This window comes from Haplochromis burtoni, unplaced genomic scaffold, assembly GCF_018398535.1.
Source record: "Haplochromis burtoni strain Fernald_Lab_line unplaced genomic scaffold, NCSU_Asbu1 Contig_144, whole genome shotgun sequence".
Lineage (NCBI taxonomy): Eukaryota > Metazoa > Chordata > Actinopteri > Cichliformes > Cichlidae > Haplochromis > Haplochromis burtoni.
The window spans coordinates 1,183,242-1,255,330 of record NW_024582505.1 but is presented as its reverse complement, the minus strand read 5'-3'; the positions used below and the strand labels follow the sequence as shown (position 1 = coordinate 1,255,330).

Sequence of the window (72,089 nt, the reverse complement as noted above, 5' to 3'; positions counted from 1 at the left end):
GCTGTGAGATCACAGGAGGAGAACAGCTTCTCTTCCAGGGATGGGCCTAGAGGGGTGGATGAGGAACAAGCTTCTTTAACACATACTAGCAACAATGCACACTTAACGCATCTATTTATAGGCTCAATTTGCAAATGAAATTAGGGATGCTTTAGTAGATTTATGTTATAACTTAAAGATTTGTGTTTGAGATCTGATATGCAAGATAAGACTGAAGCAGTCAGTAGCAGTTATAAAAGGTTGCTAATCATGGTTCAGGCGTCTTGTAGCATTATTGTGCTCCTTTCCTGTAGCTGTTTTCAAACATAAACAGCTGACAATTTTGGAATACTTTCCACAGTTTTCCTTTTCTGCATGTAGCATACGGCAGGAAATAGTCCACCTCAAAAGCATTCGCACTACTAAACCACTACTGTGCTTTAGGTATGGGAGCCGTTGGGTAGATCATGCAGGTGGCAGGACACATAACTACTTAACAGGCATTAACTGAACTTAACTATTTGCAACCCAGTGCAATCCAACATCAACTAACTAATATCTGGGCCAACTTTGTTTGTCAATGTGTTCTCACATGCACACTCAGAATGGGTATGATGAATGCATGCATGCATGCACACATGATTCCCTACTGCACTTATAACAAGCTGCAGTAACATGCCAAAATGTGCAGCAATACACCAACAAAGGCAGGGGAAAACATGCCTGCACAATTTTGAATACTGATTTTAACATTTAAATTCAATTAGTCTTTGCAAATGTTTTAGAAAGCAGGAATTCAATCAGCATGTCTTCTAAGAATTAAGGACAGTTTCTGGTGACTAAGACTGAACAGAAATGTAACTTTTGTTCCTCTAGAGAACTCCACAGGGCTTCTTTAAGAAGCTTTAAGGAGATTTGCCCAAAAACCACACAAAATCCCACATACAAAAGCACACTAACAAATTCAGTGACAGATCTTTTTCTTGAGCTGATAACAGCAGGCACTTTAACCATTATTACCCAAAGTACAGCCTTTCTCAAGGGGTACCAATATATTCTTCTTTTTAACCAAACCTTTCTTTAGAAAATCCGTAAGAAGCCAAGTATCAGATATTATTTAGTGTTATTTGTTGGAAATAAGATTAAAAAAAAGCAAATGAGATCATTTGTAAACAGCCCCCTAAACAGAAATGTTACCTGACTGAATTTCAACAAAGACACTGCAAGATAAATTCCTCAGGTCTCTTAATATCAGAGGCAATCTATCCATCAGCCATCTAATCTGCTTATTCCAGATGCTAAACAATTAGGTCAGAGATGTCTCAGAGAATCAAGGATGACACTGGGCGGAGGGTTGCTGAATTGCTCTGGACAGAAGGTGATCTCTGCACCCTGTCATTCACAGTCTGAGACTGAAAGCTGTCACAGAGCAGCTGCTCATCCCAGAGATTACAGGGCAAATGACAAATGACATGACAGTCCTCTACCAGTGCACAAATCATAAATTCACTATCAAAAGGAAACGCAACTACTGCATGGGGAAAAACCTACTGAGAAACAGTCATTTTCAACAGTATTCCTTATTTATTGTGCATCCTTGTTTACCCTTTAGTGTTGAGTACTGAGGTCATCTGCTGGTCTAGCTAGATGCATGCTCTCACACATTAATGCAGGTCAAAACGAACCCATCATCCAGGGTTACCAGTAAAAGCATTCAGCATCAGTGATAAAAGAATCACTAATGTAAAAAATTCCTCCAAACTAGGTGGAAAAAAGGGCAAATTAGAGGGATGGGAGGGGGAGGTGTGAACAAAGCAAGAGAAGAGTTACCTTGAAATGCAGACTGGGTGCTGGTGCTGACAGCAGAGTGTTGGGTGTCAGTGTGAATGGACACAGAAGAGGGGAGGGATTGTGAGGGTGGAAAAGTCGATTGGACTTGCGACTGAGAGGAGAGGTGGAAGTTGGCAGAAGGGAAAGTGTTTACAGGTCCCTGAACAAAGTCACTAAACTCGTCATCGTCCTCAGAGAAACCTATGTTGGGGGCAGAGGATGAAGGCTGGGCCTGAGAGGAGAACCCAAAGCTGGAGGGAGTGGTGGTGAAGGAGGAAGAGGATGAGGAGGGGGGCAAAGGGAACGACGTGGGGGTATCGACAGGGCCCTGAAAGTCACTAAAGTCATCATTATCCTCAGACATAGCTGGGGGAAGGGAGGGAGCAGTGACAGACGGGTGTGATGGCGATGAGTCTGCAAAAATGAAGAAATAATGATGATGGCACAGCACATGACAAACACACTACAATGGAAGATGATTTCGGAGCTGCACAGTGCAAGAGTGAGATAATGACTTTTTGTGCAAGAGCAGAAATTGTAGATCTGCAAACTGAAGAACACTTAACTTATATTCAGATTTACTCCATCGTTTAGATGGATTTCTGATAATTCACTTTCAAAACCGCAACATTTGTACAGATTCCAACAGCTGAAGCAGAAGTCTGCACCCAGGAGAAACTGATAAATCTATAAGGAGCCTTGAGATGATTGACGCAAGTTATAGTATTACAGAAATGAAACTTATACTCAAAAGTGTCCTTGAACCAGATCTCAAACTGGCAACATGGAGCAGCAAGTTAATACTGCTAGGTTTCATAGTTCAGAAAGGTCGGGAAGCACTGCACAAGATGCGGTGTATTTGTTAAATGCATCTCCAAAATTTCCTCAAATACACAGGGGTGAGTTAAGTAAAGAATATTATACAGTGGTCTGGTGAACCAACAATCACTCAGTTATTATAGGGTTTTTTTTAAAGCAAGAAGCTTTAGCAGAAAACACTTTTAACTCCAAGTGCTAAGGTACCTGGCTTCTGGGTCTGAGATGATGGAGTGGGGTGCATCTTTGCATCTCTGCTGAAACCGTCCAGGTTGCCTTTGATTGCCTCCAAGGCGTCATCGCGGCTCTTCTCCCCCGTCTGAGCGCAGCACAATTGGGTATCGAGAGTCCAGAGGGTCAGTAAAACGAGCAGTGGACATGCCAGGAAAAACAAGCAGAACGAGATGTGGAGAGAGGCTCACCTTGGGTTTGACACTGCTGAGCAGCCTCAGCTTCTGTTTCTGCTCCTCAAATTGTCTTCTTTTCCTGTCTTCCTCCAGCATTTTCTGCTGCTGCTCCAGACGTTTTCTAAAGGGCAAGAAGAGTACAGCATAATACATATGACTCTTAAGAAGGATGAGCGCAAAGGAAGCTTGTTAAAACAGCAGCTGAAGGTTCGTGTTGTCTGATGGAAGTTTGTAAAAACATTTCAACATTTCTCAGTTCATTCGGTTCATTCTGCGGTTTACTTATCTTATTATAGCTAGACTTACATTTTATCACTTTAACCATTTTACATATAAACTTGTGGATTAAGTATTTCTCTGCATTTTTGCCTGAGAGGAGAAAGAAGGGAAACGCAAATCCAAACCTATAATTACAAAGTTATGCTCTTAAAAAAATAGCACAAATAATATTTAAATTCCTAAGCAACAGCCTTGAAGTAAAGCCGAAACTCTTCACTTTATACACTTTAATCGTCTCTTGAGTTATTGCGATGGCGTACAGAGGCAAAATTGTGAAAACTGTGTCATTTTTATATTTTAGTATTGAGATACAATGGGCAGATTTAACTGACAGAAAGTGATGAAAATAAAACAACTTACTAAAAAAGAGAAGGAGGATCTATAAAAAAATAATAATGATTTATTTATGTTAATGGAGAAGAGGACCAGAAAGCTATCAGATCAGGGGTCAGCTAAGAGCAGCAGCCCTGGTGCTTAAACTGATTCAGTGTGTTAGTTTTTGTTCTGGAAAATAATCTTAAAAGGATCAAAATCCACAAGACACATTAGCCGTGTGGTCTGTGAGGCTGTACTTGGACACAGTGCTCCATTAAGATAAGCAATAAAGGCCAACCTGACGTATTGCACGTTTTTTTTCTGACAACAAAAATGAGATCAATGTTGTTGTGATTTGGCGCTACATACAGTCGTGTGAAAAAGTCCTTGCCCCCCTTCCTGAATTCCAATTTTTTTGTCTTAAATCTTTCAGATTATCAAACAAATTTAAATATTCGATAAAGATCACGCAAGTAAACATAAAATGCAGCTTCTAAATGAAGGTGTTTATTATTAAGGGGAAAACAACCAAACCCTACAGCTCTGTCAGAAAAAGTGACTGCCACCGCCTTGTTAAATCATGAATTAACTGTGATAAGCTCTCTTATCCGATGCTGTGGCTTGACCTTAAAAAGGCGGTTCATGCTTGAAAACCCTCCAATGGGGCTGAATTACAGCAAGTCTGCAAAGATGAGTGGGTCAAAATTCTTTCACAGGGCTGTAAAAGACTCACTGCCAGTTATCGCAAATGCTTGATTCCAGTTGTTGCTATTAACGCTGGCCCAACCAGTTATAAGGTTTAGGGGGTAATAATTTTTTCACACATGGCCATGGAGGTCTGGATTTTTTCTCCTTTTAATAATAAACACCTTCATTTAGAGACTGCATTTTGTGTTTACGTGCATGATCTTTATATTGAAATTTGTTTGATGATCTGAAACATTTAAGTATGAATTGAAAATGAATTTATTTGAATGTATAAAGATGAAGCCAACATGCTGATTTTTATTTGGTATTAACATGTTAATATCCTGTATTGTGTATTTATTTTAGTGAGACAAGATTATTTGCATGTTTGACTGCTGCTCCCCCCCGGTTGCCCCCCTCCTCTCTCTACTACTCTCTTGCTTCATATTCTTCTTCTCCTTCACACACTCACATGCACTAATTAGCACTACATACAGTACAGCTGAGGCAGCTGGGAATGTCATCAGCTTTACAGGTGTTTGGACAAATTTAAACTGTGCCCTGATGGCCTTTAATGCAAAGTTCATCAACTGATTACAATTCATCATGACGGGTACATGAATCTGTGAACCAAATGTCATGGCAGTCCAACCAAGAGTTTTTGTGACATTTCATTTAAAACCACAAATGTCAACTTGTCAACGGGACCATCTAGGTTATTAGGACTCATCCACTGAGGACCAACAGTGACCGCACAATCTACAGTTTGGGGCTAAAATAGTACTTGTGAGACATAAAACAAGGATTCACTTGGTTCCTTTAAATGTAACGTGCAGACATCGCATTTGAAGATGCATCAATCTCTCAAGTGTACAGTCACACAAATCTAAACATTTAGAAATCAAAAAATAAATAAGTAAACTAAAGTGCAGGGAAAAGTGTGGTTTCTTTTGCAGTGCTCAAAGAAGCATTTAGACACTTTACTCCAGTAAAATAAGCAACAACACATGATTAAAACCCAACCCAGTATCCATATTCTTTAAGATGTTTGGAGTGCTGCTGTGCTGTGAGAAGATGTTGAAGAAGTCCATTTTTCAAGAGCTTTAAAAATCACCTAACTTTATGTTGTCAGCTTTGTGATAATGAATTTTCCAGCTAATCCAAGAGGCTTTACAGGGTTAGTGGGTTAGGGTTTGGGGGATTATACGTCCTAAAAAGTAGCAGAATGCTCTCAGATGGTAAACTCAGATCTTTCAGTGTATTTGGGGAAAAGATTACCTAATTTGGACACTAAGGCTCTATTAAAAAGTATGAGAAGTAACCAGAAACTGAAGTTGACAGAAAATTTGAATGTGTTAAAGGGAAGTTTATTTTCCACAGCACTGTTTTTTAAGCTAGCTGCTTACTTAAACTTGATCTACACAAAGAGGAATTATAATGGAGGTGTAAAGATGACTTACTGGTGCTCTTCAGCCATCTGTTTCTGCATGTCAGCTGTGTACTGGGGTCCTGCTGGTCTCATACCCATGAACTGTGGCTGACCCAAGAACTGCATCCCAGGGGTCTGCATCCCAATCGCCATTCCACCCTGTTAGACCCCCACCCCCCCCCAAAAAAACATGCAACAAACTATTTAGCATTCCTGCTCCGCTCGTGTGATTATCAAATGCTTTAACCAAGGGAAAGCAAAATGTTAATGGATTAAAGTCTTGTTAAACATCACCAGGCAACAATAAATTCCTGTTAATGTGCTGGTGTTTAAAACTGTTTGTGGAGAGATTAACATGGAAGCAAATGAGTTCAAGAGGAGCTGTAAAGCCAGCCTTCCACATGAGTGAAATCAGTTAAATCAATACAGCAGTGTTTCACTACTATGTATGCACCAAATACAGCCAAATTAGCAAGTTCACTCAAAATACTACAAGAGAATAAATAAATACATAAATAAATCCTCAGGGAAATATTAATTTGACCCTCGCCTCCCAAAAAAACACATGCAAACACAGAACCAAGCACAACATATAAGAAATAGCGCTGACCTGCATAGGGATGGCACCTGGGGGCATCTGGCCTCCAAAGTTCATTCCCATCATGCCCTGCATGTTAGGCTGCATGACAGGAACCATGGGGAAGCCCTGCTGTTGCTGCTGCTGCTGTTGCTGCATGGGTACCATGCCTGCAGAAACACACAAACACTGTTATCACATACTGTAGACATGGTTAAAATATTCTATATGTAACATGTTTATCATGCTTTACTGAATTTATTGAATTTCTTTTACTCTCTTTTATTGTATTACATTCAAATTTTTACATTGCATTTTTTCCTGGTACCATACTGAGATGCAGTTTCCATTGTTACTGTTTTGTATTTATTTTAATGGTTTTATTAACTGATAGCCTTGATTCTTACTCAGTGCGATTCATGTGAAGTTGATTTGGCTACTTTTTTTTGATTCACGGGTCTTGTAAAATCAATTTTTACAAGCCTTCTGGTAGTTTTTCTTCATATTACTCTCTTGCCAACAGAGAATCTTCACCAGCTGATTGCACTGACAGTTTTACTGCCTGGAGCAAGGCCTGTAAGACCGGAGAAGCTACATAGAAAACAGTAGATTTGGAGGTCTTCCCGCAATCATCATGGGGAATGTGAGGCGTCCGCAAAATAATATGGAGTCTGATTTATCGAGCTCTTCATTTTTTTTATTTTTTTTTTATTTTTTTTTATCTGAGCTCCTTATTTAGTGTAATTTTTTTAATAATACAAATGAGTGCTTGGATTTATTGGCTGCTGAAACACGGTAACTTCCCAACTTTTGGTATAAATGAAGTTCTTTGTTTCTTTATAATAATTTATTACAAGTTTAGTAAAGTTAATCTGTTTTTTCTTATTAATTTTTTCTTCCCGTTTTACATTCAGGTTTTTACAGGGGATTCTTCTGTGTTTTTAAAAATGTACTTTTTGAGCTCATTCATTTTTCTTCCATTTAACTGAGCACCTTTCCTTTGTGTAAATTTTTCCTTATTGAGCTCATTTTGGTCATGTTTTATTTTATTAAGCTACACTGTTATAGGCTGCGTTTAAAGTTTTTACAGCTATAATGAAGAATTTACAAACTATTGGGAGAAATAAAATGTATTTACTTACTTATCTTAGTTTAAGTTATCAAGAAAAAGAGAAAACAAAAGCCTCCAGAGGCCGGTCATAATTCGGTATTGCAAATCCATTACCATTTCTTCCAACAGCTGGAAAAAGACACAGGCTTTGCAACAGCCAAATCTGTTTCTCTGGTGACTACTGTGACAACTTGGAGCAAAACAAGAGGATTGGGGGAAGAAAAATTGGAAAAGTGTGTGTTTATTTTCAGAGACGCCACGTAAGCTGACAACCAGAGCTGAGCAGCCAGCTCCGACTGGAGCCTCCAGATGATTCACCGTGTTAGGGCTCAACTGGGCTGTGTAAATGGCTTGTCTGGGAGACTGTGCACATTCTAATTTGTTGGACTAAAATGACATTGCTAACAGGAGCATATAATGACCCCTAAGAGACGCTCGTCCCACCAGTGCATGCGTGGTTTATCTGGAGGCGTTACTGCAAAGCCAACAGTCTGAGTAGGACGAGCAGCCACAGCTAAATGATGGCACATCTGAGACCTGCGTTGCTCAGTGCTGAGCATTGTAACAAAGATATGAGCTGCAATGTGCCGAATCCTCAGTGATCCTCATATGCCCAAGAACTGCAAGGACCAATAACTAAAAGGAAAGGACGAAAACAATCAAAGTTAACGTCAAAGGCCAACCTATCTCCCCTACTAGGCTGTCCTCCCATGTTCCTTTTAGCTCTAAAGAGGGGCATGCTTGCAGCATGTTCCTCATCATTTCTCTTATTTCATTTTGCATTTTGGTTTATTTTTCTCTCCCAACCCAGATTTGGCTTCACCCTCTTCCCCAAATGAAAGCTGAAGGCTTGATGTTTGATACAGGGGAGCAAATCAAGCGCACAAAGTTCAATCAACAGAGCAAGCACTCGATTAAAGCAACAATCATAATCACAACTATTATGGTCAATACTGTAGTTTAAACATTAATTTACTGAACTTAAAAACATGTTGGGAGTGGATTTATGTTCTAAAATGCATCATAGTGCTGAAAGTGGACCAGGTGACAGACCCTGAGCAATCCAGGGTTTCTCTTCATCTCTTTTCATGTATGGATCTTGGTAAAGAGAAGCTCTGTTTTAGTCAACTAAGCAAAAACTACAAACTGTAAAAGAACAGAGTGCGTTTGAATTATAGCACAATAAAAAAACAAACAGCTCTACAGAGAAAGTAGATGAAATTATTTTGTAATCATAACTTAAATTTAAGTTTAATCCAGTTCCTAGCCTTTTTCAGAAGAGTACAAGGCTGCCAAAGAAGGTGACACTGAAGAGGAGATGAGCCAAACTTTTTAAAGTTATTTACAGAGCCGAGAAACTTTTGATCACATCTTGTGTGACTGATTACATCGAGGGAAGAATGACACTTATTGTGCTAATACTTGTTAGAAAATCAGTATTTCAATATCCACTTTATTTAAAATGAAGATTTCTAGTAACATTTGTCAAAATAAACAACGTTTACATTCTAAAGTGCAATATCCTGACAGTTTGCTTCAAAAAGCAATATTCTATGATCCCATTCAAATTCACACAAAACACATTTGTGTGCCATCTCCTCAGCTGAATATATTTACACAAACAGTTTGGAGGGAAAGAGCGGTAATATTCACTGCGAAATGACTCACCTTGCGGCGGTCCCAAGCCTCCTCCAACAGGATACATAAAACTAAAGAAATAAAGAAGAAAAACACAGATTATGAGATTCAAACTGAGGCTGAAGTTAAAAACAGCCTTCATTTATGTGGCCTTTTTATTCCCCGGTCCCCTGCTGAACATTTATAGCAGCAGATGACTCGTTGTCACTTAGCTGCAACAATACCATTTAAAATCAACAGCCGTTATAATAACACAACTGACGTGGAAGAGATAAGTGAAATTAGATGTGACGCCATGTTTGCTTGACAATAAATGAGATTGAGAGGCTGTGAGCTGTACAAATCAGTCCATTTTTTCAGTTTCATGTGGTCCTTCAGTTTAATTTTATTCCATTTTATACTGATCTCATTTGAGATGACAAAACAGAACCAAAAATATAAAAAAGTAAAACTGCAACCTCCTCAAAACAACTTGAAAATGCCTTCCTCCTTGCGTCAAATCTGAATCCTGTTGCTGTAATTCTTCAGATGACAGTAACACGCTCCCGTAAGCCGACAGGTAAAATTAAACACGGATGCGATAAAAGTGTGTTGCTGATGACAGTGACATCAACAAGCAGACGCAGTTTTGTTCTACAGACTCGAAGCAGCTGAGGCTTATTCACAAAGAACCCCTCAGATCCTTTGGAGCAACGTTCACGCCAGATAAACAGGAGGGTAGATGGCTGGGCGAGTTTCTGCAGGCGACTTGGACTCTTGTCGCTGTGCTGAGAAACAGGCCTTTAAGAAATAATCAGAGGAAGTCTTTCTACGAGTCGGCCAAGTCTCTCCCTCGCCGGAGCCAACCCACACAGGCCTTCGGCTATTTGTCAAATAACTTACTACAACTCACAGACTGGAAGCGTTGATGCAGAAACAAACAGAAGACGGAGCCAGCCGGGCCTCTGCTTCCAACGATTCCCAGTTTAATGTGATCATCACAATATAATACTGGTAACTTTAGAACTGAGACAACTGTGCTGACAGAAGGGAAGCAGAGAGATCACTGTGACAGAAAGCAGGCACTGGCTCATAATGCAGGCTTGTAAACACGACGACTGCAACTATTCTTTATCGATTAACCCTGTCCGTTATTCGTTATTATCATTATTCACCGAGTCATTACGATTTCCAAATATCTTCATTCACTAGCACTGTCTAACCAGCCGGAGAACCCTCATATTTCCTTGTATCTGAAACACAATTAGTAACTAGCCAGCAAACCCAGTGGAGCATTTAGCAGCTTAAGAACCACATATTTCCCTCGGGAGCTGGCAGAGAGCAAACCATATATATTCATCAGGTGGTGCTACATGTCCGCTGGAGTTATAGGTTTTCTCCAACACAAAACGGGCCTCTGGGGAGGGAGTACGCACACAGACACAACTGGAGTCCCTGTTACCTTAGTTAAGGTCTATGAATTTTCCTCGTGTTTCTGTCCTTGTAAAAAACACAAGTTGTTTTCGTTTGAGTAATTTAAACCCCACTTTAGAAAACTGGTCAATTACAATCCTTGAAATTTTGAGTTTTCCCAATGCAAGAGGAACTCTGAAGTGTCCCATATGATAACATGGAAATGTTGTGTCTGCATGGGCTTACTTCAAAGAGCCAAAATTATCTGTTATTTTAAGGGTTAAAGGTACTTTTTGTAATTACCCTCTGCAGAATTTACCTAAAGCTTTCTCTACCAGGTGGCACCGTTTTACCAGTGGGTGTGTGGGTTAGCCGTTTCTCCAAGAGGTTTTGCCTTTTGCAGGCTTCCATTGTTAAAATGGATGTGCTCTTAATAACTTGCCTGCTTAAACAAAAGGTTCAATTGAATCACTGTGCCATCTTGTGTTACCTAATGGTAGTACATGAAATTACAGCCCTGCTGCAGCTCAACTTCAACATAGTACTGTACATTTATGATTTGGGACATAGTCACAACAGCTATTTGTTCAAGTCCTCCTGAGTCTGTCACATTTAATTCATACTAATGTGAATTTATGGGCACTCTTGGTGCTGATGAGTGGTCCTCTTTTCTCTGCTCATCTAAAAACATTTAAACTCAAAGCAAGAAGTCAGTGTTTCCCCTCACAGGATACTGTTGTAATATGACAAGTACCAGAGGGTTTCAGATTCTTGCATCTGCTCACTGGAAGATTTGCAGCTTAAAAAGCTTTTTGAGCATGACGGCACTACTGTCTGCCATCCTTCAGCAAATCAGAGGTCATGGCCGAGTGGATTAACATAGAGGGAGATAAGCGGCGACAGCAGCTGTGGACACCAGGCAGGCCTGAGCCTTGTAAAAGGTCTGGATTCATCTAATAGCTACCATCAAACTGCTTTAAATGCTTGGGGACAGAAGGGACAGTTTCAGAGTTTTTAGCCAGAGTCGTTACTGTTAAAATTATTTGCTCTCATAGAGGAACAGAGAGCAAACTTAAAATCACTCCTATAAAAAGGAAAAGCTTACTTTTAATAGACCTGCCACTTCTGCTACATAAAGATCTAAAGCATTTACGTACAAACAACTGATTATTTAGGGCTTTGTTATTTACCCAAAGAAACATGCTAGAAATTCTCAATTTTCTGCCTTACGAATGCACCTTTTCCTCATTCGCTGCTAATGCTGTTGCTTCCATAGATGCTATTATGTAGGAAAAAGTCGCCATGGCTGGAGCCAATGAATCTATCGGACGGCTGTTATTAGGTGTTATCAGCCAACTGATTGACATTTGGCTGATATATTAGCCAACGGATCCACCACTGAACTCAGAAAATGTTATCTTATTTACTGATTTATCAGTTGTATTGATTTTAATGTCATTATTTGTATTTCAGAGCTATGTATAATGAAGATTTCTTTGTTTTCTTGATATAACCAAGGGAATAAACAGAGCAGGAAAAATGTCATTGGTATCGGCCCAGAATTTTACAACTAATGCATCACTAAAAGTAACCGAAAGCACTCTGAAAAGCAAGCACTAATCATTTTCTCTCTCATATACAGGAACATCGTGAGTTGTCCAGTTTGGAAACAAAATTTAGAGAGGTTTGAACATGTGCAGGGGAGGGATAGTGGATAAAAAAGACAAAGGATGTTGAATATGGAGCTGCCAGGCAGGTGGAAATGAAAAAGACCTCAGAGGATGTTCACAAATGTAGTGAAGAAGGGCATGCAGAGGGTTGGTGTGTCAGAAGAGAAGGGTAGAGTGAGACTGAGATCGAGGTAGGTGATCTGCTGTGGCAACCCCTAAAGGGAGCAGCTGAGAGAAGAAGAAATATTCTAAATAGCTGGTGTAAAAAGTATGGTTTCTGCACAGGATATCATCTGACATTCATAAAGTATCTAATCACATGCCTTGTTGAAAACAGAGGATCTGCATGGAGCCTACAAACTAGGGCTGTGCGATATGACCAAAATCTCATATCCCGATATAAGAATTCTATCGTCCGATAACGACATAAATCGCAAAAATATAACATTTTCTGTAAATTCTGTGAATCTCGGGCAGCTCTACTTGCGGGAAGTGTTTCCAGCTGCGCGTCATGTAGCTGGAGTCGAGTGTTTTAACCGATGCATGAAACGATACATTTTTAGACATAAGTTGTAAACGCCGAGTATTTATTATTTATTGTGAGTATTTATTACACTGCGTGCTGCAGGGAAAAGCCTGTTCTAACGTTTGAGTCTAAGGTTTATTTTTTAGCACCTGGCGGCTCTGTTTTTACTTCTCATCCGTTAATAATCTGCTTTTTCACGCGATTCGGTTTATTTTGAAAAGTCTCAACAGGATCTTGAGCTTTATTGTGAAAGGTTTATGTGGTACATAAACAAGCGGATACGCGATGGTGTTACCGTCGTTGTTGCTAACCACAACGCATAAAAACAGGCGCTTGTCCGTCTGTAGTGTGGTTATATTAAATATAAGAGAAAGAGAGAACTTAAAGAAATTAATATAGCCACTACAGTGACCATCAAAACGGTGAAAAAATATTGCCGTAAACAGTTTATTTTGCGACACCACGAAACAAACGATAGCGTAAAATGAAACGATAGACTTTTTGCCATCCGATATATATCGTTATATCGAACAGCCCTACTACAAACTACAAAAGGTTGCTGGAATTCTCAAACAGGCTTCACCTCCTGGCTTTGCACTTTAGCATTCAGGTACATTTTACTTTTATCATACCCACGTTGTCATTTCTTGCAGCTACTCAGTTTCCAAGATTTCCAAGATTGAAGTTTCCAAGGTTGTTTTTTACCAAATGGGACCACTGATTATAAAAAAGTCACACTGTACCATGGAAGTAGATACTTTTTTTTTTTTAAAGGATTTCCAAAGTCAAAGTTAAGCATGGCCCATCTCATAAATGACACATTTTTTAAATATATAAATATAGCCCAAATGTACCAGAGTATACATTAGAGGCTTTACCAGCCACAGTGAAAGAATGGCACAGACAGTCTTGAGGGCTTTGGTTTCACCTGTCAGATCAGTATCACCTGGCTAGCCTTGTAGCCAGAGTATATTTATTATTCAGGGTGCTGGAGCTCGTGTTATGAAAAAATCATGAGGCTGGCCTTTTCATCTCCTCTGCAGACCATCATCACACTGCTTTAATAAGACACCTGAACATCTCCTCACCATTTACAGCTACTTACTGGAATATGCATGTGCGACAGGGCTGATTATGTAATTCAGCAGAGAGTTATTAGAGCAATCTGACTCTTGAAGAAGGGCTTAGAGTCTCTGCTGCTTGGTGTGTTACAGGGACAAAAACTTAACTAAATCAACCCCTTCCCCACAAATCTTCACGTCCTAATGCTTTATCTTCGTAAATAGCCAACACCATACTAAATCCCTAATAACAGAAAACATAATTCTGAGAAAGTGTAAATATGTGTCCCTACCAGCCACCCACAGGCCTGCCTAGCAATGCTACAAGAGATTCATCTAGCAAGTATCGCGTTATATCACCAGAGACCGAGAGCAATGGACACTATGACTACCACAGAATAACTTAAGCGTGAAATCTGTTAATATGACCACACCGTGGAGTTAGTCTGGTCCACTCTGAACATGGACAGGTAAAGGCAGAAGGAGCCAGCTAACGTTAGCTGTGGCACCTGACCACCAGCCATCTCATCTCATCTCCCTGCTCCGACAAACTAAGCCAGCCTTTATCGCGATATTTGAGGGCGTCCTCGTGGCTAAATGTGAAGCCCCGCGACTGTCGGGGGTGAATGTTTCACGCACAAATTACTTCCCCTAAAATGAGTCAGTTTAAAATGGCTAAAATACCTGCCACCTCCCCCAGATCCTGGCCGCAGCGCCATCTTGATAACAGCAGTCACTAAGAGGAAGACGACGTCACTACTTAGGACTGTGTGGTGGGACGTTCGGTGCCCTGAGTTCAGTCTGTCAGGCACATCTGCCGGCTCATAGCAGGGCTAATTTTTAGTTTTGTTGGATTATTTGTTGTTTTTTTTCCTGAATTACCCCCCCACCCCAGGTCCACATATACATTTTACCTTTAACCTTAAGTCTTCATATTCCACAGTTTGTTTCCACCAGTGAAATTTCAACTTATTATTTCGGTAGTAATATCTTGGCGCTACTTCTAAGAAAGACAAAATGCTGAGATAATACATAATTAATAATAATTCACTTTTTTTTTTAAATGTCTTCAGTAACCTGGATGCTCTCTTTCTCCAGATGACTGAAGCTAACAGTTAAGTTACTAGTTTTTGATTAACTTTGTTAGCAATCTCAAGGAAAATTGATCTTTTTTTAAAACAACATGATGTGTTTTTTTTAAAGACTGTAATGTTAATTCCCGACAGGTGTGCTATTGCGAGGATTTGTATTGTCTAATATGGGGAAATTATATTGTCTTGCACTGACTGGATGCCCATTAACCTTATAACTCCTGGTGTGTGTGTGTGTGTGTGTGTGTGTGCACAGAGAGACAGCCAAGTTCGTAATGGATATAAGGAAGTTTTTTCACAAAAAAGGAGCCAGATTCAGGTAAAAAAAAAAAGTGTAAGATCAAATGATCCATCAATCAATGTGGATCAGTGTTTCAATATTTCTTTCAATATCTATATCTTTTATTAGATGGTTTGGTTATTTGCCTTTTGGTTGAAAGTACACTGAGTGAGGACTTTATTATTAGTTATCTTAATAGTATTTTTTTTTTCATATTAATGTATTTTTTTTTCATCTGCTATACAGAATCTGCAACACAGGTTGAAACATTTTTGACCCTCTTTAACAACATTCCAACATAACATTATCATTGATTGGGGAGATTAAAATTAATTATATATTTTTATGTGGTTCAGCCACAACTCTACTAAAACCTCAGCCAGTAATAGGTAGGCCCACTTTTGGACCATAGTTGTTTGTATGACTGCACTACAGTACGTGCATCACATTTGCACACTATCAGAAAGTGCCAAACAGAGCCCTGGTGGAGTGAGGAGCTGTAAGGGGAAGCAGAGTGCTCTGTTTATCTTCTAAAAATGTTTTAAGCTAGCTTGTTTCAAAGATTCTGTACAGCAGCTGTAAATGTTTTCCAAAAGCGCACTTTAGGTTAGATATGTATTTGTTTTATTCCAATCCATTCTTCTTTTGCAGTAGTTGTCAGGCGTTGTGTGGAGGCGAGGAAGAAGGAACCCAAACGCAGGACTGGCAGGTAGGTGAAGGTTTATTATAGGGAGTGGGTGAACGGACACTGACTGGCTAGACAACTGAACGGCTGACTGAACTGAGGGAACACACGGGAAGGACAACGTAACATCAATGACACGACCGTGAACGAATAGAAACAGAGGGCTTAAATACACAGACTGGTGAGGATGATAATGAAAGACCGGTACACAGCTGAACATAATCTGACTAATGATACATGGGAATAACTGGAACACAATACGCAGGCGGTATGCTGCCACAGAAAACATATGTGAAAATAAACTGAAGATGACAAAACGGAAAACACTGGGTCAACGACCCAGGAATCCTGACAGTAGTAGTCTATTGTAGCATTTAAATAACCTTTATCAGATTTGATGGTTTTGTTACAGACTTTTCAAAAAAGTGTTTTGCTTTTCTTTCACAAATGTGGGGATTAACTTGTGTTAAAATGTACAAAACAGTGATGTGTTTTGTGACGAGGAGCAGGCACATAGAGACTTGATGAATTTAAGAATCTTATGATTTAATAAAGAAATTTGCAGACTTGCACAGAGATGGTAAAATTATGATGACTGATAACGGAGACAAAGACAACAGACGACGGGGACAGGGAGGAACAGGGGTGTAAATGCACCAAGGAGACAGTCAGAGAGAACTCGGGACAACTGGAGACATTTAAGGACAGGGACTGACAGAGACAGGAAAGAAGTTTCATCGCGACAAGTAAAGTTTACCCCCAAAGCTCTGATCCTTGGCTTATTTGTGTATGCTAAAAATAAATAAATAAAATAAAATAAAATAAAAACGCCTTTGTGATGGTCAAAACGAACGGAGCGGAAGGCCGACCTGCGAGGACTAATGCAGGGCAACAAATTCCCATCTTTCATATTGGTTGTTGCAATACAAACTTTCTGCCAGCAGGTGTCAGTGTGTAGCTTTGTCGAGGTTTTGTTAAGGCGAGAACCTGAACATGCAAAGGCACATAAACAAAACCTGTCATACAGAAACAAACCTGTGAGCTGTTGTGATCATTAAGCTGCATGTTGGAGGAAAATACTTCAACTTTAATACCTGCCATTTCTAAAGCTCGAAAATGACAAAAAATAAAGTTCATATTCCAGATCTCAGAATTTAATAAAAACGAGAAAGTAGTCACGTGTGCAAATATGATCCTGTACCAGTTAGCTGCACGTGATTCTTTATCTGTGGTACAGTTTAGTAGGACAGGTATACCTACTTATTCTTATCACCCACGAAGGCTGTGTCTGATTTTCCGAGTAAGAGCGAGCAAAGCTGCCCATAGGTGAGGGGAGGTGACAGCAGTCTCTGTTTTTATGGAGGTGCCTGGCCCAAATATTTTTTGAGATTATCAGCAAGCACTGTGTAATTTTTTAGATATAAATTTGAGAGGGTTGTTTGTTTGTTTTTTGGATTATCTTACGGTCTATACCTCACACAGCCCTTAGTTGCTGTAAGTAATTTGTTCAATTACAGTAAAGTACTGTAGCTTGTAATTTTACAGCGTATATAATCTACAAAAACAAATTATAGCAGTGTTGCGTATTAGCTTTACAGTATCATAGCATCATACTTTGTTTAGTGTTCCTACTTTGTTCCCGTCGTTTTACCTTTTTTCTTTATTTTTGTTTTTTGACATTAAAATCTAACTGCATGTACTCTGAATTAAATTTCGTATCTTTCTCGACTTTGTCTCAAATTACACTGTAAACATGTACAGCTTGCTGATAAGACATTTATAGTATGCATCTGTTTTCACAAGTAATGGTACATAACTGTACAAAATTCCCAATTTTTCTACATCAGCTTGCTACATTTTATTTTCATATGTGTCATCAGGTGACTATCTCAGATACCATCGAGATGTTGAATAATTATGATTGCCTGTTATGATTCACCAAAGACCCACATTCACACACTGATGTGTTGTCCAACATTTTTACTGGCTGTCTGAAACACTGAGGCAATTGTGTGTCCTGACAAAATGATTCAGTTTCATTGTTACGCCGAGGGCAAGGTGGAGCAGCAAGGAGAAGCCTGTGTGGCATTGTCTCAGTGGGTGTTGTTGTGAAAGATTTACAGCTTAATGAGAGTCATGTAAAGCAGAGGACAACAAGTCCTGCTGCTATCCATCACCTGGTCTGCTCCCAGCCTTATACCTTAGCTCTGTTCACAGGACATATACATGACAGAGGGGGACATGACCACATTTTTGGATCCCGATTGACTAACAAGAAAGAAAAGGAAAGCTTTCAGTGTTTTATTGAGTTTAATAGTGGCATTAATGTAAGCTTTTGTTAAATTTATGATACTTTTTTCACTGAGGAAACGGAGGTCATATATGTACCTGGACGATATTAAAGAGGCTGATTCCACTATGTTCAGGATCTATTTGTTTTGTTTAGTTTTTTGTACTTTCAGGCCAACATAAAGTAAAGAAAGGAAGCAGGATGGAATACAGAGACGCTGTGTCTTTACACATGACCAACTACTGCTGAAGACATCAAGGTCATGTCCCAGTGAGGTCCTTTTATAGATAATAGGAAGAGTTTAAGTTGTGTTGTGTAAACAAAATTGACATGATTGTAAAATAGTTCATTTATATACATTAGGAGCTTTAACTTGAGTAAAAAAAACTTTTTTTTGTCTGACTGAAATGTAAAAATGAAAAAAGTACTAAGTTTATCAGATAGATACATTAAAACAAGCAGTTATTTCATTCAAGATATTCAGCCTCAGTGCATATAAAACTCCACCCACTGCCCTACTTTGGGAAATATTTTTACTGTACAAAAGACACGTTAATTATTTGAAGGAAACATATAAACTCAGCAAAAAAGGAAATGAAACAATATTTGTAAATGCTTTTTAGCATTTTTAGCAGAAGTCATTGATGGAAACTATGACAAACCCCAGACCATGAGTGGGACCACTGATGTTGCCTGTAATTATAATTATAGATCGCATACGTTATTATTAAACGACACAATGCTTTTGTGAGCAAAATGAGTCTAAAACTGACTTCAGATTCATTAATGACTTCATTAATGACTTTAATGAAGCGCTGTCACATGTGCAGAGAGTCAAATTTAAAGGAATATTAAACATCTATTGGTGATGCTTTTAGCCGGTCCTGTAATGGACTAAAATCATCATTTTACTCCTGATTGTTTAACATGTTCATTGTTTGATTACAGTTAGAGAAAATACAAATGATTAACTTGGTGAATAAAACATGAAATATTCAAACTTCTGTGTTGTGGACATAAGATACCTCCTACTTGTGCATGTCAGTGCATGTTGCGTGGGCCACAATGTTCTTTGTCATGCATAAAGCTTGCACACCTTACACAATGAGAAAAGCATGTTGTTGTTGTTTTTTCTTTGAGCTTTTTATAACTGCTTGGATTTTTTTTGTTCTGCTCTCATTGTCTCTGTTGTGACCCATTGCTGAGCTTGATCAGGCCTCATTAGCCTCCTCCTCTTCTTCTTCTCAGTCGCCGAGCATGGTCTTCCGCCCTGCTGTGTGCCGGGTTTAGCTGGAGGCCGGCCACTCAGTCAGTCCCCTCGACAGTTGGATCTGGACTGGATGTGAGCAGTCCCCCACACCCAGAGATCTGCCGAGAAAGGTGAACATTAACCCGGGACTCATTCGAGGAATCCCACAATTCCCCATAAATCATTAACCCGTCCAGCATCAAGACAGTGACAGCATCAGCATGACAACATCAATCTGTCAGGATTCCTCTGAACCAGGGATTCTCACAGATTTTCAGATGCAAATAGAGGGAAACTGGGAGAAAACAGGCTTGCACTCCTGGGCTGAAACAACAAGCGTGGCCCCGATATTTAGTTCAGTACTTATATATACTCGTTATATGTTTTTTTTTTTTGTTCTCTTGAGTTCCTGCAGCAGGTGGCTGTAGCTGGATGAGGTTCAAAACAACAAACGATCATTATTATTAAATGTAAATCGATCCTTCCACCTGAACAGCTTAGAAGCTTGATTTTATTAACTGAAACCACTTGCTCACCTCCATGCCATAGTCCGTGCCACTGAGTACATGTAACACTGCACTTAAATACACTTTCTGAGATACTCAGGTTGTTTTTTTTTAGCAGCTTTGTATACTAAATGAAGATTTAACATTCCCAGAATATGAGAGGCTAATAAAATATCGCACAGCTGTTACTGTAACTCAAATTAAAAGCAGTATGCAGTGACAATATCCAAGAGTATATTATTGTATTATTACACTAAAAGACCTGTTTCTGCACATATTTTTTTACTGAACTGAAAACATTGTATGATTTGATTAGTTGTACTTTTGATAGAATTCAAAGACAAAAGCCATCGATGCATATTTAAACAGATCTTCAGCTGCAAAGTTGACTCCTCCTCTGTAAAATTTGACAAGTTTTATTCTTATTTCTCAAGTATTATAATGTATGTTAATGTTGGTAATTTATGAATGTTGTAGCATGAATGTACAAAGTTAAAATTTTTATTTTTGTCATTTTTTTGTAATGTTTGCACTCATTGTTGTGTTATTTGTGTTACAATGAATTTGTGCCATCTCTGTAAACCTAGAGCTGCAGCAATAATACACATTTATTTATATTCTGTATGCCTCTTACATGTAAAAGGATGGTAACAGAACACCAACCATCTTTCTAATTTACTCTTAACCTTCTGACACCCGAGCTCTTGTGTGGATTACATTTTTAATTTCTTCAAGCTGTTTCGGAGTAATTGGACCGCGTTAAATTTGAAAACTGTAAGTATCGTCTTGAACAGATGATATTTTTTCATTGTCATTTGGGAATAATGGGTTCAATTTACAACATAACGCCGGTCACCTTTGTTTAACAAAGTATGAAACTCTGTATGGAGTAGAAGGATGTATAATTGCAAAAAAGCCAAAATGTAAGTCAGACTTAAATATGAACTGCTTTATTTAGTTTTATTGTCATTTTCTAAATCATTTTCTTTAACTCAAAGTTTGTTTTCAACAAATGTTTTGAAACCTTGGCTTCTTGAACACAGCTAATAAAGATTTTGTATGTGTTCTGACGTTTGGTGGCGATAAAATGAAACAAATCCATGATCAGAAGAAAGCTGATGAATAAATGACTCAGATCAAAAGCCACCTATCTTGTCATTAGTCCGGCCTAGCTGTCACCGTAGGTGGTACTGGTGTCGATGTACGGTGAAGGCTGCCGATTGTTACTGGCTGATCTCCATGACTGTGCTGCAGCATAACAGAGGCCTTCTTGATCACAGCTTTTGATGGAAGACTCCTGTCAGAGCAGCTCCATACATGTGTATGTATTTCTCCGTAGAAAAGTTGGCGTAAACTCTGGTCGCAGTGACCAATTAGCCCTGGTGCAGAGTGGCCTCCTGACCCTTGACCCCTGCTGGGTAGCCTTATCCATTAACCCCTCGGGCCTCAGCTGGAGTTGATGTAGCATCCTTTCTTGTGGCGCTGCTAAACACACGGCTGCATTCACTCTGCGGCTTCCACTTTCTGTCTCTTTGTGCGAGTCCTCTGATCCCAGTGTGTCTACTCGCTTCTTGTGGTGACCTCTCGAGTCCTCTGCCACACTCAGTCTGCGGTCAGCTTCCATCGCAGCGTCACAGTCATTTTAAATTTCTAATGGAGAATCTTCTTAACTGTATCTTAATTTTAGCATTATGTATATGCTGACTTTGTTTCCATTATGTGGTTTTTGTTTTTCAACTGAACGGTTGAGCGGTAGTTCCTTAAAAACGAGCCATGTTAAGCCACCTTACCAAGAGTAAATAAGGAGTAAGAGTCATTACATCTCAAATGACCAGATTTTAAGGGCATTTTCTGTTCAATGATGAAAATCGAATGAAAATAGAGTTTTCTTGTTAAAAAGTTAAAAAGTATTTTACATGCTTTATTTTGCAGCATTGTGAAATTCAGCTCTATATCATTCAGAAATTGTTCCCACTTAAGAAAGCCCGTCAGCATCTCTTCTTCCTCAGAAGACTTAGAGACTTCCATCTGCCACTGAAGGTGCTCAAGAACTTTTACTCCTGCACCATCGAGAGCATCCTGACGGGAAACATCTGCACCTGGTTTGGTGCAAAGAGATCTGCAAAGAGTGGTGCGCTCGGCCGAATGCATCATTCAATCAGAGCTTCCTGACCTGCTGTCCATCTACACCAAGCGGTGCAAGACTAAAGCTAGGAAGATTATGATGGACCTCTCCCATCCAATATTAAGTTTTTTATTAGTGTGTGCTCAAATATGGACTTTGCAGGAGTGCTGGATTTCTTTTTCATATTTCCACAAGTCAATATTCAAACATTTTTCAATATGATGGGAAGATGTAGGCTGTAGGCTTTCATCTTTGATAGTTAAGATATTTGTGTTCAAACATCGCCTCATCGCCTGAAGGCCCCGAAAGTAGGTCGATGGAACATTTTAAAAATATATATGTTTACATATATTTTGAAATCTATTTGACATATAAAGCTAAAATTTTACAGAAATCATTATATGTGACCAAACTTTGGCAAAGCTGAAGGCCGATTTTGATTTGAGATGGAATGACCCGGAAATAAATACACATTTATTGTGAATCCTCTGAAAGAGTGCCATCGTACAAACACATGGGCATAGACAGATAATTAGTTTTAATTTGACATGAATAGTTAGATTTTTTTTTTTATTTATGCTTATTAAAACCATCAACATAATATATAACTCTTGAGATCAAAAATCTCTTGTGTGAAGTTGTGTAAACTGGTAACATGGACACAAATAAAAAAGGTTAAAAAACTAAATATGTTCATCAAATGTACAAGTGATAAACAATAAAATAGATTGAAGAATGACTTCCCACTACTTTTTTGGAGAATGTAAGTAGGCAAGGAACATGGGAGTAAAGTAAGAAAAGCTTACCTGTGGTTGAGTCTATGAAATGATGGAGGAGACCTTCTGACTTGAGTTTTAAATGTAAAATAGTGAGTAAGCACTCAAAGGCTTGTAATAGTCAGTGTCCGATATAAATAAATCACTGTGAAGGCATATGCACAAGTACAGTGGGAAGCAACTGGGGTTCTGGCTAAGCATGTAGGGAACAATATGGAGGTAATACTGCACCTGTCAATAATTATGGAAGCATTCATTTTTCCAGTTTCTGGTTTCATATTCAGTTGCCTGTAAATTATAATCGCAATATTGTGCAGATGTTTCTTACGGTGAACTGTATGCATTGTTCCTCACTCTCTCAGTACATGAAATAACAAATATGAGGAAAACAGATTTGTGTAATGTTAATACTACTCCTACCACTAGTAGTACAAAGTAGTAGTGGGAGAACTGGTAGTCTTAATACTTTTTAATGACTTTTTAATTATTAATGTAACCTGGAATTTTTTAATTTGGTTCATGCTGAAATGTTTGGAGAATCATAACGCAGCACTAAAAATAAGACGTTTTTCTGACTATTTTACAGACAGGATCAGGTCAGGATGACATAGTCGATAACCCTACAGCAAACCACATAGACTAATGAGCCTAATCAGTGCACCAATAAAATACCACTAATTAGTGAACAAATATAAATTATCTTTGTAGTCATACGATCAGTTGGTGCATTTCTAACAGTCATTCAAGCGCCTGCAAATGAATTGAGTTTGACTTAAATGTTTAGAGACTTTAGTGTTGTATTTCAGTCTCTAACAGATGCAAATGCACCTCCTGGTATTTCGGTAGCTTTTGGAGAAAAGAATAAAAAAAGACATGGTCAGATCTATAGAGGCTTCCTGGATCTGTGAATCAAAGGTCTTATTGAAAACCAAATGGAGAGACAACAGTGGATTACAAGGGTTTCCCCAGCAGGGCTCCTCGATACAGGCTGCAGGTCAACACAGGGACTCAAAGCACAGTTCGTGAAATGAATCACAAGATGGTGGGTTTTTGAACAAGACAGTTGTGGTGACTTTATCACTTGCTAAAGAGTTGAATTTAAAATGTGCCACTTTATAACGATGAAGCAAAAATGGCCCTTAAATGACCAGGTCAGTTAATAAAAAAACTCATTTATAGATGAAAAACCCCAATGTGAAACACATGCTTCATGAAAAAAACAACAAAAGGCTAAAAAAAACCCATCAAATGTGCTTTTCTTCCTTCTCTCATGCTTGCACTACAATCAGCTGGTTTCAGTTTGTGTGCAGGGTGGAAGAAAATGGTGGAGTGATCTAAAGGTTTTGAGGAGGTATAAACATTACTCATGTTGATATTGCATGAAAGGACAAGAGCGCAATGGTAAAGTGTAAAATGCATCCAGGACAGAAACAACTTCTTTATTCTGCTAACACAACTTTGGCTTTCAGGAAGCACCTGCACAGACAGCATGCTAGCTAGCCAAGAAACCACAATGATGTTAAAGCCGAGCGTTGTCTTGATTCCAGCACAGCAGCCAGACGCTCATTTTCAACAGGTAACGAAAGCGTTGATAAGCAGTCAGGCTTGCAGCATTGCAGCATAGCCTCTCTGGTCTGGTTTTCATCTTTGCTTTGTGTTGATGGTTTTGTATTGATACATAAAAACAAAAAAAAGAGCCTATGTGTGTCCTCACTAGGATGGGGATTTGTGTTGTTGTGTGGGACTGTAGCCTGTAGCTTTGTATTGTTAAATGGTAATTTTGTGACGATACATTTCAGCTCAATATATGAGAAAGTTAAGTAATGAGCAGTAAACAAGTTACTTTCTTTAGTGAGTAATTAAGTAACATACTGCATTACCATTGAGAAAAGTAAGAAGTAATATGTAATACATTACTTTTTTTGAGTAGCGACCCTAACACTGGCAGAGAGTCTGTGTGAGGGCCAAAGCATCAGGCGAGGTAGGAGTTTTGACACTGAAGGCAGGTGGTAAGTTCTGCAGCAAAAAGAAATGATCATCTCCACAAACCTTTTGAGTGGATCGAAGCATTACGTGCTCTAAAACGTCCTGGTAGATGGCTGCATTGCCTTAGGACACACCAAAGATATGACACACCAAATCAGCACAGATGGCAGAAACCTCAGGCTGGACCTCAAACACCTCCCCACGCTTCCTCCAGACTCCAGGGCCTTGATTTCCAAATGAAATGCAAAATTGAATTTCATTTGAAAAGAGGAGTGTGGCTGTGTGTTCACAGCTAAAGTGAGAGATACCCAGTATTTAAACTGTTTGAGTAGTAATTACCTCGAAATGAAATAGTCAAATAATCGGAGATACTGGACTTCAGATTTTCACGAGTTATAAGTCACAATCAGCAAAATTAAAACAAAAAGGCAGGAAATATTTGCATGTGATGAATACAGAATATACGAATGTTTTCCTTTTTAAAAAAATAAATAAAATTATGACAGACTACTTTTTGTACTAGTGTAATTCACATTATTTTTATCCATATTAAACTATTTAAGGGTCCAATTCCATCCCAGGATAAAGGTAAACGTCCTGAACTTTGCTGTGATCTTTCCCGTCCGGGACAAGTGAACTCAAGGCATGCTAGCAAAATGCTCCCTGCAGTGTAACAGCTATAGAAGCGTCTTGTACAATAAATTAAAGTTCAAGCAGTGCACTGACTTATATATCATACTATCCTGACCTAAATAACCATGATCTGATGTTTCAGCAAAAACTGTAATGCTACTACATTTTTTAGAGTGTGCTCAGTGTCAGTAAGATGTAAAGTCTGAAATGATTTGTGCTATCAACAGGGTTCAGCGACCTTATTGCTGGAAGCGTAACGTGCACTTTAGATCTGTGAACTTCAAAGCGGCTGATTTATGACGCTGCAACACGACTACATCTTTGTTGGCATCATAAACTGATAGTACTTACACTAAAACACTTTTTCATCTCAATGGGCAGAAACCCATTTCAAATTTCATATTACTTTAAACGCCGTTTTTACTCCACTGCATTTCTTTTACAGCTCAGTTTTAACACAGTAACGGGCAGGGTGGTTACAGTGTGGGTGGATGGATGATTATAAATGATAGATGTACCATTGTTGAGCTCTGTGAATCAAAATGACGACAAACACATGGTCAGTTTGAAAAAAGGAACACATTTTACTTGAAATACCAATATTTTCTCACAAAGTATAAATAATGATTTAAGATTGATTTCGATTTTATACAAAAATAATACATTAGGAGGAAAAGAAAATCATGTCCTGTCAAACAAGTATGAGTGCCTTCTGATCAGACGGCAGTAAATATGCCTATAACAGTCACAAACCAATGACATAATAATAACAATATTATGACCTAATATTGAACAGGAGACTGGATCTGCCACGTCTTACATGCCAGTTGTGTTTGCATAAATGCCTTTTTTGTCTCACAGGTTCTTAAAGCGAGAAGAAAACTCATGGTTGCTGCTAAATTTGGTTCACTATCGTCCAGCTAATGAGCCTGCGACGGTGTGTTCAGACAGAGAGCAAAAGCAAGATTTTGGAATTTTGGCACACAAAATTAATGGTATGACTGAGTAAGAGGTGATTCAGAGGTATCCACCTATGAGAGAGGGGAAGGAGGAGGGGAGAAAGAAGGATGCTGGAGGGAGGGATATCAAATTTGCATGAACCCCACTTTGGTATCTCTCTGAACAAACCTTAATACTGTTAGCGTGGGCGTCTGTACCCACAGCAGCTGCTCCTCTCTCCGACATTTCTTTCTGGAATCCTGCAATGATTAGAGCCGTTCCTGTCACAACATTGTCTGACTTTTATGTTTGTTTTGTTTCTGAATACTTGACATTATTATCATTCTACTCAAGGGGGGGGGGGAGATCCTGTGATATATATTTTATGATGAGGAGTTATTAACAATATTTGTACTATTTCGGATTGAAGAAGGACGTGGGAGAGATAAAGAGAGGGCAGGTCCCATTCCTGAAATTCACCTGAATCTATGTGCAAACAACAGTCAGAGGTTTCCTGAAGGGGAAGGGACACATTTAGAGTCAGTGACTCAGTCCTTCCCTCGACGACTGAGGCAAGGCCAAGATTACAAATGTGGCAGAGTAGCTTATGAGACACGCAGCTGCAATCGAAGCTCCTATCCTTTGGCATATTTTGTCACTCTTACACCCATGTGCTTTTCTTTTATTTACAGGCAGCTGTTTTCACTGACAGTGTACAAGTGTGTGGAGTTTTGTGCAGAATCCAGTTATACAAAGCATTGCATACACCTACAGACGCATTGCATAGTCCTTTCAAGATTGTCAAAGTCTTTTGCAATCACAGTATACACACTGAACAACTGGGAATGACAAACAGGCATTCATCCTTTGCACTACTGCTAGTACAGTAAACCGAGTGTGAAAGAATAACATGGAAGACTTTTAGAATGTCAAACGCAAGATCAATAAAGGTTATTGTGATTGTCACGTAGTCTGCTCACGCGCAAGGCTTTCAGCCCAGTCCTACCTCGGCCTGCACACAAGCAGATCAGTGTCTCTGTCCCTTAGTGCCAGCGTGACTTTGTATTTCCACCTTAGATCACAGTTAAAGTCATCGCAGAGCCTTCAGTCTAGTTCGTGAGCAGTTTTTGGTGCCCGATTTTTGTTCCTTGGTAATGTCACAACAGAGGATGACTGCAAATTGTTAAAAACAAAAAAAAAGAGAGAGAGAGAGAGACGGGAGGATGGAAAACTGAACACTGTTTTCAAAAGATTCGGTTAAAATCATACATCCCTGTTGATCATTTGTGTGCCACAGAGGGAAATCCAGACTCCTCCCTTTCAGGTGCAGGTGAGTTGGGGGGGGGTTTTGTTTGTTTTTTTTCCACTGTCCCCTTTTCTCATTTCCACCGCCGTGCCCGCCGTCGTCACTCCTCTGCGTCTGTTGACTGACTCATCATCCGGCACGCTGTTGCGGGTTATTAGGAGTTGTCATGGTCACCGCGATGAGAGGGTGGAAAAATGTGCTCTGGTTGCCGGGCACCGAGGAAGTCAGGTGGACGCTCTCACCAAGCTTGAAGAGGACACTGTGGAGGTGGAGGAGGAGAGAAATGTCAGACGAAGCAAGGCTGTGTTTCATAAAACAATAAATACAATCTGTCCAGTAATTTACATATACAGACACACAACGGTGATGATGGACTACAGTGAATTCCTGTCATTCTGACCCTTTTCTATATGTTAATGGGGTGAATGGCTGTTTATGGATAAGCTTAAAAAAAATGAACGAAGCGCGATCGTCATATTGGTTGAATTAGACGGCATAAAGGGAACATTTTATGTACCTGATGTTTCAAATATATATAAGAAATGTGCATTTATTTTATATTATACCCCAGTATAATGAAGTGATTACTAATTAATACCAAATTATAATGATCCACCAAAGTAACAGAACCAGTCAATGACAAATCTGCCATAGGTGATATTTTAGCCATTTGGGGGCAGTGGAAAGACGTCTTTAGCACATTGGCACCGTCAGGTGTAGATTTTCAGTTGTTAACCTTGTTACTTTACAATATAAAGCGCCTTGAGGTGACTGTTGTTGTGATTTGGCGCTATACAAATACAATTGAATGGAATGGAATAGATATGGTGTTTTTCATGTGCTACAAAATATATTAAGCTAATTGTGAGCCAAAAAAGCATTCAAAGCCAGGCAGTTTATCAAAAACATGGATTCAATCAGCCAGGGCTTCATTCCTTACAAACCTATTTGTTAAAGAGCAGAAGCGCTTCATAAAGTCAACTCTATCTCCAGCCTCGGCTCCAATCTGACCAGTACCATGAGCTGCTGATCTTCTCTCTCTCCTGTGCGATGGTTTCTCCTTCACTTATTCTCTGCTATGTAGAATAACACCCGAATAAGTGACCAGCTGTCAGACGGTCAGTATTCGTATTTCTTCACAAACTTCACTTCACATGTTTCAAAATAAAAGCCTTTTCAAGAAATGAGGGGTTAATTCTTAAAAAACAAAACAAAACGAGAGCTGATGGCTGTTAATTTAAAGCAGACGTGTTATTACAAGAGCATTCTACGGCAAGAGGGGAGAGGATCAGCGGTACTCGTGACCGGTTGATCAAACAGGGGACAAGGCCAGTTACCTTTAGCAGCTGAGGTAAATAAAGGCTATCAACTATTTCATTCATGTGAATGAGAGAGAAAGAGCAACTGTCACGTTATCATCATCATCTGGGCTGGTTTTAGTTCACTTTTAATCTTGTGTCTGTTTCAAAAACTACTTGCTGAAGGGCTAAAAATACTGAATTCACTGCAACGTTCAAAGGTTAGCAGCAGCTGCCAGCAAATTTTTCAGGCAGAATGGTTTCTCACATACGCTGACATCAGTAATTAATTAAGACAACTTTGCCCAGTTAGCTTAGCCTTTACTGGATCTTCAAAATACAGATGAATTAACTGAACAAATTTCTTTTATCAGTTAAGACTGCAAATGCAAGACTTTTACTTGTGCAGTGTCACATTTCTACTTTTACTTCAGTGAATACTTCCTGCAGCCCTCCACCTTGATGCGCCACACCTGACCAAATACATTCCTCATCCCTCTTCTCCTAACTCTGAAAAGCCGTTTCCATTGAAACGCTCTCTTCGTTTAGACTGTTTGTGGAATTTATTTTTCACCTGCCTCTCTAGGGGTGGAGGCAGCTGACCCCGGTGTGACCCCGCAGCCAGCAAACAGCGTCACCTGATAAAGCTGACACGCAGCCAAGACCTGAGTCATTAGACGGCGGCTCTCTGAGCAGAGGCGAGTTTGAAGCAGACTCAGGTATAATGAAAGGTTAGTAAACAGCAAGTGTTATAAAGCCCGAGCATGCTGGTGTCACGACAAGGAGGCAAACCTATCCAAATAAAGTCCTGATAAGAAAATACCTCGGAAAGCTTTGGGGCTAACAGGTCACTAAATAAAAAAGAAGTGGTATAAAATAACCGAGTATATGTGCACTTTGTCTGGAATTTTATGCTACTTTGTACTTCCCTTCCTTTATGGCTAACATTTTACCCCAAAATGCGTTTAAAATATTATGACAAAATACAGCTAAAGCCTCATTTTTACAAAAATAACCTGCTATAATCTGGTAGAGAAAAAAGCTGAGATTTCAAGATGTAATTATTCATAAAATTCTTATTTAAAATTAAATATTTTGTCCATTTGATGCGGTCTAATAAAACTGCATTTAGCTACACGATTAACTTATTAATTCAGACGATAAATAGATAAATCCTTATCAAACAATAACGATAATCTGAGCACACAGATCCATGATATCATTAATAAAGAATAAATATCTTTTTTTTTCTTGGCTAATATGTTGTGTTCAACTCACAAAAACGAAAATATTACAGACGGCTTCACCAACAAAAGGGATCTCCATATAGGTTGAACATATTAGGTAATAAAAAAAGTTTGAAACCATTTTTACATTATGGTTTTAGTGCTTTTACTTAAACAAAGGACCTACCACTACAGGTGACAACATCTATTTTTAGTCAGTTTTAAGGAGGCAGTAACACTTAGGTTAGAGGAGTTTTTGTTATTTGCTGCTCACAGGATACACAGCGTTCTCAGCTATCCTCCCCTGCAGCCATCAGTCTGGCAGTAGCAGCTCACGGTACGATCACTCGGTCTCAGCGTGGGAAATTGAGTGTGTGAAAGCACCGTGGACAACATTTCAGGCTAGAGCGATCACCGAGAGCAGGGAGAAGTAGGAAAGAGGAAGAGATGTAATTAGAAAAAAAAAAAAAAAAGGAAAAAAAAAAAAGCCGCCGCCCCCTCACCCAGCCCATCTCATCTCCAGCCTCACTGTAGCATGGAGGAAAGCTGCAGCACACAGGGGTTGAGAACTTTGATTAACAGGTCTCATTTCCTGATCGCAGAGGTAAGTCTCGTCGGGCAGAGGAAAGTGAAAATAGGGAGCATTAATCAAGAGGCGTTCAGGCTGAGGGAACATGTGATTGATTAGACAGCTGTTTAAGAGGAAATAGGAATTCTGAGGAGTGTCCTATCCATACATCCGTCTCTCCTAATGAAAGTGTTTGAACATCAGCCGTAAACAGAAAGCAAAGGGATCAACGTGCACAGCCACAACTGTCCTAAGTGATTAGATGTGTGTTTGAGTTTGATAATTTCACTCATGTAAACTGCATGACTGAACTAATAAAATTGTATTTACCCAGGAGAGACCCCCAAGTTGCACCATCTTGTTTACAGGAGCGTCCTAATGTGACAGGAATCAAACAAGTCAGCACACCGTCATAACACACACACACTTCTCCCTGCTGTGATCTAGTTCCTGCTGTTGCAGCGAGCTTTGATGGTGCTGTTTCTCTCAGTCAGAGTAAGGTGAGAAGGATTTTTCTTTTTTTTGTGCATCAGCAGGGAAACATGACAGTTGCAAAGAATTACAATATAAAATGCAAATTGAACGGTGATTCTCATGCAAATGTCCCCGTAATTACTCGAACTGAAATCATCATCAGGGGGGTAGGGGAAGCGGTCAGAAGGTGCGTCTAACTGTAGCTGTTTGTGGCACGGGGTTAAAGTCTCACCGTCTTGCTCGAGGATATGGAGCTGAGGGGGCTGTTGGCGTCTGTGACCACCATGGCTGAGGAGAAACGTGACGGGTGGGAATATTGCGGGGGTTCTTGTTTGTGCGGATACACTGAAAAAGGGAGACATAATAGATTATTACTTCCATAACAGGGACAAGTAAATATTTATTAAGGTTAAAAGCTGATCTACAGCTGCAGAGAGGAAGCTGCATACCTGGTGTGTAATATTATATTCAGCAACATTTACAAACTATCTTCTTCCACTTTTATTTGTGCTTTAGTTATTAAGAGTCAGGGTGGGAACTCTTTGCTTTAAACCACAAAAACTGACTTTGAGAGAGAAATCAGACCAGATGGAAGCATGGTGGCTGATTGTGGTGTTGTTTTAGGCTGGATTACTCTGAGCTCCTCCCCATTAAAGCTTCAAATCACATCAAAGTTTTTTTTTATGTCTAAATAAACACATTAAAACTGTCTGGTTACAAGTTGTGCTTTGTTTTAACACAAGGCCTAAAAGCTAATGTTAGGAAACTCCAAAAACTTTATTAAAATGCATGCTAGTGCCTACTGGACTGACAAAAACAATCAAAATGTGTTACTGACTGTGTGAGTGTGTGACGGAGGCCATGAACGGCTGCTGGCTCATGTGGCTCGGACTCTGCTGCATCAGGCTCTGCTGATGAGGGCTGTGGAGCTGCTGGGAAAACGGCACCGGCTGGAGCGCTGCAAGACTTCCCGCCACGCTGTTGATCACTGGCACCGTTTGAGACTGCGATGTGTTTAAACCTGGTGACACCCAAGTAAGATGTCAGTCACCACGTGCCTTTAGAACAAGCGAAAATTTGTATTGATGTATGCTAGACATACTTTGTGCTATGGCCATGACTCCAGACAGAGGCATGATGAGGTTCTGTGTCTGCTGATGGCTGTGATGGGAACTGTGGATGTTTGTGAGTGTGCTGACCGGAGGAAGTCCTCCACCTGAACCTGAAATCTGTAAAGAGATCATGGAAATAAAATTACAGTACAGTTTTATAGCAGTACTATTTGTTTTTAGCTGAGCACTACACTCAGAGTTATCAGAGTACTGGCTATGTAAATTCACATAAATTCATGTTCAAAGTGAAAGAGATGTTGGCAGTTAGACAAACAACAGACATAAATGTTGACTCAGTTCGGATTCTTTTGTACGACACCACAGTTGCGTAATTCCCGTCACACACAAGAACATACTGATAAAGAAAAAAATTCCAAGGAAAATAAAATCATAATAAAATGTCGCCGAGAAGGCTGTGTGAGTTGGCGTTGCGCATTCTCCGCGCATGTGGCTTCAAACAAATGCTTCACCCAACATTTACAGTAATCTTTATCTGGATCCTCCCCCTCAGTGGGGCTGCGTTTATTTGACTACAGCCTCCTGCCCACAGAGGAGAACTTGGCCCGACTCACATCTGCGTAAAACAACTGACAGCTCTGACCTGCCGCACACTACAATGCCTGCCCTCATTTCACATAATGCAGGGCAGAGGTAAACTGTGCTGTATGACTAATTTTTCCCCAGTTTCCAAACAAAATAAACAGTTCAAACGGACGGATACTGTAATCCCTGATGATTTGAATAATGCTGTATTTTGACATTAGCACATTGCACATTTTTTAAAAGTACTTGTACAGACGCTATGATAGTATGCACAGGTTTCCTGATCACTGATCAAATATTGAACTAGGGAAAAGGGGAGAAGTAGATGCAGAAAAAAAAGTATTGGGCATGATCAAATGTTGGCGTCATTTCTCTGGCAGAACAAGCAACACTCCACCTTTGGCTCCTCTTTGTGAGGCATTTAATCAATAGGAACAGAATGTTTCTTTGTCAGGTTTATTGGCTGAGAGATGAACATGCCTGGTGCACTTTGGTGATGGCTGCCTGCTAGTACAGCCACCGTGGCTCCACCTTCCAAACACAGCAGCACAATGTGCTAATTGTTGGCTCTTGCCAGCACGTCCATGGGAGAGGAGGTTCAGGAACCTACTTTGTACGTTTATGCTAAACGCAGGCAGGTTCTTATCTAATCTGAGGCCACCAGGGCCCAGGTGTGTTCACTCACCATCTTGGCGTCGGGTGACAGCAGACTGTGGCTGTGGTCCAGTCCTCCCGGAGACACCTGCTGGAGCACTGACTGGCTGGTCGCCATTGCGTTGCTACTGTGGTGACTGATGGCCGAGGAGGAGGTGACCTCACTGGGAACTTGCCCGTATCTCACTGAGAGAGAGAGAGAACCAGAGAGAGAGCAGGTTAACTTAACTTGTCTTGCCTCACGGTCGCTGTGTGCTGCAACTATTGCAGGTATATAGGGCAGTGAAGAGCATTGGCTCGTCAGTGCTGAGCAGTGACACTGTCACTCCAACCCACCGCACTCACCTGCTCTTTGACTCGGATAGGGGAGGACTGAGCAAACAAAGACAGTGACCCGTCCACTGCTGCTATCTGAGCAGCTTAGCCAAGGCCATTCACTGTGTACATGCACTCACATAAGCAGGACTCCCATCAGACTCTGTGACCAGCATACAAACATTACCAATGATGTTTGTATTACGTCAGGGTTACGAAAAGATATTCAGTTTGAACAAAGGTTGTCCCTAGTGCTTTTTTATTTTTCACCTTATAGAGCAATATATTTGGTCCAAGGTATTTTAATAACTGTCATTAAGAGTAATGGTAGCTGTACTTAATGAATTGTCTCAAAAGTATATCATTTAGACTCTAATGTTAACTTTACTTTCACATTTCCTCCACTACTTTAGGCTACTGTTTCACTTAATAGTTGTACATTATGCTTAGGAACATATTAAATGGGGTTTTCGATGTTTTAGCTAATATATTAAATATCATCAGCTTTTATTCCAGTGTATTTAGCTTCCAACTGTTAGCCATACTGTTAACTAATCCCATTTTTATTCATATTTGTAGCTAGCAATATATTAGCAATGTATTTCTAACTAACATTTTTATGTGTTTACCTATACTATTGTCCAATAATTTCAATTGTTATCTGTACTTTTTCGTACTTTGTACAAAAATACCTGGGTTTTTTTTTTTGTTTTTTTTTTTACATTTTTACCCAGATATTTAAAAAATTTTCATTGTGTATCTCCAGCTAAGAATCTTATTTGTTTCAGTCTCTGAAGAGGATGTGTCTTCTCAGCAAATGATGCTAAATCAAAATCATATAACTCCATAATAAGTAACACTAGCACAAAACTGTAATGATGGTTGCAGAGCCAAAACATTAGCATTTTAATGGCATAGCAAAAATAAATTGCTGAAATAAAGATTTGTCAGCTATTTATCTAAAGTTTTGTACTATTAGTGCTATTTAGGTGCCTTTAGGTACTCAAAACTGGAGTTTTATCTATATTATTATCCAACTATTTTATCTACTTTTAACAATTTTAATAATTTTAACTTTTAGCTGTACTTTAAACAAATAATATACCAATGTTATTAATATTTGTAACGAGATATTTCAATTTGTATTTCAATTTGTTTATCTGTGCTATTAGCTAATAGTTTCAGCTGTTATCTGTACTTTCAACCAAAAGCATCCACATTTTATTTGTGTTTTTGCTAGCTAAACTTGCTGTTACATGATTTCAGCTAATTGTTTATTTGTTTCACTCGCTAAATACGAGCAGCACAGATTCAGCACATGTATGCACGATGCTAAATCTAAATCATATAACTCTAGTGCGATAGGTAGCACTAGCATGAATTGAAGGCCAAATGGCGGAAACATTAGCTTGTCAATACTAAACAGGTGAAATTAAGATTTGTCAGCTATGTCTTTCAGGTTTTGTGTTTGTGCTACCTATTTAACTTGGGTACTCAATACTGGGGCTTTATTTATCAATACTATTACCTAATTATTTTTATTTGTTTACCTACAGCGTAATTTCAGCTAGCAATTTAAACTGTTATCTGTACTGTTAATCCTTTATAGCCCCCTTTTATATATATTAGCTAAACATTAAAATTTCCTTATCGTCAGTTTTACCCAATATTTCTATGTATTCATCTCTGCTGTCAGTTAACGATTAGTAATCACTAGTTACCATTTTTGTTTATCTATTCTATCAGCTAAAACCTTTTTGTTTATTTACCCAAACTATTATCTAATGAAAAATCTGCACATTCAATCAAGATATCCAATTTTTTATTTATATTTTTAGTTAACTATACAAGCTTTTTATTCAGACGTTTTAGTTAAATATTTATTTGCTTATTTATACCACTAGCTAACATTTTTAATTGCTAGCCATTGTGTTGATTTGCTGTTTGTTTTGTTTTTTCACATTTTCATTTCAATAATTTAGCCATTTCTATTGGGTGTCTGTTTCAGTCTCTGATAATCCGTTACTTAGTTAAGATTAGTCAGATTAGTTAAGCCGGTCTTCTCAAATCCCCCTACTGGAGACATATCTTTCTGTTTGCAAGTGGCAGCCAATCACAAGAAAGTTGGAGGCTGGCCTAAAGGAGATGAGACTAAAACAGCTTGTATGAGAGGCTCTGGTCCAACGCCCAGCATGCAAACTCAGAATGATAGATAATGACATTTTTTCAATTGGTAATCATACTAAGAAACTGCCATAGAGTAAATAAAAATGGAACTGAAAATGAGAATAAAAAGTGTCTTATAAAACTGGGAGCCTAGTTACAGTCCACATTCCAAACTTTCAAGTTTTTGTTATATTTCAAACAGTTTAAAGAGATTCACACAGTGAATCGATGAGAATAAATTTAATGACATCACTTAATCCCCCGTCTAGACTACTTTCTGTCTCTCACTGGAGGCCCATAGGAATGCTCCACCTCCCAACTGACAATCAAATGTATGTTTGCTGATGCAGGCCTCCCTCTGATATCAACAGAGTAAACATTACACAATTACAAGCAATGCCAAACACATTCTTATCCTGTGGTTTCAACCTCGCACTGTCACACAGTGCTTCCCTCCCTCAGTAACAGTGCAGAGACAGACTCTGTTTGCACTAAGATCAACATCATCTTCCCCAAGTCCCACGTCCCTGACCCAGGTGTGACAGCCGGAACACCCTGCAGAAGTCGGAAGTATTGATATGCACACATTTCGAGATAAAAAGAGGGAGAGGCTTTGACACAATAGGTGAGCAATGAGAGGGACATCGATTTCTAGGTGTTGCTGTGCAAATCGTATAGTTTAGTTTGCTTCTAATGAGATTTTGCCAAAACCACTAATCATGAAATCGCTGTAGTTTACAGCTCCATCTTTATCAATGCATCTACAACTTTAACCATAACAATCTTGAGACACCATTTCTCTACATTTGCCGAAATCTGTCTTTGTACAGGTTTAGGAAATCCGATAACCTGTTACTGGGTGAGCTTCCAGATCTTCTAGATGCTGATTTTAAAGTTTTTCACTCCTGCTCCAAGTCTTTCTTTTAAAATACGAACTCTTGTTAAGCTTCTCATTTAAGAGATATGCAAGTAATAGCAATCTTTTCATTTAACTATCGCCAGTAAAGCAAACATATTTCATGCAAGCACATCTGATAATGCGGAGCTATTGCTTTGAATATGGATAGTTAAAATGCAGCTACTTCAAAGCTGCTGTCATATTTCATCCTCTAAAGTACCTGTCCTCCATTTTGTACGGCCAACAGACATCATATTGTGTCCTGCAACATACTATCAACCCCACAACACCCCGCCGTGCCTTGTAAACACTGCCACAGAACAATAAAGCACTCCATTGGACTCATGACCCCCATTGCCACACAATAGAGGAGGACTCATAAAAAGTCAGTTATCTCGGAGCTGGGCCACCTCTTAAAGGATGCTATTCAGGAGAGTTTTGTTTCTTTGGCTTCTGCAGTAATTTAAGCTGCAGGGAAACTCAGACTTCCACAAACTAAAGTTAGAAACTAGGGTTTCTAGTCTTTTTGACGGCCCAGTCAAGAAAAAAAAACTGCAACTTGCTTTTTGAGAGCAGGGGGAGGGCGAGAACTTCAGGATGGGAGTGGTAGCATGGACCTTCAGCAGGTTTAAAAGCCTCTAGCTCCCTGTGTGACCCATGTAATATCAAAGCCTGCCTCCCCAACCCCAGGCAGTGCTCATTGTAGTGCCGCTGAATATGACAGACCTCCTGGGTCTCTGCAGGACGTAGCCAGTCTCCTCTTTGTAGCACTCTGGGAGCACTGGAAAGTGCAGAGCTAGGCCATTCCTTCTGTGTGTGTGTGTGTCCCTGTTTTAAGCTAGCCTGAGGTTACAGAAAGCAACACAACCCACACATGCTACTGTATCTGATCTGGAACTTCTGAGTTTGCTAGTTTGGTAACGTGCAGAACAACACAGTTCAGCTTACACAGCGCAATTTAGCCTCAGCTGTCAAATTACCATCAATCTAAAACACTCCATCACAAGCAAAAGTTGTCTATTCAGAATCCTGCTTAAGAAAAAGACAAGCATTATCTTCACAAACCAGGTTACGTGATTGGTCCGATTTGTTTGTCTGCTTGTTAGCAGAATAACTCAATAAATGACACGAATGTTTTAGCAGCCTGGACTAACATGCACGTGATTCGCTTTTGTCCATGGAAATCTGAATTCATGTAAGATTGCTTTTACATATTCCTATCAAAGTAAAACAGAATAATTTAAAACCACCATTTTTAGAATATATTACAATCTAATACAATCCAGACATCCTTCTGGATCCAGGAACTCAGTTTGTGGAGGGAATTTTTAGCCTTGGTGGAGCCATGCAGATACTGACTGCTCCTGCTGATAAAAAATGACTTTTTGCATAAAGAGTAAAAGTAACTTTCATGCTGAAAAATCCCAGTTTTGTTGATGAAACTAACAGTAGCTCACTGTTAGGTTAGCTTCACTGTAAAAGGGTATACAGAAGACATCAGGCTTTTTTAGATTCAGCTTTAAAAAAAAAAATTGTAAAACGCAGAACTTCAATACAAAAATTATGATTTTTGAATGATTTTCATTCATTTTTATCTTTTCTTTGGCCAAGAAAATGCTGATTGATAACCATACCATTTTAATGACACCTATAAATTTGTTTGAGGAGCTCCTACTTTAAAGAATAACGGCTAAATAAGATGCTTTTGATAAGCTCAGTAAACATCAGTGGATGAATATTAGGCACTTATTACATGGGACGACACAGACGGCTGCTATAAAATACTGTAAGCAATCTGCTTGAAAGATCAGTTTCATTTCCTAAAAAGGTCACCACCAAAAATGCACGTCACACTGTTTGACTGTCTATCCAGTTGTGACCAACTGATCAACGAACCAAAGCAAAATCAATAAAAACTCCCTGACTAAGAGGAGTTCCTTTGAAATGACCCAGAAGTGACCTCCCTTGTAAGACTGAAGGTGTGGCGGCAGTTTAAGGAGGGGGGTTACCAGCTTTCTCTATAGGCGAAGAAGGGGTCATCAGTCCTGTCTGGCCAGAAAAGAGCCAATACCACAGTGGACAGCTCCTGCTGCTCCAAGTCTGCGACCAGCCTCAGCAACTATACTAATGTCCATGAAGGTGAGGAGGGGGGGGCTTTAAATTCAGTCCTCCTCCAGGCCCAGCAAAGATAAATGAACCTAGGTTACAGTGACTGCAGTCTTCTAATACACCACAGACAATGGGACCTCCTGCTGGAGCAGAGTATAGAGAGTAGAATCAGAGGAGCCCCTTATCAAAGGCCTGGGAGATGTAGCAGCAAAGGATTTTAATTGTCCATTAAGCATGCATAATACAGGCCGTGCCCTAGCAACGCAATGAGGTGCCCCACTGGGATATTATTGTCAGGTCAGGGGATGACACTGAAAAACAGCTGATGCTGTCAGCATGATGCCAGCAGGACACCTTGTAAGCAGCCAGCAGAGAGATTTTGGTGAAACAAAGTGCTCTCCGCCATGCACCAAACCTTCCTTTCTTTGCATCCTGATATCTAGGCCTGCTCAGGTGTTCTCAACAAAAACAAGGAGACAAAAAACCTTAAGCAAATAGACAATCCACAAGTGGGACCAGTTTATGGAAAGGTAAAAGAGCAAGACAAAGCAAACCATTAGTCTCCCCTTCAAAGCTGGACTCGTGTTCGAACACAAGAGGATAACAATGGGATCTGAGTGAGTCTCTGAACACAGAGGTTTATGGAGGGTGAGTGATGGCATGGGGATAATGCTCTGTGAGCCCTAGCTGCTTTGTTTTTATGTAGTATACGCTAGGTAAACTCAGTCAATACTAATTAGTTTGGATGCAAACATAAAGGCAAGGTGAAATGGTCAGAGCAACAGTCCACAGCCTTCTCCTTGTTTTGGCAACTCCGTGAGTCCTTAGAAACCTCGATGGAAGGAGGAAATGTGGAAATGAAGGTGGTACGTCGAGGTGATGTCTGTTCCCCCTTCTCTGACCCTGGCCTGACCCTGGCCTGTCACGGGGTTGCTGCCCTTTGTATCATGCCTCTCCATGCTGACTTTGGAGTGGAGATTGCAGGTACAATGTGGATTGTTCTCAGTGTTTTCAAAGATCAGAATAACAATGCCACTCGCTCAGCTCACTCACTCACGCTCATTGATCACTTGTCCTGTCTTTCTCTGGCTCTCTGATCACATCAACTGTGAGCCTCTGTGCTTTCCTCACAATAGTTTTACACCAAAGAAAATGAAATCATGCGCCTTTTGCGCCACCGTCATCAAGTCTCCCATAGGCTGATGTTAGCATGTGTAATCTGCCGAACCGCTTGCAAAGCATCACCACTTGACATCTTACTTGGAGGTGAAGCGCTGGCCTGGGGATGATGCGGTGAGCCATGAGACAGCATAGGGTTGATGCCGTGGCTCGGAGCAGTGATTGCATCCATGGCCAACTTCTGCCTGAAGGCTTCCTCTTTACGCCGGTTGGCGAACCAGTTGTAGACTCGCACTTCCGTGACCAGATTAGAGCCGAGGCCTTGAGCTTTGGAGGGGGAGACACCTCTCTGAAGACACTCAGCTCTGCGGGGAACAACACCAGGTGAGAATGTGGTGGTAGCACTGCATGGGCAGCATTTTTGTGCTAAAAGTGGCCTCATGTGTGTCTACCTGTTACACTCCTCCACCAAAGCCTCCCGCTCCTCCTTGCTGGGGTTCTTCTGCCGCTCGTAGGCCTGGTACAGGATTTGCTGGGACGCAGGCCCCCATTTGAAGCGGTTGCGCCTCATTTTCTTACAGGAGGGTTCGATGCCCACCTCTTCGCCAGGCTGACCCATGCTCTGACCGGATGGATTGAACTCTGCAAAATAATAACCCTGATCTGGATTTCCTTTGTCAGCCATACTGCTGCCAGGACCATGAGCTGCCTGGTTGAACTCTGAAAATAAGAAGAGGCTTGTTCAATAACGCTGATATCAAAATGCTTTCTTATACAAAGTTTGGCACTTTGAATGTATAAATTAGATGCATTTTCACTTTTGATGCAGAATGCAAAATAGTTGTATGTACATGCCATTCATCAGGGTGAGGAAACATGATATCCCTACAGGTTTCAAACCCAAATAAAGCAGCGTGCTGCTGCCAGCTAAACATTTCAGGCTGTGGCCAAGCTGTGAGAAACTCAAATATTAACTTACGTCGTAGAATTTCCCGCTGTTTCCTGACATACCAGGTGTAAAGGGCCGCTCGCTTCTGTGTTTTCATGGGCGTTCCTTTGTTGAGGTGCTGGGAAAGGTGAGACTGGTTCAGCCCCGTGATGTCCACCACCTCACGTTGGGGGATGTTGTGCTGCTGCATGTAACCTTTGATCATGCGGGCAGCACGCCATGGATCCTCTCTGCGTTCAGTTAGAACAACAGGGGCAGAAAACATGGTTCATTGCAGCACTCGAATACGTGCAGCGTTCAGGGGAAAGTTATGAAAAGAAAATCCACCATTTACTCAAACTTTGAGGCTCAAATAAAGAGTTCTGGAAAAGTCATGCTATTAAATCACTAGTTCATGTGAGATTGTATCATTTCAGATGTGGAAATGGTTTTAAAAGTTCATATTTAAAGTAAATACAAAAGTGAAACAACTAGTCATGAACTTGTTCCCTTTTGTTGTTTCCCTGTTTTCAAAGCCTGGAGTTTAAGGGGTTTGTAAAAATAAAGAGTCTCCAACACAGACAACCCATTTATTATTCCAGCCTGCTCAGTGAGCTGTAAATATTTCCAAAGGTTAGTTCAGCTCAGAGTAGATTTAAGCAGCATTGTTACCTAAACTCTTCGATTTAATATAGAAAGAGTAAAAATCGAAATTAAAACCATAAAACAAACTTTACATAGGCTGTCTTAACTTTAAATATCTGATCTACTCAAAGTAGAAAATAAAAAATAAAACAAGACATAATTTAGTATAGCACAAACAGCAGGATATTCTTTAAAAATGTAAAAATGCAGAATTTCTTAAGATGATAATCAAACCTTAGGTTACAGTCATATATTAGGCCCTAAAATTAAAATTTAACCTAAAGGAAAACTCCGTTAAGTGATTTAAAAAAAAAAAACAACTACATTAAGTTGTATGGAATTTATATCATATATAAATTTAACTTCAAAATTTAAGTTTAAGTGGTAAAACTGTACCTTTATATTCTGGTTAATTTTTGTTGCAGCAGTGTCTACGCGTATATTTAAAAAGAGACGAGTGGAAATTGAGCCTTACCGTGCAATCAGACACTAACAGGCCCAGACACTCGGACATCGGTAATTATTGCAAATCTGCGCACGTCTGTTTGTTTTGGAGAATGTGGAGGCCTACATCTAAGTCTGTGGGTTAAGTGGGAGATGTTAGTTTATAACTTTTGACAATGAATAACCAGATCTCCATTCACTCTAATCACACGCCACTGTGTATCTTTCAGTTGATGATTTATAGAATAAAATTAATAATAACTTAACTACACGTGGGTTCGTTTTGATATTCTTCCGGTGCTGTTAGTGGATGATAGAGCCTCAAATATTAGTTCTACGACGATGAGTGGTTTGAACGGAGATAATTAGAAAGAAATGGCTTCGTGATGGGATATTATTTTTCCGTGAGAGGGGTGTACAGACAGAGGAAGAACCGGAAAACAAAAAAATTGTCACAGTCAAATTGATTTAAATAATAATAATAATAATAATAATAATAATAATAATAATAATAATAGAAGTTGTATCGTTACTTTCTTTTTGTGGAGTCCGTGCGCCCGGCGTTTTTATCGTCGAGAGGTGGAGTAGCTATAGTTAATAATAAATAGAAGTAAGTTCAGCTGATATTTTGCAAAGGTAAAGAAATAATAATCCGTGTGGATAATTAGTAACCAGAAAGTGAAAACCTAATCGTGGCGGGTTATTTTAAAATTGTAAACAAAGCCTGAAAAGTGTTTTAGGGATATTACTGCCTATTATTATTGTATATTTTTTAACATGTTAAAAACCTGATTTGAAAAAGGCGTAAACTTCTAAATTAAGAGCACATTGGGCGAGCTCAGACGGATAAAAGTAAGCGAGCATATGCGCAAATTTCACTTTCTTGTCTTCTCGTCTGCCATAAAAAAAAAAAAATTTCAAAAAAATAATATAAACTTTTTAGAAGATAGAAATTTGTCAGGAGAACTTACGCCAACATGCGCTCCACCTCCGCCCTCTGCTCCGCGGCCTCCTCCGTGTTGAGCGATTGGAGTTCCTTTAGTATCGGAGGGGTGTCGTAGTCGTCCCCGTCCTCGGAGCCCTCGTCGCCGGAAAGCTTGCCCTTGCTGTGGCCGTTGGTGAGCGTGAGGAAAACGGGCTTCGTATCTGCGTCCCCTCCGTTCATCTTGCCGCTCTGAGGCGACATGGGCAAGTTCTCCAGTTTTACTCCAAAGTTCGGCGGGCTGGGGTCCAGGTCGTCTAAGGCCTGGATCAGAACATCTTTGGTAACTCCTGAGTCCAGCAGGGCGTTAAGGAGCTCCTGCTGCAAGGATGTCAGTTTCGACACCATTTTAAAGAACATTAAAAACACCACATAGGCCTACTGTGTGCGCGCTGGAGCCGAGGGTTGAAAGGGAGGATCGTGGGGAAAAGACCAAAAGGAAAGTCAAAATAAAGTTCCTTTCTCCCTCTCTGGCTTTCGGCTGCTGACACCTGCTCCGAGAAGCTGCTTCACTTCCCTGTTGAAGGGGAGGGATGGAGCTACTTTGCCATGATGCTTTCTGAGAGCGGGGGAATATAAAACATGGTAATGAGTGGGCCGGCTGATGGGAGCTTTTATGTAAATCCACAGAATAAGGGCCGCTTTGCGCCGAGGCAGACGTGTTTACACTGCTGCACGGCTGCTTTTATTGGCCCCCCTTATCAGCAAAACTTTCGTGGACTTCGGACCCTGTTGTATATGCCATAAAGACTAAGAAGGGCTGCGCATATTCAGCTGCGTTGGATCAGTAGTTTTATTCCATAAAAGCACCGAGACAGTTAGGGACACAGTTCAGCTAGTACAGTACAAGTACTTTTTTGGCTATTTAACTTTATTTGTGTGTTGGAATTTTTTTCTCCGTGTGTGGGGTTTATTTTTTGTTTGTTTGTTTTTGTGTTTTTTGTTGTAAATTAGATGTTGTTTATTGTTAAAGCCTCTAATAAGCCATCTGTTTTTACATTTTTTGGAAATTATTGCCACATATGAGGTCATATGGATAGCTGAAATGTGTCTCCAGCTTCAGAGTTGCTACAATAACTTATTTTACATTTATATGAAGTTTAAGATATAATGTAGCGACAGTATGCAAATATATTTGCCTCCTTTTAAAAATCATGCTCTTGTCTTTTCTGCGCACATCAACCTTTCCAAAACTATCCATGTACCTTAAATTGTCTCCGTTTTATTTTACTTATAAATCTTAAATTCACTCAGGAGTAAGACAAACCCTGAGTCAATACCGATAAGCGCAGAATGACGTTTTGGGGATCACAATTGACTTTACCTCTTCACCTTAAAGCAATAAAACAATAGCTAATAAAGTTATATTCACCTGTGCTCGTCCCATGGGGGTCACCATGCAGCTCTGACGCACTCACTCAGCCAGGTACAGCGCGAGGACGAGCTAGAGCAAAGCATGCAGAAGTCACACTCTATATTTTTTACGTGAAGATAACAAATGATTGTAATTTAAGATATAAAGATATAAAGTAGTGAAGGTACGCAAATATAATCTGTTACAAGACTCCCTTTAAAAAGAATGCACTTGTCTTATCTGCGCACATCACCACTTTACAAACTATCCCTAACCCCTAAATTGCCTCAGTTTTATTTTACTCATAAACCTTCAATTCACTCAGGAGTTAAACAAACCCTCAGTCATTATCGATAAGAGCAGAGTGGATTTTTGTGGGGGGATCGCCTTTTCACCTTTGCTTCCAAATATTCAACAAATAGCTAATAAAGGTGCGTTTACCTGCGTGAAGCTCAAACGCGCTCACAGAGGCAGGTGCAGCCAGATGATGATGATGATGAGGGAGAGCAAACTCTGAAATCAAATATAAACTTTAATAAAAGTGGCGTGAAGAATATACACGTCAAAAATAACGAGATATGACAAGAAGGAGAATCAATTCTCAAATATAGGATACTTTATTAAGCGGGGAGATGAGTTCGCAAAATTTCACTGTTGATGATTTCTGGGTCTCAAACTTTCAGTTCTTCAAAGGTGAATTAATATTTATCCGTAGCTGTTAATTCAGAGCAAATGATCTGTGACTTTAAAAAATATCTTTAAGATTAAGACTTTTCGAGAGGCTATTAAACCCAAATACTCACTTATATCATTTCTTGGATGAGAGATTCTTTGATCACAGGACGACGCTTAAATAAAGACAACAAATGAAAAGTTTAAAGCTGATATGGTGCCATGTAGTCCCACAGCATTACTGTAGAGGTCTAATATGCCCCAGCTGTGAACCCTAACCTGTAAACGATTTTTTTTTTAAAAATGCAGGTAAATCTTTGAAAAGAGGCACTCTGCAGTTTAGAAATATAATATTAATAAATTATTTATAAATGAAATAGAAGTTATTCCTATTTGAGACACCAGAATCACCGATCTGGTGCCAAACGCGTTGAGTAGATTTCTGTTAATTAATTAATGATCTAATTGTTTCAGATGTAGCTGTACCCTTTAAGAGTTAGAGCCTAAGAATTACATTTTGTATTTTCCGTTTAACCTCCTAAGACCCGAACTCTTCCACAGCATGCATTTTTAATTTCTCTTTGATATTTGGGCATATTGGGGCCCGATGAATGTAAAAACAAAGAATGACCAGATTTTTCTTTTACCTTATTTTGTTTTTAAGAAAAATAAGAGCCACATATGAGGATATTGGTTTAAAATTTTGATAGAACAGTAGCAGTATAATGTCCTTGTAAGTGGATATCAAGCCCATGTAGAGCAAAATTGAGTATTTTAATCTAAATAACTCAAAATGTGATGTCCACATATGTGGACGCCAGGTCCTAAAGGGTGGGAACTCCACTAGTCCTTCTTATATCTTTCATTAAAAACACATTCAAACTGCGTCTCTTTCTCTTTTGATGAAGATAAGAGATAAATAAAAAACAAGCTGCTGACTTCCACTGTGACTATGATGGTTTACAACAATCTACTTGGCCAATTATTGGTCAAACATAATCCTTTAGTGTAGTATCAATGTGGTTGATCATTAGTAATATGCAGGATTGCCCTTATTAGCATTATAGTCGTTATAATTCAGTGAGACTTTAACCATGCAGAAAACTACTGTGATGATCCTAATGTAGGTTGCAGGAGAACACTGTGTGACTATAACAAAAAAAATGTCCTAGTTGCATTACAGGAGGCAATAAAAATATCATAAAGTTCAAAAAGGTCATTAAAATTCAATGCTGGGTCTGAGAGACACAGAGAAGGCCTCTATAGGAATTTTAATTGTTTTACTGTAGTTAGGTTTCATTAATGGAACGTTTTGTTCTAATTAGGCCTCACAGTTGTTTCTCTCACATAAGAGATTGCCACAGGTTCCGGTGTCATTGCACAGATTCTCTCCTTATCTGCAGCTGCTATCATTGTATAAAGTTTCCCTTAGATGCACACCTTAGCTGCCCTTCGCTCTGTTGTGTAATAACCCAGAGGAAACAGATAAATTGCAGGCTGTCTGCACCTCCGTCATCTCTGCTGACAAGTTCATCGCTGAAAAAACGGATTGATTTTGTTAATAACAAAACAAATTGTCGTGTTACACCAAAACATTTTCACACAGTCGCAGGGGAACGGAGGGTTTGCTTGAATTACACATTGGTTTGAAACTGTAGATTTGTTGGGTTAAATGTAAATAAGAGAAAAGAATTACCCATAATACATGTATCCTCTGCAAAAGATACCGTATGTGTTACTAAATGATGGAGGATAGAGACATTACAATTTTTTTCCACTAATTTCTTTCCCAGAAATAACAGATCGTACCACAATGTCTCACAGTAACATTAACAGGCGCTCATACCAATCCAAACTTTGACATGCATTTCATTTTGGACTTTCACTTGTGTCCATTTTAAATCTGTCAGCCATTAACAACAAATAATAACAAGAAGCAGAAACAGTTTATCCAGTACACAGACCATCGAGGCTGTTGTGAAAGCAGCATGTGCACTGAAGCGTGGTGAGGAACGCACACTGCCCGTCACGGTTTCACACACAGGTTGAGCAACAACGGGTCTGGATCATCCTGGGCCCTTGACAGTCCACCTGTCAGGGGCCCAGGAGGAAAGACTCGCATAGGAATTATACACACACACACACACACACACACACATTATGCACACAGCAGTTGGGCATTGTGTTGCAGAGGGTGACATCCTTACTGACTAAAAATATCTACACTTTTATTGCTTCCATAGGAATTAAGAGGTAGCAGCCAGGTGCTGATAATCACGTGCACCTGATTAACTGATCTTGAGCGCCTCTATAAAAGAAAAGGTTTGGGCAGTTTGCTAGTCTGGAGCATTCAGGTTTGTGTTAATACAATGGCACAATGTTCCCAGGAGTGTACCTTCCAGTAAATTCACCCCAAGGTCAGACTGTGCAATGCTCAGAGAAAGAAAACAAAACAAGACCTACATCTCAGACTCTACAGGTCTCAGTTATCATGTTAAATGCTTTTTATTTTGTTTTTTAACTGAACAAGTATGGCTTGTTTGAAAGGGTTGCCGAGAGAAAGCCGCTTCTCTTTAAAAACAACATGGCGCTGTGGCTTAGACGTGCTGTTTTGCAGGACCTGGGCACGTTGCAGCCATTGAATCGACCATCAACTCCTCTGTATACCAAAATATTACAAACCTAAAGCCCAAATGACCCCAGATATAAAACACATTTCTGCTCTACAAGATCATACAACATATTCTACAGAGTCAGTTTTGATTATGCCATTATGTAGATCATGGCATAATTTTGTTAACCTTTGTTTCCCTTTATTATTTTCAAACTTTGTACATTTTCCAGTTTCTATTCCAATAAAACAGATGACACGTCTGAAGCAGAAAATTACATTTTCCAGCTTGTATTTTATATTTCTAAGGATTTTAAGAATCTAAAGTCAGTGATGCACTGATCCAGCTTTATCAATTTCAGATTTCTGATTTGATACCCAGACATTGACTTTAATTACCAGAATTACCTGTGTTAAAGTAATGTGAAGGAGAGACTGGGACTAATTGTGTCAAGCGGTTAAAAGACGGCAGAAGGATTTTCTTCAAGAATAACATCACAGTGTCATCCAGACTCAATATTACTCTTGGACAAAGACTGTGTTATCCCAAGGAAAAAAATACCCAGACATTAGCTAAGCAATATAGTGTTTTCTGGGCAGTTTAGTAAGTATGCGCCATTTTTTACACAAGAGAAACACTCCACAAATTCCTAACACAACATAGGAGAGCCACTCAGTTGTACACTTGCATTTCATGGAAGATACACTTTAGAGGATGCCAGTGTTCACATTTCACAAGAAGACAGAAAGTTTGAGAGAGAAATAATCAAGGCCATCTATGTCCACTGTTAATAACCAACCTTGAACAGAGGTGGTGGCTCACAGCACCAACTATCAGCCACCTAAAATACAGTCTTGGTGACCCCAATTAGCTCACATGTTGGTGGCGTGGAGAAATGTGTTATAAGGCTTTACTCCTTGGCCACTACGGTAATGACCCACACTTTTTTCCACACCTTGACTCACGTGACAACCCACATGATTAATAATGGGTCAGTGACTCTCGGGACTTCGTCTAGACGCCACTAACCTTAAACCAGGAGCAATGAAATTGGAAAGGGGTTTTTTTTCCTTCGTTCTTTCCACAAAGTTTCATCTTTTCAAATTGTTGCTCTAAACCAGTTGTTTTAAACCTGAACCTGATGTGAGGAAAAAGTTGTCACAAACCTAAAGAAGTCCAGTTGTCACCATTTTAAACAGTGATTATTACCATGTCCTCAAGAACCTACACAGGCATATAGGAATTGGTTCTTTTATGCGTAAGGCAACATCAGGCTTATGTTAAACATTGCTTTCTTAATTTGTAAAACAGAGCATGATAAATAAATACATCCATTTTCCAACCTTTTTGCGCTGAGGTGACTGGTCGTTAGAAAGTCTATTTTGGTTATTTACCTCATTATTTTTCCTTTTGTCATTTCAGTTCAGTGTGGAAATCTTTACTGAGCTCATCATTTACAGACAGGGAAGTTCCTCATCAGGGACATCAGGCAGAAAAAACATCAGCTTTTCAGTTTTGGTCATTCACAAGAAAAGCTTGGGGTTAAGAAGAAAAACCTCTACCAATATTCACTTGTGTAGCAAGTGTGGAATAACCCCAAACTGTTGTGGCTTTTTGTTGTAGGGTCCTTGATGTGTTAGCTCTCCTGCTAGCAACCGATGCACTGCTGCTGACCTGCAGTGACAAAAACACAACAACTAAGTATGTACGGAATAGATCAGCCCCAATCATCAGCTCACTGCAGGCTTTGTGATTCAGGATTCGCCTCATATTCCATCCAAACATCAGATCAGTGCAATCCCTACACTCCATGCATGTTAGATTAAGAGAATTGGCATCCATCATACTTGTTAGGGATATTATTACAAGGCTATTTTTTAAAATTACATTAGAGTAACAAATAATACATATTATAATAACATATCATATAATATTATTACCCTTGAGGTTTAACACATCTGCCGATGAAATGAGCCTGTGTTCACTCTGACTGACCATTACAAAATGAGATGGAGTTTGAGTTATCGTCATTACAAAGATCAACATTCATGCAAATCTCCTGAGACCAGGTGTGCAGTTTGGTTGTATAGATTTTCTATTTTGGGTCAGGCTGAGCAGTTGGAAACTGAGGATAGGCCAGTAAAGATATTAAACTGGTGCACAGATAACATAAGTTTAATCAGTTTTCATTACAGGAAAGCACAACTGCCAAAAGCTTTACTAACCTGCGCTGTACGAATGACATTATGAGCGGGGGCCCCTTAAAACCTTTACCCTAGACTCGTCCCTGAAATCCTCACTAAAAACCAACTTGAAGACAAAAAGAAATGTGCCAATTAGCACGTATAGTTCTACTTTTTGTAATTCAACTGAGATCATCCTGTTCTCTCTCATGTGGGGACATGCAGAGGATACTGATGATGGCTCAAGGTGTGCTTTGCTGCTCTTGGTGTCTTCAGCGATCTATCATGAACTCTCGCTTCCCAGCCCACAGGTCGGGTGCACAGACCGGAACATTTGGAAAGAGACTAAGAAAATAGAAAGGTCAAGGGCTACACGATGTGTGCGTGAGGTTCAGGAAACCAGCAGCGATGTGGCGTTCCACAGGCTGATCTGGACCTTACCCTCAACCTGAACTCAGCGACTGCTCCTCTCTTCGTACACTAAAGATGACACCTGTTGCCAAATCCTGCTATTATTTAATCGTGTGATTGAATCGTCGGCTTCGTGATTCCTTTAACCACAATTTCAATTTCAGTTTTTAACTTTAAAGTATAATTCAGGGAATATTAGTATTCACTTTACTGCCAAAATAACTACAGTGTTCTTCTTTGTCTGTTAATTATAAATCCAGGAGACATTAGACGAGCCCAGATTAGCAAAAAGACTGAAAGCATGACTCTTTGGGTGGTTTTGGTGAATTTCCACTGGAAACATATTTTGTGGGTCTGACACTTTTTCTTTTTCCTGATGTAGCAAAATAGTATATTTTTTAGAAATACTTAATAGATGTAAAGTGACACAGAGGTTTTTGGCTATAGGAGCTCTTTTTTATGAAGAGGCAGGTCAGTCAGCAGTGATAAACAGTCCCCAACACTTTTTTATTGGAGACGTGGATGTCATCAGGCGTAGATCAGTTATATATCACTTCCTCTAGAAATCCAATTATACGCCATGTAGCTACAGTTGGGGCTACATTTGTCACTTGAGGCTGATGTCTTGTTGCCAATAAGTGGCTCCATGACTGTGAACTGTTACTGACATGCAGATGTGTTTGTGTCATAACTCTTAGCGAGTGTCAGGAACTTGGGCTAAACTGAATAATGTAAATTTCTTTCAAGCTAATTTTAAGGATAATGGATAATTCTCTTCATCAAAACTCCACACGCAATTGTTACGCAAAAATGGCATTGTTAATTAAAAATATCTCAATCCCTATTACACTTTAAGGTTTAACTCCAAGACAAATGCGAGATAAGATAAATGCCATAAATGCAGCTGCCGATTCTGATACATCTCCACACAGGAGCATTGATTCGGGGTTTGTTGGGAATGCTGAGATGGAAGAGGAAGGAGAAAAATCATTTTAAAATACACTAAGGTCTTTGGATCATTCAGTGCAGGGCTGGGCTCAATCTACCATAAGCACTAACCCTTGATTTGTAAGCCAGATGTAAAATGTTTCATCATTGGATGTCCTCCTAGAGCTGAAACTGGGATGGAAACTGGCATCACTGAGGGCGCAGTCTCAATTAGTTTGAATTGAATTCATGTTTTATTTATATAGCACAAACAACATTTGTCTTAAGCTGCTCTTTATCACAAGGTAAACACATTAGAATATTAGAGAAAGAGCTCCAACAATTAGATGATCCACTATAAGAACTATTTGGTGAAAAGACTAAATTCTTAAGTAGAAAATAAACATTAATTAAGGCAATACAGGTAATCCAAGCAATATTAATCCAAAGAGAGCGCACAGTAGGGTGGACAACAAGGAGACACTATAACTTGGCAAAGAACAGGTTCATATTGAAGCTTTGAGTAGACACAGGAGGTAATCAGGAAGAATGAAAACACCTGGGCAACAGCGCAATGCTAATTTCCTCTGCTACACATCGATTGTGCTTGTTTATATGTTCTCAAGATCACTGACTTCTAGTATCAATCTCTTCTGTCAACTTCCCACACAAGACCTTATTAATCATGTAAATTCTCTGACTACCTTACGATAGCGACTAGTTGTTGTCACGTTGCCCCGCCTCATTCGTTTATCGGTCATTAATCTCCCGGTGGTCAGACTGATTACATCACAGTTTCTTCTCACTGGATGGGGCAGAAGCTTTGATCACTATCATTGCAATAAGATTTCATCACCATACCCACAAATCACAGGCTGAACCGCTAGAACGGTTTAAGAGTGTGCAGCTGACTGATACAACGAAGATAAAGAAGAGGAAAGTGATGGAAGATGCTGGCATCCATCCACTCCTCCCAGTTCATAAACATGACCCGTGGATGATCCTCCTCTGGTAGAGTTGGGATGGCCTGCGGCTGCAGGTCTGTAGCTGCATGTCACAGCGACAGTGTTGGCTCTGTAAACAAGCACCGCAGCGGCGTGTGCGCATACTTGTGTGACTGAGGTTCTCTGTGGGTTTGAATCTGGACCAGGACTTGAAAGTCTTTGGGCTGTGTGTGCTCTTGAGACTACACAAGGCATGTGTGTAGTCAGGGATTGAGCCTTTCCTCTTTTCTTTTGTTAAATCCCATCAGATTAGAGCGGCTTTGAGGTCTGGCTGTTAGTCACGCCACAGCAAACTGGTTTCTGTCTCACTGTTGTTTGGTTATGTCTCAATGCCTATTATATCTTTATGTTTTTTTATTATTTGCCTGCGGTGATAAAGTATAATGTCACAAATTAGATGCAGCAGGTTTGAGGTTTTCCTTGTGAATAAAAATTTTGTAAAGGATTCTCTAACATGATGCAGGGTTTGCTTCATCAGGGCAGCCTGACCCTTTGCTTTATGTATGCCCCCTCTATCCACCATTCAGGAGTCTGGAACTCCCACACTTTGACTGTAACTAAGCCAATACTCACTGTGATTTTATGCTTTTGACTTAACAGGACCATCACGGCCGTCACTGCCCGTTGAAGAATAAGATATGCTTGTTACTGTACAGATTGTAAAGCCAGAAATATATGTACAGAACATTTTTAAGTCATATTGACATTGACCCTTGACCTTATACTTCATCTTTGAGGCACAGTGAAAATGTGAGCCGCATTTCATGATATTCCCTCAAGGTGTTCCTGAAATATCACATTTAACACATTATATGTAGAGTGACATTCAAAAACAATTTTCATGATACCTCAATAACCTGGTTAGACTCATGGATCACAGTCTGGCTTTAAAGCAGGTAAAACGAGCTTACAACACTAAAAAAAAAATGGTGCACAATCAAGGAATATTATGGTCACGACAGACAGTCTTTCTCAAAAACCACTGGTCAAGAAATTACTATATAGTCACCTTGGTTGATCCATTCATCCAACCCCACCCTCCTCCACCGTACCTTTACCTTGTTGTAAGGACAATACATGTTTCATGGATTTGTGTTGTTGTTGGTCTCTTTTATGGGACTGAACAAGCACCACATATTTATTCAATTCAATTCACTTTTATTTATATAGTGCCAAATTACAACGACAGGCAGCTCAAGATGCTTTATAGTTTAAGGTAAAGTCAATAATAATAGAAACAAGAAAAGAAAGAAAATCCCAACAATTGGGGCGACCATGGCTCAGGGGGTTGGGAAGCGCATCTGTAACCAGTAGGTCGCCAGTTCGATCCCTGGGCGTTGTGTCCTTGGGCAAGACACTTCACCTACCGCCTACTGGTGATGGCCAGAGGGGCCGATGGCGCGATATGGCAGCCTTGCTTCTGTCACCTATGGCTACAACTGTAGCTTTGGGTGCCTTGAAAAGCGCTATATAAATGCAATCCATTATTATTAAAGGCAGAGATTAAGAATAACTGATGATCAAATGCAAAATGCTGTATAAACACAGAGAGTGAAAATGAAGGGTTGAGGGTCAACTAATCCACCCCTGACTATGAGCTATATCAAATAGGAAACTTTAAGCCTAATCTTAAAAATAAAAAAGGGTTGTTTCTGTCTCCTAAATCCAAAACTGGGTTTCACAAGAGTCTTATAGCTCTGCCTCCCATTTTACTGAGAGTTCTAGGAACCGCAAGTAAGCCAACAGTCTAAGAGTGAAAACTACAAAAGATGGCCGCAGCCACCATGATGTCACCTATTGTTTTGTATTAAAGCCTCTTGTTATGAAGCCTTAGGATCAGTGTTTTCAGTGTCGCCATCTTTTTTTTAACTGGACATGTCGAGCTAGGGTAGAGCTTTGCTTTTTCTTTTTATACCCTCTGAGGCCACTGCCATTATATGGTATATGGAGAGGTTTGTATAGGAGTCATGTTTCTTGTGCCATGTTTTAGCATAGACTGTATAAGATCCTAGTCCTCACATGATCCATGCCCTCACACTTTCCTGATGTGTTTATGGTCTTGTATCAAGTCTTACTGAATATGAGTTGATGTTTTAAATTTTAAAGTCACAATGCAGGATGAAGACTACTGTATGTCGTTTCTCTCTCAGATCCTCTCCTCATCTATCACACCTACATACTGATGGCCGAAATGCTTTAAGATGGGATTTTACTGACCAAATGGTGACATCCTTTACATCTGTATCTTTTAGAAATCGTTTCTATTAATTCTTTTCAATCTTTTGTTTTTTTATTATTCATGATACTATTCTCTGGTTGAATGTAAAGCTTAAGTATTAAGAATCCTTTTAATTAAAGATGAGCTTAGTCTGGTTTGCTCATGCCAAGCTAAAATAACATTTTTTATTTTTTCTTCTTCTTTTTTTCTGATAATAGTTGGAAAGGTTTTGGTTTTCCTGGGCTTCTGCTGCACAACACTGATTTATATAAAGTATAAGAATGAATCCCAGCCACATGTCGCTAATTAGCCACCACATTATACTGAGTGTAGTAGAAGTTTTTTGTTTTAAGTGTGTGTGTTTGTCGCTGATGATGGTCTTCTGGTGGTCCTCCTCCCAGCTGCTTCTGCAGCTTTGCTCACCTCTTGGCTGGTGGTCAATATTGACTCAAGAATCGAAGCAACAGCCACTTTGTCAAGTATACAGGGGGGCTGACCTGCTATCTCTATGGCATCAGGTGGAAACACAAAAACTCTGGTCTTCATTTGTCTGAACTAAAGCAGGTAAGAAAAAAAAATTAAAATACAGTAAAGTTCATCACAACATCATTTTACAATACTGGTTCCTCTAATTGCTATATTCAGTATTTTTAGTATTAGTACTGCATTTCATTTCTATGTTTAAATATAAGAAACTGGGTTGTTGTTTTTTTAATTTGCCAACTTATCCTAATTTTGGCTGTAAAGAAATCTAAAAAGCTTTTAAAAGAAAGACTCTTGCCTGCTAACATGGGCAAAGAGGTTGACAGCGGTGCTGCAGTCAAGCAGACTGACTGAAAGTAAATGAGCCAAAAAACACACTCAGGCATGAAGAGAAAGCTGCTCTTCAACGACAGGAGAGCCAGACAGATGTTTCTGAGGTGAGGTGTGGTGTACTCAGAAACATCTGTGTTCCTCACTAGAACAGAAACAGATTCACTCTTTTCACACATTTATTAAAACTCCAACTCAGAGTTGCTAAAGGCTTACTGTCACCATTAGACCCAAGAGGACTCAACAAACAGGGACCGTTTCAGTGTTTCATTTCACTTCTCTAGAATAAAGCATCTATTTTTTGTGAGTTTTTGTACCTGAAATCATTTGCACAAGTATTTCCGGCATCATGTAGTTCTTCCTGAAAGGATAACTGTACCCAAGTGTTTCAGAGAGTGTGCAAAGTATGCCGATGTTCCATCTACCTGCACAGAGAACCAGAATTTATTCCCTAGTTATGTATTAGCAGCTGTTAAACGGGTCAACTCTGGGCAGATTTGCATGGCTCTGACAACAGCTTGTGAGTTTTCAGGATGGCTAAGAGTTCCAAACCAGTGGTTCATTTTGCATAGTTCTGTGCTGAAAGCAGAGATGCATAAGACTACTTTTGTTTCAGGCTAAAAACCTGTATGTGGATGTGACGCTGTGACTTTGCTTTGCACCTCTTGTTGGACTCGCTGCTGTCACCTAGTGAACGATGGGACAGCTACAAGTACATCGCACAGGTAAGACTGCAACATACCATACCATGCAGCCACAATCCTGCATGCTTTTCTCTTTTTCTGTCATATTGTTTCCGATCTGTCAACTTAATCTCTTTTTTTTTTTACTAATATTTAAAAATGAAAAGCTCACGCACATACACACATGTATGCATGCACAGTATTATCACCCCTGACCTTATTTTGATCAGACAAACTGTGCCAGCTCCATGTAAGGTGTGTCACAGAGCAATAAATCTCCTGAGAAAAGAACATGTGAATCAGATCCAAGCCGCTGGCTGCTGCATTCAGCGGGAAGTCAAACACACGCCTACAAGGAAGAGTTTCTGAACATGATAAGACCTTTCTTTATTTAGCAGAGTATTTCAAAATGAGACTGCTGCTATTCTCAGATTAAATCATTAGGCCCTAAATACTTTTGGTTTGTGAGGCCTCTTTGTGGTCTTACAAAAATGTGCACATTTTAGTGTGACCTGTAGAGAGCCACAGATCTGGAAATGGCTAGAAAGCGTTACTGAACTATTAACATCCTTCTCTGTTTAAAAAGGGTTTAAGACAACAGCTGCTACTAAACTATGTTGGATTATGAGCTCTGTATGACAGGGATTTCTCAAAAGCTTTGCATTTGAAGTCAGTGCTTTATTAAATTCACACTTCTATTTTCATGTGCCACTGCAACAATATAGATAGTAGATGTATATTTATATGTGTTTTGTGCATTTTATCTAGTGTTTAGGCCTCTATGTAAAAGGTCTGGATAGCTTTTGGGGAGTCCCATTTTACACATGACTATTTTATATGTAATCATGTCTGTAAATGTTACTTAATTGATTTATGAATAAACTACATGAAACTGTGGAATTTCAATGAAACCATTATTCAGCCTGTGGAAAGTTTTTTTCTGTTGCTATGACCAAATTCATATAATATGCTGTCCAGCAGTGGATTGCTTATGTCTTTCCACCTTAAAATATATTGTAAATAACTATATTTCAATATTGAGATATTCAACTGCCTTATTTTAGTTTTACCATTACTATCATTTCTCTGTTTGCACACCAAAGCCTGTTTTGTAAGTGTATTTAAACCACTGACAAAGCGTAAAGTCACACCTGTAGCTGAGTACATGCTGAAAAAATTTGCGGACGTTCACTGGAAAAAAAATCATAAGAATTAAGAAATGTGGCAAGCTTGAAGTTGCCAAAGCGATAAATACTGTTATTAAAACTGACTGCAGCACATGCTTAAACAAAATGCTTTTTTAAATTGTTTGAGACCTGAAGAGCATATGCAATATTCAAATATACTGATTGGTTTTTGTGGACTTGGAAATGATCTGTGACACCCTTGTGGGTCATCTTGCGGCCCCTTTATGGGACCCAAGATTCACTGAACTAAATCACTTTGAGCTTTACACTCAGCCATCGATCAAGAGGCTGCACTCTTTAAAAGTGTTCATTTCTGAGGGTAAAGTAAATAGAAGCAACATCTTCTGGTATAATAGTTAGTATAATACTAGTATTATACTAGAGGCATCTATGTGTGTAAGGGGACATAAACTATAGCTTTAAAGTGACCACAAAATTTCCAGCTTAAAGTTTAAAGAAAAAGTGTGCATTAGAAGCAGCGGTGGGTGAAATATTTTAGTTTAACAAAAGCTGAATAACTAAATATGATTAAAACACCTCCTTTTACTTAGTTCTCATTTTAATTTCAGTTTCAGTACATTTACATATACAGATTAAACTATTGTCGTTCAGCGTTTTCACTATTTGAGCCACTCTGTTTGTATTTCAGTAATTAAATCTATAAAATTAATGATAATGGTTAAAACTGGTAAAGTAAAACAAAGACTGGGGGATATATAATTAATAGATGTAATTAAAAGGGCTAAATGAATTAAGCAAATAAAAATAATAGATTTTTAAAAAATCGAAATTAATAAATAAATACAAAACATAGAAGTAACAGCAAGAAAGACAAAGAAAAAAAGAGAAAACTCCACTGTGGCGTTAATTGTCTCAGATTTAGGTCAATTCACCGAGTCAGGATCACTACAGCAGGATTCTGCTGTTTGTTAGTTATGTGTGTTACATGTATCTGTCTAACGTCTCAAAGAACATTATTTTGTTCTATCTCATGGACCTCTTGCACCAACGTAACCCAACTGTTACTCGTTGGGGGATTGAGTTTGAGCCATCTAACTGCGATACACTTGAGTGCTACGGTGAGCAGTATTCTTAGAAAATATTGTTTTTGCATGTAGTGGCCACAGACTGTCTCTCCTCTGGTATTTGAACCAAAAGTGCCAAAGTCAGATCCAGCAGAACATGTGTCACCAATACGTGACCGACACTGTCACATGTATTAGCTCATAAGACATAACAGACATAGATTTTATTTAATACAAATTCAAATTCATTCAAATTCAACTGTTACAGCAGCACAACGAATGGGAAGAAAAGTGAAACTGATATATTGGAGAAAATTTTAAAAAAAGAAAACAATAGATAAATAAATAAATATGAAAAACTGGTGTACAAAAAAAGACCAAAATGCTACACTATGTACAGATGGTTATTATATTCAGAAGAATACAGTCACGTTATTAATGTTATTAGTATTATTTGTATATGTACATAAAGTGCAGTGGGGGTGATAATGATTTGCATCTATTTTTAGACAGTATTAATCCTGTGTGGATATTTTACAGTCTGACTGCTGTCGGGATAACGACATCCTCCTCTCACCCACCTCCTCTGTGGGGTCTAGTTGACTATCCAGAACCAAGCTGACCCTCTTCACCAGTCTATTCAGCAGTGTATTACCATAACTAACTTCCATTTGAATTCTCTCCATGCATTGCAGGTTATTAGGTGCATTTTTGTCCCACCTATCCTTTCATTTGAGCTTCCTATCTTGTTTTTATCCAAAGTGCATTATTATTATTAATAATATTATTAGTGCATATTAATCGCCCTGGTCCTTAGTTTTATATGTCGGGTAAATTACTGGAGCATGTTCCAGGGCTCTTGCAGTGCTCCCTCGACTTTTCCTCACACACAGGAGGACTACAACAGATATGGATGGATAACCTCCTTGTGTCTCCTCTGCTGTAACAAAATGTATGGCCATCCTGAAGGGGTTGTCTAGTTGTTGCCCCTCCATTGTATCTATTGTCACTTTGATTTTACACCAGAGTAGCTGAAATTGATTCAAGCTGTTGAATGCTTTCTAACTGGGCAGTATGTTATGTTACTTAAGTTTAAAAGAATTGTTCTTATACTGTGATAATCAGGTTTATTGCCCCAAAAAAACGGGGAAAAATCTGTGTCTATTTTTCATTGTAAAACTTAATGTAAATGAAAAGCAGAAAGACTATATTTTGTCACCTGTATTGATCAGTGTCATGCAAGGACTTAAGGTACAGCCAGAAATCAGACATAGGCTACACAAGATTTTGTCCTCTTTTCATGGCTGCCTCTCTGCCCGGTGTTTTTCTTTCTCCTGGTCTCCGTGACTAAAAATTCAAAAGTAATTACCTGCTCGGCTTCCTCTGCAGGTTCACAGCACCCTGATTAATGTAGAGGCACGCACACCTGCCATTAGCGGCCATGAGAGGTGGAATGTTCTGACAGGACACATTCGCTGCTGCTGAAACCTGCGCACAGAGTTACACAGAATACATACACTCAGTGGTCATACAGTCACATTTCTGAAGGTAACGTCAACTTCATAAAATCCAAACATTATTGAACCAGTTTTCAGTGTTTCTTTTGTGTTAATTTTACAGTGTAGTATTGCACACTGATTCCCAGCTTCGTTTTCACTGGGGACACAGTTACTACTTTATTTAAATGTGTAAAGGTTTACTTCACTTGAGTTTAAATTTAACCTAATTTTAACCCGCTTATTCTATAACATACCATGATTGTTGCTGCACAGCAGTGAAATGCTGGTGATTTCTCTGTATTATCGTAGGGTTTTTACCGTTAGAATATAAAGCACCTCAAGGCGATTCCTGTTGTGACTGTTGCTAAATAAAAATAATTGAACTAAATTGCTTTTGGGAGTATTTCTTTGCTCTAAGGGTTGTCTGTCTCGGTGCTTGGCTCCAGTGTCCACTTCCTGTAAGATAATGTGTTTTAGATCCACAATAATGAAAATGTGACACTCTATCCTGAGAATTAGCCTCAAGTTAAAAAACGTTTAAATTCTAAATAACATTAATTTTAGAAATCTAAAACCACTACTACATCAGTTTTATTAATAGCAGTACCCGTTGGCCTAAACGTGCCACGCTTTGCAAATTTAGAAAAATGCAGCTTGGTTGTGTTTGTATAACAACCACGGCCTGGTTCAGGTGCTGGATCCTGCTCTTTAAAAGGAGCTGAAAATAATTTCTGATTTTTTGTCTCTTTTTTTTTGCCCATTTGTTATATGTGCAAGAGCAGATTTTAGATTACTTCAGGCATTTCCAGGTTTCAGTGGGGTTGGAAAAAAATAAAATATAATTTTAAGCACCTCAAGCAGCAGTGGGCTCTGTTAAGTCAGAGTTAACAAAACAAAAGAGACACTTTGAAGTAGCAGGAAGAGCAAATACTGCAATAAGTATATGGACTTCATACTTTCAAAGAAATCATATTCTTTACTCTGCTTCAGTTTCTTTTATCATGCAGATAAAGATTTTACACACCAACCTTGCAACCACCTATAACTGGATTGGTGTCAAATAAACTGACAAGCACTGTATACTCTTTAAACTAGCACCACGCACGCAGGCTGAATTTCAAATACTGGAGTGACTACATGTTTATATCTGCACAGTTATGTTTTCAAGCCTGAAGGCAAGTGATGGCTGTAGTAATATATCAGCCATCACATCACATCACATTGTTATTTCTTACGTATGAATGATATGTGGATTTATTATAGGCCTGTTTGATAATTCAACCTGACATGTCAAATAAAAAGCTTTATTTCTGTTGATCCCATGACATAATAATATTATGTTATTACAAAGTTATTAACATAATAAAAAGGCCTTTGGTTTGCACTTCATTTTTACTGATGATACCTTTATATTTTTGACTTAAGTGATGTGACCTTGACCTGCAATCGAGTTTTTTTTATGCTGTGCTGTTCATACTCACTTTTGTAAAAATTCATGACTGTAGCCATGTGGCCAAGGTTGCTGTCAAGGTTGCTCCTTCGTTCACTTAGAGGTGAACTCTCCCATCTCTCCTCCCGCTGTCCAAAACCCATAGATTTTTATTTTGGGTAATAAATGTGCCAATACCACGAAAATGTGACAGTAGCAACAGTAACCTTTAGTGTGAAGATAATTTTTTCTGTCAGCAATTTATTTGCCTGGCTTGTCAGATGCAGTAGCGGGTTATCGGTCCAAGTCTATAAGCTCGTTTTATTTCTTTTTTGTTAACAGTTAATGTATAACCGGGTGTACAAGGAATCAGCACATTTCCTTTTACCTCATGCACAGATCGATGCTGGTGTGGCTTCGCTGCAAGGGAGCTAAATGGGATCATTGTCAGGAGAGCAACGCTTCTCATGCTGGCTGGAAAAGAGAAACTGAATATACATTTACAGGTGTAATCATGTAGTACTGAGTGGTTTGGGGGTGTTCTTACAGTAAACTAAAGAGAAATATAACTCCAATTATTTAAGAAAATGCCGAGAATTAAGAAACGTCAGCCTCTCAGGTTTCTCTGTGCCAGCCTGTCATGATGAGCCCCAATCTTTCCAATAAAAACTGTTTTTACTACAAACATGAACTTTGATAGCAAAGGCCTCACAGGAGCTCCTCTGAATCCACTTTGTTTATATAAGTCAGCTTTTGAACAATTAAAATTCTGGCCTCATGCCACCTAATGTGAAACCCAAGTTATCTATTATTTCATGAGTAAAGAGAAAAGCTTCACACTCAGTCAACCATGGTGTCTGTCTTGTCCCCCTGTGAGTGCTTAAAGTACCTGCCTTTTTCCGTCCTTGTGTAGCTCAGATGTGACTCCCTATTGTGGTAATTGTAGAAAAAAAAAAAAGGTTTATATATTTCACTTCTTTAAAAAAAATCTAATTTATTGATTTATTTTGTCACAAGAAAGGTAAAAGACAAGTATATCTTACAGAAAGCTGCATACTTTCACTGTTTTGGCCTCAAGAGACTACCACATATGAGTAGATTTGAGCTCCTTATTATATCAGATTTAGATTTGGATTTATTGATCATTTCACTTTTTCATTTATTTATTTATATTAGTTAAAATAGTTTCACACGTGTTAACGAACAGCTGGCAAAATGGCTACGCATTAACCCACTGCTGCAACTTTAATCTAATATCAAAAATTACACAATTAATTTTGCCCATTCTATTTCACAGTTTAGTGCAGTAATGTCAAACTCATATTAGATCGTGGGACAATTACAGCCCACTTTGATCCTAAGTGGGCCGGACCAGTGAAACTCTTCTTTCTGTTAGTGTAAAGAGATTAGCTACACATTAAATCCATGAGATATTTTAATATGTTTGGAAAAAGTGGTTAAAAAGTGTTTAAGTGCAATCATACATCTCAGTTTTTCTACATGCCGTAGTAAATGAATCTATAAGCATGACCGCTTAGGATTAAATTGTCAGAGAATGTGTTTTATAAATGTAAATGTGTCAGATTACACGCAATAAAGTTCGCTGACTTGCCTGTAATTATAAAAAAGAAATGTATTGTTAATGGTAAATGGCCTGTATTTATATAGCGCTTTACTTAGTCCCTATAGACCCCAAAGCGCTTTACACTACATTCAGTCTTCCACCCATTCACACACTGGTGATGGCAGCTACATTGTAGCCACAGCCGCCTGGGGCGCACTGACAGAGGCGAGGCTGCCGGACACTGGCGCCACCGGGCCCTCTGACCACCACCAGTAGGCAACGGGTGAAGTGTCTTGCCCAAGGACACAACGACCAGACTGTCAGAGCCGGGGCTCGAACTGGCAACTCTTGAGCCACGATAATTTACATTTTTTTTTACAATGGACCCACTGTAATAAACAGATTTCTTTTTTTTTTTTCTTTTTTTTTAGCAGATAGCAGATTTCATTTAACCCTTTAAGACCTACCATAGAACCAAGTCCGCCAGAGCTTATATTATATTTTTACATGCTGTGGAGCCATTTTTGGGAGCATTTCAAGTTGCTATACATCAATACAACCATTATAGCCCAGATTTTAATAATATGTATTCATTAAGTGCATAGTAATTACATAAATTGCAAAAAAGTGCAATAAACTACAAAAAAATTGAAAATCGTTTTTGTTTTTTAACATATATTTCTAGTTAGAGAAATTTAAGAGGCTTATCCCTCAAAACTGTAAATACAAAAAAGTTGCACAAAATAGTTTCCCACCACAGGAAATTTATTTTGAGTGTCTTCATAGTTTTATTTTTGAAATACACCAATTTTTATACACTGCAGGAAAAACGAAAATAAATATTATACTGCAAATTTGCAAAAAAGCAGCATATGCATCAAAATAAACTATTTCCAGCAGTGCAATATGAGTCCTAAGCATCCCAGAAACGACACAGAAAGTCATAAAGTCAAAGATAACTTTTAAAAAGACGAGTATAGGCCCTGAGGCCCTGATAGTAAAAAAGACTACATTTCCGCGAAAATGACGTCACTTCCGGTTTCGGGCAGGTAATGGCGGAAATGCAAAAGTTCGCGCTGACGTCTATTCCAACGTAGGAAGTGTTATGACCAGCTGATTGGATCGGTAAAGCGTGTTTCTGGAATATTATGTTTTTGTTCCTGCAAGCGCTTTTTATGCAGTTTTTGCAAAGCTTTATGTGGAAGGAAACCGTGACCTAGGACAAGCTGATGGCATAAGATGTAAGTACAACTCCTCCGGTTTCATATGCAAAAAAAATTTTGCGCTAGCTTACGTGGTTGCAGAGCTACCGGGATTTAAAAATAGTTACGCAAAACAGAGCGTGCCCGCTCCGATCGGCTGCTAAAGGGTTAATTGTTTATTGAGTACTTAATTATTCAGGTGTAGTATGGATAAACTTTCTCAGTAGGAAAAGCTGTCAAACTTAAACAAAAATACAATAAAAAATAAAAAATGATGCCTTCTTTCACATTTCTAAAGCCATCCAGTGGGCCAGATTAGAGTCTTAACCCGCCCGATTCTGGGCCCCAGGCCTTATATTTGACAATCCTGATTTAGTGGTTACGCACATCTACAAACTGTATAACACAATTAAAATGGCTCATTTACGGTGTAAAATTGACTGAAATTTACATATCTGTTCAATTTGAGCATTCGAATGCTTTCTTACTACAAGCCTCATTCTCCCATTCACACAATCAATGAGGGGGGCAACTCATCTGTAGGTATCTTGCCCAAGGACACTTTGGGCAAGATACTAGAAAAGACAGTGATTGAACCACCATCCTTCTGATTGACACGTGTCTGACCTACAGAACCACAGCAACCCTTACAAAAACAATGTAAAGCTGAGGCTGATGGGAAGGCCATGTATCTTTAGTTGCTAATGATCAGCATATTTATATGAACATCACAATAGTTGTATACATATGCACACCTCGGACTTTCAGTACAACTCATGCCACCTATAGAAATACTATGACATTACTTCAGTTCTTGGATGTATTAGCGATGGGCAGGAGCAGGAGTACAGAGCACTGATCTGGGAGGAATCATCTGCTTCTGAATGTGAATAAGAATCAAGAAATTGTCATCTTCAGATAGAAGAAGAGGTGCAGGTGTTAATGCACCTGGTTATCCACATCGACAACAGGAATATCATAACATTCACATAACAAGCGTATCGAGTGTGTCTGTGGACGGCTACTATGCAATCAGGTAAGAGTGGGTTTTGACTGCTTGGGGACAATTCAGCTTTATATTCAAGTATTCATATTTTTTCACATTCTTTGTTTGTTCCTATAAATAATGACTGCCAATTGAAACAGGTGCTCGTGGTCCATAAATTGTGCTCCAATTGCTGTCATCAAAAAGCAGCTGGTGAGTTCTCAGACAGCTGTAATGGACAAAGTGACCTGACAATTGCCCCAGGTAAAAGAGTCACAAGACACATGAACTGGTAGGCGTGAATACCTGTTTAAAATATTGTGCCACTACTTGACACCAAATTTCCTCACAGGAATTCTTGGTTACCACGTGATGCAACTTTGACTTTTTGTCTAGAGCCACCATGTGGAGGACATTTGTTTTGTTTTGTTTTTTGCCTGTCATTTCTGAGTTATTCATTTATTGAAATCTTCCCTGAGAAAATAATAAAAAATTATCCGTTCTTTTTTTTTTAATGTGCAGAGACTTATGACATTAAAATGACATTGTAGTAAAGCTGGACATGGTGCCAACAGATCTGCACTCAGAGACCCATTTTCCAAACACCGCCCCCATTCTCAGCAGTGGACTCTGGACCTCTGTCTCCACGGTCCTCTGCTCATCCCTAAAATTAATTCATCTGCACATCTCTGTCCGCAGAACACCACATTAACCCCGACCGCAGGAGGCATCCTGACGGAAAAAATGTCCCTCGCTGGCATCATGGTGAAACATCAGTTTGACCTTTCCACCTCGGACCCTCTCTCTGCTATTTTCCCACCCTCAAACCCAGACTGTTCCCTCACACTCTTTAGCAGTTTGAAAGAGTCAAAGGTAAAGGACTAAATAAGTCCAAAATAAAATGCCATGCAAAAACTAACATGCAATTAAGTCATCTCGCTCTCTAAACATGTCATGTGTTGCCATGCATTCATTTCAAAGGGTCACGCCACACTGGCTGCTTTGTGGAGGACAGAGAAACTGTAATTGGGGGCCATTAGCTGCTGCCCAAGACTGGTCATGCAGGGTCAGTTTGTAGATTGAGACACAGTGACTGCACAGTCCCACCACCTCCATCGGCGTCCTCTACCTGTGAGACTTCCCCACCCTTCTGATCTCCATCACCAAATCCTGTGCATGCTACACACAGACACACAAAGTAACACACACATACCACATACACATGCCTCCCCAAGCCCTTTTTTTGTATTGTCTACAAACAGACCTTGAGACACAGCCAAGAACACCCAGCAGCAATCACATAAAACCCCACCTTTATAACAGCTTTAAAATTCTGTCAGAGCAATCTAAACCCCATCAGTAAATCCCTGACAGCACCTGTACCACCCTTCTGTGATCCAAGGGTGGGTCTGCCCTGTGAATGTGGCTGTGTAGCACTTTTTACATATCAAATATCAGAATAGAGGAAATACTTTGATTTGAAGTGGATTTAGGATTTCATTTAAAAAAAAAATACCATTATTTGTGTTGAATATGAGAGTAAATCAGTATGAGAAAGTTATAACCTTAGCTAAGCTATTTTAACTAAGAAAAGCAAAACGAAAACATTTAACTAAAGTTTTAACTAAAGAAAAATGAAACAAGTTATGTTAGGCTATAAGGATAACATGAAGCACAACTAAATGGCAAATGTTGCTTAACAGCTAAAGAGTGCAGCGGCAGTGATTTTGTTGCACAATAATTGCTTTGTTGCACTGCCAATAGCCTCACTACAGTCATAGCTGTGATCTGATTTCCCCATGCTGGTGCTGTTCCTACATCATAACAATGTTGGTCCAGGATCAACATCTGTTGCCCACTTGTGTGGGCATTTACTAAGAAGTTAGCTAAAGAGCACCACTCAGACTTCCTAAGCTGCCCAGCCTGCTGATGCTAGCACTGTGCTCCTGTAACCTTAAGCTACCTATAGCTAGCAGCTATATAAGTACCCATGAGCTCCACAGGAGGCAGAGATGTAGCATCAGTATGAAAACTGCTATGCTGACCAGCTAAGTATCCCTTTCTCCTGCAGACTGCCCATGCTGTGTCCAGATTGACATTTAATTTGTAACTTCTGTCAAAATTATGTGATTTAATTGGCTAATTAGTAACCATACATACATTCTAGTTTACAAATCACAACAACAGGCTAATAGTATACACATTTAATATAAAATCCTAAGACTGAAGGCCCCATTAGCTCCAGGGCCCTGGGAATCTTTCCACTTTCCATGCAATAATTCATGAGGATAAACTCAAACTGAGCCAAGTTTTAGCACCAAAATGCTAAGCTATAATAAAACTAAAATGATATTATTTTATTTTAATGAAGTTTTTGTTGTAGGGTCTTTACCTTGCAATACAAAGCTCCTTGAGGTGACTGTTGTTGTGATTTTGCTCTATATAAATAAAATTGAATTGAATGTTGAACTAAACTTCTGTATTTAAACTAACCTAAAATAATCTTGGCTAAGCTAAAGCAGACAAAGATCAAATTAATCTTTAGCTAAAACAGTTTGTGAATTCAATTACTAAAGGTCTCTAAATCAGGTCTATTCTTTACTAATCTTTATTCTTTGTTTGGATCCAGAAACAAAAACTGAAAAAAGAACTGCAAATATATGTACTGCAGCCACAGAGTCAGTGCAACTGCAGTTTCACAGTCCGTCTCATAAAGAACTGCCCTCCTTTATGGCCCTGTTGCCCAAGATCACATGCCTTCAGAGCTGGGATATGATCTGAGATAAGGAAAGAAAGTACCGAAACAGGCTGAATCACTCTCCTTCCTCCTTGCGCTGCTTACACGGGTGAAAGAACTGAATGGTAACTTGCCAAAATTTAGTTTTCAGATTTTTAGGAATAAACACAAACTCTACCAAATCAAAAGAAATGACTTAAACAAGCTTACATCATCATATCTTAAAGCACTTTTAAGAGAGACTTAGATCACACTTCTTTGGAAGATATCAAAGAGAGTCTGATGCCCTCATTGCATTTAAGTTTTGCAAATCATGTCTTCATGATAAGCTGATTGCCTTATCCTTGACGGCAGCGCACAGTGAGAGCAGTAAAGAAGCAGGATTACATGGTGATGGTCCATAAAGGGTTTGGCTTAGATAAGATGCTTTGTGGGAAGAAGAGGGCCGGTGACTTTAGGGCAGGAGAAAACAGGTTTTCTGATTTAGAGTCAAAAAAGCCAGAGTTTGCGCTCGCGTTTTTTTTAAATTTAAGGATCAATCGTGAAGTTCAGTTTAACCAGGAGAAAGGTTAGTTTATGTGTTTTCAGGATGGTCTGAGCAGACAAGGTCATAAAAAATACCGCGGCCCATGAAAGGAAGCCATTTCAACCTTTAGCCTGTTCCTTACTTAGTCATCTCGAATGTTTGCCAAGACGGGAAATTACTTTAAAAGTGTTCTCTGAGCTTCTCGCATAAGTTTTAAAAACATTAAAACTGAGGTGTGTGTGTATTTTGGTTGTTCCTTCTCCTGCAGTGTTTTGCTGGCCTGATTAACTTTGTGTGTGCATTGTTATGCCAGTAGTCTCAATAAAATTCCTCCCCGCTGAGGTCCTCCTTTCTAATCTTCAGAATGCCTCTGTTAATGAGCCTAATAGCATATGAGCGATAGCACACCTAAATGAAGCCGCACAGGGTGACTGCTTCAGCAACTTCCCGCAATGCAATGCACACCTTCATGGCTTCAGTCCATTCAGAGGAAACCATTAGAACAAACTGCTCTTAGGTGCAGCAAAGCAGACCGGGCATGATCATTTATGAACTAGATCACCTCTGGGTGCCCTACGGAAGGACAAAGCACAGACGGTCTGCTTAAAACTCTCACACGCTTCATCTAAGGAGCAATAGAAGTGGTGAAGTCATGGAAAAAAATGTATTTAATTCTCATGATCAGTGTAATCAGTAACTAAGTTTCCCTTTAGTCATGGGAATTTTTTCCCCTCTAAAACCTCTTGTAGCATTTCATAATTATCCATTAATGTGAAAAAATATTAGGTTAGAATATGTGAAAAAAGTGCAGGATGTGCAGGGTCTGTATAGTTTTTTGGTAAAGTCTGTTGTTGTGTGCCTTAGTAATGTAGACAGATGACTAAATGTCAACAACCTCATTATGAGGTAGGAAAGTTTCCTGGTCTGAATGTTTGTTCTGGGGATTTGTGGCTTTTCACAGGGAAATAAAAGGGAAAATTCAAATGTCTGAAATTCTAAGGAATCACGAGGTCATGCATTTACTGACACTACAAAATAAACTTAAAGCTGAATACTTTTTCACATTTAAATCATAATAATTTATAAAATGTTATTAAAAACCAGTTTATTCTCATTTTATATCAGCGATTGAGTGGAGTTCTTTGCAAAGAAAGAGAAATACTTCCCTCATCTGGTCAGAGTGTGGAAGTGCATAAAAGACAACAATGTCTATCTACACTACATGGACCAAACTGTTGGGCCACCTACACATCACACCTACTGGAGCATTTTCAAACCATAGATAATAATATAGAGCTGGTCCTTTTGCTGCTACAGTAGCTCCCAGTTTTTCGTTTTTGTTTTTTGGGGCGAGAGGGCTTATACAATATTCTGAAGTGTGTCTGTGGGAATTTTTAGACATTCTTAAAGAAGAGCATGTGGGCGGATAGACACTGGCTCCAAGTCTCCATTCTAGTTTGTCCCAAAGATACTTAATGGAGGCTATCCTTGGTATCCTTGATGGATACTTGGTGGATCACGTCTTTATAGACCTTGCTTTGTGCACTTGGGCACAGTTGTGCTGGCAAAGGGCCTTTACCAAATCATGAAGCTCAGGTTTCATGGCATGGGTAGATTTGGAACTTGCAACTATTGAGTGAGCAGTATTGGTGACTTTTGCACACTTAGCTCCTCAGCACATGGTGACCCTGCCCTGTGGCCAAAGGCACAAGGTTGTGGTCATACTATAGCCTTTAAGACTCAGTCAGGTGTTATTCAGATTTCACTAAATAAACAAAAGAATACCTGAGTCACAGTTGTATCAAACATCCATGTTAAAGTTTGGGGGTTTAAGTCATAGACTGTACAGTACTGTGCAAAATTCTTGAGCCACTCCTCATTTTAGGGGTTGTCCCCTGCTGGCCTTCAAAAGGAGTAAACAGGGATGGAGGTTTTTCTGGTTCTAAAAATAAACCTGCTTAGGAGAAACCAAACCTTGCAATTGTTATTATCTAATTGCATGTATTTTCACAAGTTGGTACTGGTGATAGTCCCAGACCAGAACTGGGTCTGTGTATGTTATTTGTGAACTGATTATTGTGTAGCATTGACAGCAGAAGTCTGTGTGATTTCAACTGAAAAAACACTGTGGTGAACAGAATCTTTGGACTTCATCTGTCAATCATTGGTGAATTTCTTACAATAGACAGTGGACTTCAAACTTTGGGGCTAGCAATTTATTGGGCAATCAGATGTAATTGTGTGGGTATAGATGGGCACTTAACTGAGCTGCTGTTAATTCCACATGTGCTTTCCCTACTGTGGTACGGAGGTGATAGTGATTATGTTTCATGTAAAAAATAAATTTTAAAAAACATGTATGAAAATCACTATGGGCACTATGCAAAGAAGAGCCAGTGCATGTTCATCTCCACACTATGGCTCAATATAAATAATTCAGGTCTTCTTGTGCACCTTTTTTCAAACACTAGACATTCATCAATCACAACAATAGTGGACAAAAATATTAATTTTCAAGGATTTTCATCCAATGATGAATTCAAATTTGACTTTCCCGGACAATAACACCACATACTTCAACCTACGCGCAATGTAATTGCAACCAGCGAATCCAGTAGCTTCTATTAACACATGAATGTGTTTCTCAACATCCCTGATGTTTGAATCTGAGTCATTTGCCTCCTTGTTGTGCCAGCGTGAAATACGCCCACTGGTCATCTCGAAGTCTATGAGGGAGCTGCAGAGCATAAACATTCACCACATCAATGAGAGCCACGCTCTGAACAAAAGAAAGGGGTATTTTCAGCCAGCGCCAAAACATCAGCCTCTTTAGAGCAATTCAGGTTATTCATATGCTTTTCATATTGAAGCTGTGCTGAGCTGAATAGAGCTATTTAAGTGCAGAGAGGTAAAAATGTTGCCATGAAAGAGTCCTTTTAAGACTTTTTGCAGATTTGGATATGAAAGCTATTTAATGACAGTGTGAGATGGAGCTGGATTTAAATGTGCTTTAACACTATGAGAAAGTTATTTGGTAGAAAACAATACTCTTTATACTGAACAAGCCACAGTTCAGAAAAATACCCCGAATTTGTGTCAAAGTGTGAAACATGGCTCTAGATATATATTAACTGTGTGACTAGTTTTCAAGCAGCAGGGGTTAGTTTTTGGTCCAGTCAATTATCTATGCTGTCTACATGTGAATGTGCTCCGACCATGAATTACAGCTCTGTGTGGGAAGATGGATGAAGGCAGCCAGAGGCTATGAAAGAGAAAGCAGTCAGGGATGTGGAGGGGGGGGGGGGGGGGGGGGGGGGGGGGGTGCTGATGGGAAAAACAAGAATGTAAAACAGCAGCGAAGGCTGGGTAGAAAAGCAGACGGGCCTCTGACGCACTTCTGTTTAAAGTGTGAGTGAATGTGAGACTAATGATACATCACGTTTTTAACAGCATTCAGACTCCTTATTCGTGCCACTCACTCGTGGCTTTCTTGCTCACTAAACAAGGGCTGCAAGTGAATCCCAAATATTTTTTAAAAAGAGGAACTTTAGAGCGAGTGTGATGCAATGATAAGTATCAAAAGAACAAAGCCTTGCTTAACTCCAGCGAGCATCTTATTTCATCCACTCTGACCCCAGTCTGTCGCTACGAATTATTCATTAGTCACTTGTTCTTTGATTTGTCTGCTCTCTCAGCTCTGCTGGCTTCGTGAGCTCTTGTTTCTACAGATTTCCACTTACAGACATCACGTAACTGCAGCACGTTACACAAGTGCCACCCGACTCATGCAGTTTTTATCAATGAGAAAACAACAGCCAAAGGCATGAACAAGATCTCTCTGCAGATGGTCTTTTTTGTATGCTGTAGTGCAATCACAATTTTTGCAGAGAAACAAAGCACACAATAAAAAAACCCCATAAAATCTGCTTTTCTGTGATATTAATACACAGTAATGCATGCCATTACACCAGCCCTTAGCCTGACACATAACATC

The 72,089-nt window shown here is 39.3% G+C and overlaps 2 protein-coding genes across 13 annotated transcripts in view; both read right to left on the bottom strand.

The window, feature by feature from the left end:
- The window catches only part of synrg (synergin, gamma), a 43,185-nt gene extending 28,687 nt beyond the window's left edge, over positions 1 to 14,498 (bottom strand). For 4 of the 11 annotated variants that reach the window (XM_005932051.2, XM_042224602.1, XM_005932054.2 and 1 more), the window contains exons 1-8: positions 14,402 to 14,498; positions 9,099 to 9,139; positions 6,353 to 6,489; positions 5,774 to 5,901; positions 3,048 to 3,153; positions 2,833 to 2,944; positions 1,810 to 2,223; positions 1 to 46 (exon numbers count right to left, since the gene is read on the bottom strand). The exon at positions 1 to 46 is cut by the window's left edge and continues 233 nt beyond it. In XM_005932051.2, the coding sequence (XP_005932113.1) occupies positions 1 to 46; positions 1,810 to 2,223; positions 2,833 to 2,944; positions 3,048 to 3,153; positions 5,774 to 5,901; positions 6,353 to 6,489; positions 9,099 to 9,139; positions 14,402 to 14,436 (1,019 nt within the window). In that variant the 5' untranslated portion in view covers positions 14,437 to 14,498. The remainder of the gene's footprint in view (positions 47 to 1,809; positions 2,224 to 2,832; positions 2,945 to 3,047; positions 3,154 to 5,773; positions 5,902 to 6,352; positions 6,490 to 9,098; positions 9,140 to 14,401) is intronic. The other 7 variants (XM_005932055.2, XM_005932053.2, XM_005932059.2 and 4 more) reach the window with 5 other exon arrangements.
- An 11,403-nt stretch (positions 14,499 to 25,901) lies between these two features.
- Positions 25,902 to 43,694, bottom strand: hnf1ba (HNF1 homeobox Ba). 2 transcript variants are annotated; one of them, XM_005932049.2, is made up of 10 exons: positions 43,054 to 43,694; positions 41,045 to 41,244; positions 40,518 to 40,785; positions 40,207 to 40,430; positions 33,490 to 33,644; positions 32,252 to 32,378; positions 31,988 to 32,170; positions 31,382 to 31,494; positions 31,006 to 31,050; positions 25,902 to 27,842 (listed from the first exon to the last, which is right to left on the bottom strand). In XM_005932049.2, exons 1-10 carry the CDS (start codon positions 43,422 to 43,424, stop codon positions 27,822 to 27,824), a joined length of 1,707 nt encoding a protein of 568 aa, XP_005932111.1. In that variant the 5' UTR covers positions 43,425 to 43,694; the 3' UTR covers positions 25,902 to 27,821. The 2 variants fall into 2 exon arrangements, with proteins under 2 accessions (XP_005932111.1, XP_005932112.1); XM_005932050.2 differs by lacking the exon at positions 31,006 to 31,050 and having other exon boundaries at positions 43,054 to 43,693.
- Between the last annotated feature and the right edge of the window lie 28,395 nt (positions 43,695 to 72,089).

Coding starts and splice junctions, on each gene's coding strand:
- hnf1ba (XM_005932049.2), bottom strand. CDS start 43,424: ATGTTCTTTAAAATGGTGTCGAAACTGACATCCTTGCAGCAGGAGCTC. Junction 40,431..40,517: donor TTGGTGGAGGAGTGTAACAG/GTAGACACACAT, acceptor TGTTCCCCGCAG/AGCTGAGTGTCTTCAGAGAG. Junction 32,379..33,489: donor TGTCACCCGACGCCAAGATG/GTGAGTGAACAC, acceptor ATCTCTTTACAG/ATTTCAGGTTCAGGTGGAGG.